Source organism: Scatophagus argus, chromosome 4, assembly GCF_020382885.2.
Source record: "Scatophagus argus isolate fScaArg1 chromosome 4, fScaArg1.pri, whole genome shotgun sequence".
In the NCBI taxonomy this organism is placed as follows: domain Eukaryota; kingdom Metazoa; phylum Chordata; class Actinopteri; family Scatophagidae; genus Scatophagus; species Scatophagus argus.
Genome location: NC_058496.1, coordinates 24904985 through 24977073, shown reverse-complemented (window position 1 = coordinate 24977073; position 72089 = coordinate 24904985). Strand labels below are relative to the sequence as shown.

General features: G+C 38.8%; 1 protein-coding gene across 2 annotated transcripts; it reads left to right on the top strand.

Annotated features, from left to right (window-relative positions):
* The first annotated feature begins 19560 nt into the window (after positions 1-19560).
* smarca2 (SWI/SNF related, matrix associated, actin dependent regulator of chromatin, subfamily a, member 2) lies at positions 19561-66554 on the top strand. 2 transcript variants are annotated; one of them, XM_046385977.1, is made up of 35 exons: positions 19561-19717; positions 20637-20900; positions 21311-21440; positions 23905-24324; positions 24919-25020; positions 26071-26323; positions 28361-28487; positions 28825-28998; positions 29475-29648; positions 30457-30627; positions 31470-31520; positions 32251-32381; positions 33371-33428; positions 33719-33810; positions 34295-34442; positions 36951-37114; positions 38688-38754; positions 38856-38966; positions 41607-41849; positions 44403-44516; positions 44904-45008; positions 46298-46384; positions 46550-46596; positions 47956-48122; positions 49553-49716; positions 50531-50758; positions 51068-51145; positions 51715-51933; positions 53104-53327; positions 57649-57754; positions 59057-59158; positions 60565-60691; positions 61944-62077; positions 64548-64610; positions 64836-66554. In XM_046385977.1, the coding sequence occupies exons 2-34, from the start codon at positions 20667-20669 to the stop codon at positions 64602-64604; spliced, it is 4809 nt and encodes a 1602-aa protein (XP_046241933.1). In that variant the 5' UTR covers positions 19561-19717; positions 20637-20666; the 3' UTR covers positions 64605-64610; positions 64836-66554. The 2 variants fall into 2 exon arrangements, with proteins under 2 accessions (XP_046241933.1, XP_046241936.1); XM_046385980.1 differs by lacking the exon at positions 64548-64610.
* Positions 66555-72089: the final 5535 nt, after the last annotated feature.

Genomic DNA, 72089 nt, shown 5'->3' with positions numbered 1-72089 from the left:
TATATTTCATTCTTCAAACAAAGTCCTCTTTTTAACTCTGCTGCTGTTCTGACTCAGGTCAGCCCGGTAAGCAGTGATTTGGTGATTTGTAGTGAAAAAATGCGCAGATGTCGATTGTGCGTAAAGATGTGTCTACACTGGTTGAAAAGTTAGGTTGGTTTTTTTTTTTTAGTTATGCAGAGCCAAATCTGGGTGGTGGGCTGAACTAAACTTGCCTCTGTTACTGTGATAGCATCCTGTTTGTAAACCCATATCATAAAACTGCAGTCTGAGCAAAGCTTTTGACTTTTTAACCATTTCTTTTTTGTCAAGACAGACGTCTGGGGGCTTTTGCAGAACCTACATGTTAAAAAACAGGTATGTTAATGCATGAACATGAACAAATTACACTGTACTGCACTTATACTACATTAATGCACATAAAGCATATATGTAATGTATTTAGCTAATAGTTTTTTCTTCTTACTGTGTACTCTTTTTAAACACTTTTAATTTAAATCAGATTTGCCTCAAGTAAATTACTGCCAAGAATGGAATTCTACTTTTGCACCTTCTCATGTCTCAGGTTTTTATTTAAATATGTTTTTAATAGTGCAAGAAAAAATACATTTCAAAATGTTGGTGTTGGAAATGAATGCTGAGGTTTCCTGACCACATTCTTCCTACCTGTCGACATCAGACAAAATACAACATTGATATTTAGCTGTCTAGATGTCCTTTAAATTGCAAGTCACAGATGAATAAGGTTGGTGATAATGCAGTATTTTTGACAGTTTCAACAAATCCCATGAAATGCCACCTAAATATTACAAATGTTTCAAACCTTTCTCACCTGTCTGTGGCACTCGGATGTAATTCTTTAAAGAGTTCACAAATATATTTTTAGATACTTAAAAAAACAAAGCGGATGTTACTTAAACAGGCAGAAACAGTGCATCCGTTCGAGACTATTTTCAGCTCCACATAAATACACATTTGGTGCTCCAATGAGTATTTTCAGAAGCAGGATGGTGTACATGGGATTGAGTTGAATAAACTGCAGTGTGTGTTGATGGTAATAAAGGTACAACAACAGCATGGCACACTGCTATGTTTATAGTATTTTATGGACAACAGAAGAGGCCTTGGATATACACATGATACTGGTTAGTAGACCAAATCATTGTTGGTTTTAAACTTTTAATGGGGATTTTTGTCAGTAAAAAAGCAGCCTTATCCTTTAAACCAGTGTTTACTGGGTACAGTTTCCTCCTTAATCTGATGTCATATATTAAATGTATTTCAATAGCTTTGCTTTTAATAGCCGTTCTATACCTTCTTTTATTTCTCCAGGAAATGTTTTAAGATGACATCTTTGCGCTTTCATGGTAGAGAAGTTGCATCCACAGATAATATTTTTCTTTGTGATCCTGCTGAACTAACTCAAGGAGTCAGAACTTAAGTCATCTTTGTGTTACTGTACTCTCCACTACGGGCATGCAGGTATTTGGATTATGTGTGATAAACGATCGTCATAAACCACCACCAAGGTAGATATGATTGAGGTGACAAGAAGAATTGTTGACTGTGACTGGTGCTGATAATGATCCCAAACAAGAGGCCCGGCTCTGATAGAGGAGATAGCAGAGATACAGCCAATTTTTTTTTTTTTTTTTTTTTTTAGAAACAATACTCTATTTTACATGCTTACGTGAGTAGAACTGTGTTAACATTTTGATGGACGACCGCGATCTATATCTGACTTGCAAACTATCCAAATGCCATCATCCTATCAATTTTAACATAAACGATAAAGTGGTTCGTTGATTTGCAGATGGGAAAAACGCCCCGGTCAGGGTCTTTGCTTTGATCACGACCTCAGCAAGATGGCCCCTCAGATCTCAGATGTGCAGCACCAACACCTGCATCCATGTTGTTTGGCCATGCTCCATTGGCTGTCTATCAGCATGTGTGCTTATAGACTGCCAAGGTCTGCCTGCAGGATAAATGACCACCAAACCTGTGGGAAAAAAGCACACACACACACACACACACACCCAGGAGACAAAGAGTCCATGTTGGGAAAATATAACTTTCATTGGAAAGATGTAAAGAATCTGAGATGTGCTAAACTGATAATATCTAAAGATGATCATTATGTGTAGAACAATTTAACAACACACGATTTTAAGTGTAACCTTAATCTGATACCAATGCAAAAAAATCTATTTCATCAGACTTTAAACACATTAAATGTTCTCAGTTTGCACATTATTCAGTGTAAAATAAATAAATAAATGAAAATACACTTGGCAGTATGTTACAGAGAATTATATGAGAAGATTGACACCACTGCCATGTCTGGATGGTAATATGAAGCTACAGCCGGGGGCCAGTTAGCTTAGCTTAGCACAAACACTGGAAACAGGGGGAAACAGCAAACCTGAGAAAAGGCAACACAATCTGCCTACCAGCACCTCTCAGACTCATAAATTAATGTGGTAGATCTTGTTTGATTTATGTGAAATGCAAATTAAAATGCAAAGTGTGAACATGGAAAATTCCCAATTGTTTTTATGTGTGGGATTTTTTTGGTGTTGTTGTTTTTTCTTTTTTTCTTTTGACAGGGACCAGGTGCCAGGAATTACCGGTCCAAACTCATGCTAACTTCATGTTTACCATACAGATATAAAAGTGGCATCATATTTCTCATCTATCCCTTTGTTAAAAAAAGGAAAGGAAACTGCTTTTCTTTTTCTTAGGTTATTTTGTCTTATAGTTTTATATGAAGGGATTTATGCGAAAAAATATGTTTTTGATTGTTTTGTTTTTTTTCAAATATCAATGATGATGTGATCAGAAACAAAACTTTCCAGCAAAGGGGATTTAGAAATCAAATTGTGTCTGATGCATATTATGATAGGATAACAATAACTTTTTGGATTTGATTGTAACTTTAAAACACAACGGTCAAACATAATACCGACTGACTGGCTGCTTAGAAAGCATCAGAGGAGCATTTGTCAAGAGAGCGCTGCAGCTGCTAGAGCACTTTAATACTCGGGAGTTTATGATCTCCTCCATTCACCAAAGTGCTCTCTTCCCCAGGGGGTCATTACTGAGCTCCTGACTTCATATCGGTGCTTAACATTACCAATAAAGAGGGATCCAGTGTCATTAAACAGCAATGCTGATTCTTGGCTGTTTCAGGCTGCCGACGGACTCGAATCGGTGGGGGTTAATCCAGGATACACAGCGCACATTCTGCCAGATACTCTTTCAGACTTCAGTTTGTTTTACAGCTTAAACAAGATTAACACATGAAAACGTGAAGAGGCTGATATTTTCTGCTCTTGTCTTCTGTCCTGCCTCCTGATCAAAGCAAACAAACATTTCTGACAGCTTTCAGCTTGTATCACTTTGGCTTGATTTGCATTGCTTTAAGAATAACAACTGATCATATTTGCCTTCTGGCTCCATGAGCGTGACTTACTGGTGTTGTCTTTTGGTTGTTGTGAAATGTCAACTGCCAAGATGTAATCTCTCTCTCTCTCTCTCAGAATGGAGGACACAAAATGAGGAAAAAATATTCAAGGTAAAGCTAAGTGTTGTACTGCAGTTTAATGACTTCATCGTTGGTATACTCTTTGCACCGAACAATAACATAGAGTATATATTGTAATAAATATTTTATAATAATTAAAATCTGTCCACAGTCAACTCATTTCTTGGCAATTTTCTCCTCATTATTGACTCAATAGTTTCTGCACTTTTTCTTCTTCTTTTTTTGTTTAAATAACATATACACTTGTTTATCCATAAAATAAAATCCAGGTTTCACTTGTATTTATACAACAGCTTTTTTCATAAAGGGTACCGTTTCTTTCATCAGAAATTCCTATTTGACATCAAACAAGAGGCAGAGGTGGCTGTTGCAGTCAAAGGCTGCCCGTGTGTGTTATGTAAATATGTATTCAAGCTCTCCAGGAATATGTGTGTGATTGCTGCTAACTGAGTAACATTTGCGGCAGGGTTTAGAGCTTTGTGATCACAGCATGAAGACAATCAGTAAAGGAAGGAAGCACTGAATAGAAATTAGACTTAAATTTACATTTTGTGTTTTAACCTGCAAATAATGATGGGATCTTTGGTTATTCATATACATGTATATATGCATATATATACATATATATATATATATATATATATATGTATATATATTTACAAAAACAGAATACTTTGATAACTTTTACAAAAACCTCAGTGTTTTCTTGCCAGTCGCGCTACATTCAACAGTGAAAAAGAGGTATTTAATATGGAATACATTAAATGAGTAAGTAAGTAATGCAAAGTTAAAAAGAAATTTAAAATGAATGAAGTCTTGAAAATGTTAAAAAGAGTAGTAATACACACACCAAGTATGTGCAAGTATAACATCTGCACACTTAATCCATGCCACAATAATTGAATAAAGACAACATTTCAATCCCACTCGGATGTCCATCAGGTCAGGATGTCTGAAAAATGAAAACCACACCCATATTTATACATCCTGCTTATCAATAGGTGTAGTTAACCATTCAGATGGCATCTGATTGGCTGTTTTGAAAAGCAAACGTGATGTGTATAACACCAATGTAATGCTGAACACATGCTATCTGTATTAACTTTTTGGCATTTAACTATGTTGATTTTTTGTTATTACTTTAAATTGATTATTTTGCTTTTGTGGCTCAGTAAAATCAACAAATTGTCAATTTAAATCTGCCGTTCTTTAATATTATTAAAAAAAAAAACTTGTTGTAATTATCCACTTTTTTCACTCCACAGGTGCAGTCAAGCAAATACCGACTTGGGTTTCTTCAAAGTAAAATTTTATTTTCCGTGAACACAGAAAGGCTGAAACATTTGAGAGGGTGATTTATCTAGTACTCTGCACTCATTCATCAGCACAATATCTGCCACTGTCAAATAAAAGCGCTTCACATATCCATGACATTGTTGACGCTGCACAGATCCACATTCAGAGCCTGATTGATACCTTGTTTGTGCAGTAAAGTACATTACACCCTGCATTTTTGGCTTTGTGCTCAATCCCGCTGTAGCAAAATGTCAGAGCAGGCTGGCACATGCTCAAAAATAAGATACAATATTGCAGTTTATTAAAGACGGAGATAAAAACTTCTCTGCAGGCACCTCGCCCTATAAAACAACAAGACACAAAACAGCTCAAGTGTACTCATTTAAAATCATTGTTGACATGACAGCTTATTCTTTTGGCAAGCTAGTGAAAGGGCCTGTTACATGCTTCTCTGACACTTTTCATTATCACCTGCACAAAAGAAACAGTCAAAGAGGCGTAGGAGGAGGAGGAGGAGGAGGACGAGGAGGAGAAGGGGAAAACCTGACAGTATCCCCACGCTCATTCATCATAGCCGAAGGTATCTGCATCATGCATTAGAGTCAATAAAGCCTGGTGAAACTGGAGCTGATTTCTTGCTAAATTCCACCATTAGTCACAGGCCCATATTTCAGGATTAGCCAATCCTGAAAGGGGTAATTGTTGCATGCAGGGAGTCTAAAGGCTGTCTGAAGCCAAGTGCACTCAACTTTTTAAGAGTGTTTGTTTTGGTGTGAGTTTTTTAAGAAGTGGTGTCATTCTTGAGGATTGGCTGGCTGTAAAATTCCCAAGTTTGTGGCCTTTTGAGGTTTCGAGTCATTTCGCTGCACAAAAGAGGGATATGAGAGAAGCATCATGGAAAGGTTACTGTATGTTTTAAAAAGTCTAATGGTTACCTTCTAAAAGTATTCAATTGTCACTTGTACGGTTGTGACTTTTTTTCCTCCCAGCAGCGCTTAGCGTGGCACGATCACGTTTCTTTGCCGAGGTGAGGCGTACAGAAGACAATATGACGCCGCAGAGCCACTTAAGATCCCTGCTGATATTTGATAGAAGCCTTAATCGTTATTTTGGGGCAAAGCGGGACAATGGCGCCTGCAGGAACCGTCACATTGAGTTCTTTTTTTTTCCCCCAGTTAAAAATCAAATATGTGTCATGCATGTTAAATCGTTTGCTATCGAGGGAAATTTTCAGCACTAAGCCATTATTTGCAATTCAATCCCGTTTGATTTCTCTCTGCAGTGAAAGGAAATAGTTCCCACTGAGCTCTGTGAAACAAGTAAACCATAACATTTGGTCAGTCTCTCTCGTGTGGTTTCAGGGAAAACCAAAATATCCCATTCACAACAGGCTTCCACAGGCTCAGGGTTCACACTGAACTCCTGCTGAACTGGTTGTTAATGATTATAACCCTGATATATAAGGGTATATATGGTAAATGAGGGCACACTTAGGAAACCACAGGGGCCTTGTTATGCTTTTGCTATTTTCTTACAGCTTAAGGAGGTCCACCTGTTCCCCTTTAAGTCACACCATGTTACTGTTAACTCAGAATATTTTAAAAGCAACATGAAGAAACGCAAAATCAGTGCTGTCAGCGTGTCTACCCCAATGGTTTTTGGTCAAAGGTTTCATCAAGTAGAGATGAAAACATTTTGCTTCTCCTACTTTAGACATTATGAATGCTGTTTAAGACCTCAACCACTAACAGAAATGAAAACATATCTAACTACCTTCAGCACATTTGTAGCTTTTTGATTCATGCATGTGAAGATGTAGTGATAAAAGGCAGCAGCTTCATAGAAAGTCAATGAAGAGATGGAACGTGAAAACAATTTTCCAAGCTTTCACTGTGTTTCTGAAATGGAGGGTTTCAGTACATGTCACGTTGCTGCAGGAAGTGAAAACTTTTCAACCTGCTGAAAAGTGTAAATATGAAACGTGAAAACATTCACGCTCTCTTAGAGATGTATGGAGCATCTGGTGAGCACTTCCTAGCAGTCCAGCCTGTGTTAGCTTGTTTGCGTTTAGGCATAAAGAAAAGTTTTGTGCCACAGTTGAGTTCTTGGCTTTTAATACTTAAACAAAATACACCTGACAATGTTTCCTCCAAAAGCATTTTGTTTTGAGCTATTAAATTCACTTGAAGTTAACCATGATACCAAATAATTTTCATCTATTTGTGTCTGAAGGAACAAATTTCCATTAAGCTGAAATATTTCAACTTGGACACAATGAGCGAGTCAGATGCTGTTGTTGCTTCAGCGGACTACAGTGGTTTATAAGGATAATATTAACACCTCAGAAAAATATTTAGATTTTTATGGCTGCAGAGGTCAGACACATTTGTTTGCATGTCAGTTAGCACACTTTTCAAATTACGTTATTACTGTACGCACGTTGGTTAGTTTCAGCTGACATGGTTCCTCTTTAATGAAGTCTCACTTATAGTTTGGAAAGATTTGGCCTTTTGGAACACGGTTTGCATATCTTGTTGCATTACAAATGCTGCTATTTCTAATCAACCTCAATTACAGAAACTTTTTTTAAATTTAAGATACAGTTTATTCTCCCATTTCTAGCTTAAATATCTCCTTCAGTCATGAATGCAATCATTCATGTAGTGTGACTCCCAGGTAGCCGACACACACTTGTCTGTGATCTGACATGAAATGTCAGAGCGTTTGGTTATGTATGGCTGCCAGCTTTTGGTTGGAAGTTAGTGGAGTAGACTTCAGCCAAATGCGAGTGGAAATTCAGCTCCAGTATGAAGTCACTCAGGGCAGCTGAGTGTTTGAGCCCTTTCTACAGTCTGGCAACCACACAGTAACATTAAGACTACTAGGTATCCATATCTGATAACCTACTGTCTTAATTAAAATCTAATTAAGTTTCATTATCCAGAAGAAACAGAAAAAAGACAATATATGAAACATTTTCAATATTTTCCAAAAAAATAAAATAAAAATGTGCAACTCATTTCTGAACAAGTGTTCTCTGTGGCGTTTAACTGCCAGTAGGCCACTGTGTTTCACGTTCACACATTTCACCTTCTTTCATCAACAGGTTTCTACTGGTCACATAATTATTCCCTCCTCACTGCTTTGACTGCAAAGTGAATTCCTCCTGATGACTGCAGTGGGCCTGCTATTCTCTGGCTCAGAGCCAGCCCTGTCTACATTTCACTGAGGGACTCGCACAGCAATTTGCCTGAACAAACTTATCCCAGCTGTATGGCTAAATCTCTGGAAAACGCATCACTGTGACAATTTCAGGCATGTTTGGCTTTTCAAATGGATTTTCAGAGATGTTCCTTCCTGTAGCTTGTGTTATTTGAGTCAGAATAAAAATAGAATCAAAGTGACTTATGTCAGCACACCTCTCAAAGATGGCATTCAGCTCATATGTGAGCTTTCTCTCTTCAGACAAATAACACCAGGTTCAGCAGAAACCTGTCAGGAGATGAAGAGCAGGGTAAAACAGGATTTGAATGTACCACAAAATGACATCGTAAAGAAGTTTTCCATAAGACGGACCAGAGGGTTCTGCTTTGGAAGGTTTTTAAGAGTTTGACATCGTAGCTCTCTGGATATATACTTATGAAAATATGTCCAAAGTCTGATGGACTGTATTTGACAGCATAGATCTGGACAAATGAATATCACTTCATTATTACCAACCATTAGAATTACCTTTATTGTATATCTTTAAGAAAATCATCTTTAGTAGATTTATGAGCTAATGTATGGCACTGACTGCAGTGTGGGAATACAATGTACACAAGGACAGCCAACATGAGCAGAGGTTGATCTCAGGATGTTTTTTGTAAGAGCTTGACTACGTCCTGACTTGTAAGCCATCTTTCCCTCTGACCCACATATCGATTGAAGCTTAATTTTTAAGGAGTTGTACTGTGGCCCTACTATATGCAGATGTCTCCTCAAAATATAATCCCTTACACCTCCATGATGCAGATTGTAAAACAAGGCTCAGTTTTCTTCTCTTTTTGAGTAACCAGCAAAGACAGGTCCACGTAAGGAAGACCATCCCACCGGTGCTTGCGTCACAAATAGCAGAATGTAGTTTTCAAGGTGTGAGACTAGGCAGAGTCCTCTCACAAGTTAACAGTGCTACAGGACTGTGGTGACGACCAAAATTAGACCAGTTTGGACCATTCTCCTAGCGGGACAGCCATCATGACTTTGGGAATGTCATGTGCCACATTTAGCTTGCTGTGAGACAAAGCATTTTTGGAAACCAGCAGCTGTTTTCTGTGAAAAATGTGACAAATAGCCATCTCACTCATGACAAAGAGCTTTGAACACACTTGTAATAGACCTATGAATTGTTTTCTCACCACATTAAAATAAAATTTCTGAAACATATACTTATTTCAGTTTTCCATTTTGGCCAGTAAATGTTGCAACATTTGTTTTCTTCATCATTGTTTTCAGTTTGAATTCACTATTGCTAGCAGCTTTTGACCGTAATTATCCTGCTGAGATATTTAAGTTTTATTCCGCTTTTGCTCATAGAAAATCTGAAAAGCATGAAAACATGAAATTTACTTTTGTCCAAGTGAGACTTACGAAAGACTTTAGATAACTGACTGTGAGTCAATTCACTGTGTTAGCTGATGATAAATAAGTTAAACTACAATTCTTTCTTTTCTTTCTTTAGTGCAGCACTGAGAATAAATCTGATGGGTGTTGGGTGGAACAGCGTGAAACAGTAGGTCTACACCACCCCATCCTCTTCAGTCAAACAAAATCTCTCCACATGTACACTACAGCTTTATAAAGACTTTTTTCTTTTCTTTTCTTTTTTTTTTTTTTTGGTTATTTCAGCCCCGATTGTGTTTGTGGTGATCATGCACCCCGTTTACCTACAATATAAGAATTAAAATCCATCTATTATATGTGAGTTTTATGTACTTGTCCATTCTCTGTTTCTGAATATTGTAAACTGTGTCTGACAAGCAGATGTTTCATGTGTATTCTCACTTGGATTTGTTAATACTTTAGTTTTACAGGCTATTGGTAGTTGTGGAGGAAGTAATGTGAACAGCTTTCTTCAAGTCAAAGTAATAATTCCACTGTGTAAAATATTTTTTTAAAATATTCTGTTTGGAATAAGTATTCATTGTATGGAAGCAGTATTTTGGCATTGCTTACTTATTGTAAGTAGTTAAATCAGTAGTAATGTGAGAGCCTTAGTCCTGCACACAGGTGATTAATTCTGTGTGTGACTGACGGCTCTATCACTTCTCTCTTGAATTTATTGTACCTGTTTTGCGAATTCGTGTAACTTCCAATACTTCCATCCAACTTACACCTAACTAGAGTTCTAATCAGCCAGGCTAATTAAAATGAAAAACATCTGAATGAGTGCGCAGAGTATTTAATTTGCAAATGTACCAAGAGCTAAAGCAACCACATTTAGTGGAGTGAAAAGTGTAACGTTTCACCCTGAGATGTTGAAAGTCTTTCCACATATGACAATCAAAACAAAATGTATCAACTCACACTTGGACAGGTTACAGAGGAGAAGTTTGGATAGGAGCTGAACATCACGGACTCCTGTGAATGTTCTCCCTACTTAATGCCATAACAAAGCCTGCGTCTGACAAATATGACAGGTCAATCTGTTTGTGAATGACAACAAGTCATCACAAGAATTCCTGTCCAGGGTGAAAAAGTTACATACACATCTGCTCTGAGAGAGAGCAGGAAAGATGCCTTTTGAATGCATGGCGGAGGCCTTGAACTGCAGTCTGGAGAATGGCGGGGGGATTTGTATTGAGAGAGGTCTGAGAAGAGAGAGGTGGGGCACTTTGACAAGCTCTTTGTTAGGGGAGGAATCACATATTTATTGCAGAAGAGGGCGGCTGCCATCGCTGTCAATGGGCTTTCGTCTGCAGTTCCAGGTGAAATACCAAAGGTTTGAATTCAACAACTAAATACTTATCTTGGGTATTGTTCTCTTAAAGTGAGCGCTGAGCCTTGAGTGAAAAGACGAAGGCTGAAGCATCTGAAGGCAGCTCCAGATCCCGTTTGTCAAAAACACGTCTGTCGTTGCCTCGGTAATGGGTTAAGCCTGCAAACCTGTCAAATAGCACAGGGTTGACAAAACATACATCATCTTCTCACACACTGTTAACTCCAATAAGAATGGTGTGCATTACAGCAAGTGATAACCTGTATAAATTCCTAATACTAAGGGCACAATACATTGTAAGTGTGTAAGTAAGTGTGTAATTACCCAAGTTGTGGTAAGTTCACTTTATAATGCAAAATCCAGTTCTCAGCACTGAGAAATACAAAGAAATAAACTGAGTTAACATCATTTTAAAAGGCTGATACAATCAAAAATTTACTGCACAAAAACAAACCTGACAATAAGAACATTTATTTATGCCACATTTACACAAAGCAAAGGTCAATTGTAGGATATATCAAAAAGTAAAAAAGAGAAATAATAGTAAAAGAGAAATGAATGAAAAAGAAAGAAATTATAGAAACACTGTACAGAGAAAAACCTAAAGCCAGACGGCAAACAGAAACATGACAGACTGCTCAGCACACAGACAAAGGGAGCAGAGTTTACACAAAGGGCAAAATTCATGCGAAAACACACTACATAATACCACAATATATCATTTCTGTCAAGCTAGTCAAACAGAGCATGCCAGATCTATTTTGAATTTTCTGGACTTGTACCGTGGCTATGTTGAAACACAGCCTCTCTGCCTGTCTTACAAGGATCATTTCACTGCTTGTTCATTTTCAAACATTTTTCAATCTCTTTCTGTATGCATTCGCAACAAAATATATGTTTCCACAATCAAAGCTCAGGCCAAGGTAGAAGACAACAAATGCTAATTGCAATGTAATATCAATATGTTGTATATGTCTATGATCTGATTACAAGTAAAATCTTATCTAAAATCTGTAACTTAAAAATCTCTGCGTGAATCAATAGTTCAAAGGAGTATCTTAACATTTTGAGAAATATGCTTATTTACTTTCTTAAGTTAGATGAGAAGATCAGTGCCACTCTCATCTGTGTGTGGTGAATACTTCTGGAGCCAGCCAACTGTTAGCTTAGCTTAGCACAGAAACTGAAATAAGGGGAAACTGCCACCCTGGTTCTCTCCAAAGGTAACATCATTCCCCCATCACCACTTCTAAAGCTCACCTTGCTTTAGTAATTGGAAAAAAAAAAATCATGTTATTTATTCATACATTATTTGTGAAAGGAAATATTCATTTGAAATTGAATTTTCTGGAAATTTGGGTGTAATTTGCACAGAATTTGGAAACGTGGCTTAAAATGTCTAAAAACAAATTAAATTCAACTCAGAATAAAAAGACACATAAATGTATAGCTGTACCAATCTATAAAAACAAAAATCTGATGATAAACACGATGTAGATGTCTCTTCAAGACTTCAAAATAAATCCTATCAATATTCAAATGATCAGTTTAAGTAACTCAAAAGTCTGAGGGTGTATTACACAATGTGTGCAAATGGCAGCATTCAACAGGTTTGTAGGGCTGTAGAGAAAACCAACAAATGTAGAATGGCTGTGGAAATCGTATTGGACAAAGACGAGTCCAAAGATTCTAGAGATTCATTAGACATATTGATCTGTGGCTTTTGATCCTTCACTTCCAAAATTCTGCTGGTCACAGACCAGGAAAACATTTTGGCCTGAAGTTTTCATTCTTTTACAAAATGGAAACAACTGCCTATTTGAATTGTAAAAATATCCATTTGAACATTGCTGACTTTTTTAAAATCATAAATATATCTCTGTATTGCACTGTCTTGTGCATGCATGTATCTGTGCATATTTTTTTATTTTTATGTGTTTCTTTGTGTATATTTCTATTTTTATTCTTTCTTTTTATATTTTTGTATTTTTATTTTATTTTACTGATGTATAGTCCTCTGTGTAGCGCCATGTAGCATCCTGGAGGAATGCAGTTGCTCTATGTACTGCACATACATAGCTGTAATGACAAATAAAGCTCTTTGAATCCTTGAATTCCAACAGAAATGATAATTTGGGTAATACAGAGATGGGGACGGATTGTTCCGCAAACTAAATCATTCATTGTTAAATCATTTAAAACAAAATTTTGTGAGCACAAACAAGAAATTAGTCTCAGCATGTCACACATACTATATCACCCATGAAATTCTTGTGTCTTCTTTCTCCACCAATTCAGAGGAACAAGACAAACGCATTCATACATTTTCTCCTCCAGCTGGATATTCACCAACAGACATGTTGCTCTACAAATACAGACAGACATATTGTACCTTTCTTAACATCTTAACACCACTATCCCCACTCCTGTAGATGTGGTTAAGATGAAGTGGTCTTAACAGCTCACAGATGCTCACCATGCACTGATGGTGGGCAGGTATTCAGGGTTGACTTCATCCCCTGTGAGCTGCAGCGATTCACTGTGACAAGTTCAAAACACATGCTAGCATTGCACTTTCAGCCAAGCCTCTGCTACAAGTTGAAAGGGCTGGAAACACATTGGAGTAAAAAGAGCTGAACTAACCATTCTTCCCGGTTTCATCTGTTTCATCCAATTCCAACTGGCGGTGAAAGAAGCGAACACAACTCAATTACAGATGTCATTAATAAACATGTATCAAAGCAGTGTATTTTTGCGTTTTTGTTTGTTTCTGGACTTCACTTGTCAATCAAACAATTTTTGCCCAGGGTCATTTCACGGAGATCTCTTTTATAATGCTGGTGTGTGGCAAAATTGTTTTGGGCCACATGGAGACACAAGGGCAGCAAGACTGAATAATGCCATATCCATCTCTCTTAATACAGTCACGGTTCAGCCAGCAATGCCTCTGCTACTGATGAAAACTGTGTTTTACTATTTATTTGAAATGCACAAATTGTCACACTATGGTTGCTGAGGCAAAACAAGACTTACCAGATGTTCAGCAAAGGCAGAACTGTTTTGTAGAAACTGTCCTCCAAAGACAATCAAGTGACAGGGGAATGGAGTAAACCTTGAAGTATTTCATGTTTTCATAGAGCCTCAGAGGGAGGAGGTTTGCTTGCTGTTTGGTACTGCCGATCAGGTTTTAACCTTTTAACCATGACCTTAATTGATCCTTAACCCTAAGCAATTAATATTTTAACTACGATAACAAAGGTCCCCTAACCTTAGCAAAGCAGTCATTTTTAAATCTAATCAAAACTCAACCCCAGTGATGTCTGACCAGAAAACATTTGTTTATGTCATTCACAAACAAGTGAATGAATCACACAGATGTGTCATTCTGGAAGACGGAGTCATGATACATTTTGTTTAATTAGGTGGGCTGGTTGATTCTGTGATAGTACAGAATACTGATGAGAACATGCGGAACGCTTACACATCATCTGCTTATAATCACCATGTGTGCTTACGGGTAATCTGTCAACAGATATTATCGAGCGTGGTCATCCCTGATCATAATGCCCAGGCCACCAGATGTCAGGCAGGTTGTAATATTAAACAGAGTGCTTTAACGATGAATGGCAGAACACCTGCAACAAAGGCAACTACAAAGAGGCTTCCTCTGACAGCATTTCCTCTCTTCTCAGCCTCCTACATGACCCCAGCACCATCTTGGAAAAAGATCTCAGTGCCGTTGCTCTCGACCAGACGCTGGTCCCTCGAGAGAGCTCAAAAGCAGCTCTCGCAAAATGAGCACTTGGCAGGCAGAAATTGAGGGTGGAGTGATGGAGGAGGGCACAGTGCACCTGCCCGTAAATCTTGATGAAGTTTTCCTTTCAGGAGAAGCACTTGAAGAGAGAAATAGCAAACGTTGGTCAGAGGGCCAGGGGATAAAGCCAAGAGAGGGAGCAGCCAGTTGGCCTAAAACTATGTTTAGGAAATCCCTTACTGAGACAACACAACAGCCAATCTGGACACCTCTGAGATCCAAAGGTCAGCTATGCAGACACTAAAAGTCTTTTTCCTGCAGTCTGGCTGAATGTGGATTGCACTTGTAATGTTATACCCCTTACGTTTTCAAGATGACCAACAGATCTTTTTGATAATTTGAGAATGTCAGCGTGAGCTATAGCATATCTATTGTATTAGGCTTTAATGCTATATTATTATCACTATTCCTATAAGAGACAACAGTACTATTTTACTGTGACTAATAACAATACTAATAATGACTGAAATAAAAGAGTAAAAAGCTGAAAAGGAAGAAAAAGAAGAGGAGAAGATACCTGTTCACAACAATAACCTTCTCTGTCAGAGTATAATCTATGTCACAAATGAGGAGACAAGAGTCTTTTGTATAGGAACTTGTTTTCTGACCGTTTGTGATTGAGCTAATTAGATTACTAATTGTCAGTTAGCAACAAACTGTTGCTACAAGAAGAAGAAGAAGAAGAATCAGCTTTATTGACAGTATATATATTTTTACATACACACACTGAATTCGTCTTCTGCATTTGACCCATCCTTAGTTGAACACACATGCAACACCCAGCAAATTACATGCAGTGAAACACACACAGGAGCAGTGGGCAGCATCAAGCGCCCGGGGAGCATATTGTGGGGTTAAGTTGCTCAAGGGCACATCAGCCGGCTAATGGGGGGGGGGGCATTTTTTGCATTAATCACTCCACCACACCCAAATTTTTCCTGCCCGTCCGGTGATCGAACTACTGGTCAGTTGGTATCTAGCTAATTAGCTCTGCATTAGCCAGCGTTTTCCTTCTTAATTAAGTTTGTATTGAATTAAATAGTTCTGAGAACAAAATACACAAATTAACAAAATTAGAAGTGGCTAGGACAGTTATTGTTACTGACTAGTGCTAGCCAGGCTAGCAATGGAGTTAGCAGTTAGCTAACTAGCTGCTAAACTTATAGAACCATGTGTCATGAAGCTGGATGGATGGATTTTGCTGTGTCTCTCTGGTGGGAGTTAGGGCAAGAAGCTGAACGAACAGCATGAAAAAAAAGAAAGAAGGAACGAGAATCTGGTAGACAAAAATGACAAGGAAGAGAGGAAGATACCATAAAGATGACTGAGGGAGAGAAAGAAAATGAAAGAATAATCGGAGGACACATGGACAAACTAGGGAGAGCAAAAGTTCTTTCAGCTGCTAATATCAATCATATTTTGTGTGCAATACTTACTGCAATAAGAACTATGCGGAGCTATGACTGTGGAGAAATAGAGCAACAAATCTAAACTTTAACGTGCCTCCTAGACAAGCCTATCTACTCATAGTAAATAATGCCTTTTTAATTTTAAATGTCGGCTGTCTTCTCTGTTTAAACAATCGCTCCATCATCTGACTCAGGAATAAAATAAGTGCACCACAGTGTAAGCAGTGGTTATTCAAATGGGTCTCTCAGATAACACAGAGTAAAAGCAAACAGCTTGCTGCCAAATGTGGCTCATGTAAAACTAATTATAACACACCCTTTGCTTGCACACACCTGTGGATGGTGCATGTATGCTCATACAGTGTGTGTGTGTGTGTGTGTGTGTGTGTGTGTGTGTCTCCCTGTTGTCTGTAAGCGTGCCTTAAACTTGACCGTAAAATTAAATCCAAAAACAGACTGACAAAATCATTTTATTTTTCTTAAAAGCTCCTGATTGCAATTTAATGCAAATATCATACAATGCATAAAGATTAATTATTCATTGTTCCATAGTCATACCAAAATACTGTTAAAAAATTATGCTTAAGCCAGAAGTGTCTACAAGTCACAGTATTTATGTATGAATGAGAATGTTTTTTTGCACAGATTATAGCTTAATAACGTGTTATAATGTGGCATCATCTATTGCTAGATTTTTAATGTGCTATTTTGTGCATATTTACTCTGGTGTGTATCTGAATTTTAAAACACATTTCATTTTATTGTATTATCAGGGAGCCTTTATAACAACTTACCCCCTGCCCCTCAAAAAACAACAACAAAAACATATGTAGGAATGTAATACGTGCTAATATTAGTGTTGTAACCACTAAATAATTACACTGTTTACTCTATAAATGAACACAATTACTTAAACATTACTGCCTAAATGCTGATGAATTGGTCAGAAAGTCAGTTACCCTTCTTTTACTTACGGAAGTCCCAAGATCGTTTGGCAAAAGTTACCCAAGAATACTCCCTATACATTATATATGAGAGATAAAAAGAAAAGGCGGTTATTACACACACACACACACACGGTTGTTGAAATAACAAATATTACAGTAAAAATACCAGCAATACTAGACAGACCTTAGCTGAAGTTCGTGTAACTTTTAAAACGGTCTACTCACTGTCTATTGCTAAAACAATATATAATTTGACGAAGTATGTTTGCAAAATGCAAAGACCTCCCAAGAAAGATGGGAAATTTGTAGTACTATGGTACTGCTTGGTGCATTACATTTTGAGTGCACCCTGATGAAATTTATTTCATTTTGCCTTTCTGTAGACAACTCAAGGATTTATCAAGGAAAATGACGGGAAGAAGGATGAATTTAAGAGACCTTCTTTGCATCTGTAAATGTGTGTTCCATTGTTGAACCTGTCCATTTAAGAACCTGCAGGCTTTGAATAAAATGTCACGCCACTGATTCACCGGAGCCTTTTACGGAGGGTTTCAAGGTGAATGGAAGCCACAACCACTAGTCCTTTCACTGCCAAATGATTGCGGCTGGGCCCTTTCCTGGCTGGGTGAATTTGAAGGGGGCAGTGGCTTCAACCGCAAAGTTAATTAGGTTTGTTTATTTGAGTAAAATTTACATTCAGGAACCTTGTGCACATCCTTTATGGAGACATATAAGAAAAGGCAGAATTGTTAAAGAGGGGAAGTTAAGATCAAAGTTTAAATGTGTGGCTTTGTTGATAAGTGAGGTATTCAAATGATCTGACTGCTGACTGCAGTAGTTTGTATTACAAGGTCATCTCGGTGTCATCACTTGAAAGACAGACAGACAGACAGACACATAGATAGATAGATAGATAGATAGATATGCATGTATTTATGTAATAGATATGCATTTTGTTCTCCTCACTGCAAGTATTTGCGCCACACAACATCATCCTGTGGAGTTTGAGGGAGACAGTAAAGTATTTAAAAAATGTAATTCCTTGTGTGATAAATGTAAAAGCACTAGATCGTACAAAAGCTAGATCTAGAAAAAGTTGGCAAGAAAAATTTGAATACTGACACATTTCAATCGTAAAGCAGGTGCTAGTTATACTATTTAGTTTGACTTATTTGGATAAGATACACTTGATGTAAATGCAGACAAATTATGAACTGTATTATGTAGAGAAAACAGGTCAGAAAAAATAGCGCAGTGGAGTTTGGACAAATAAATGCTCCAGTGAGAACAGCTTTTTCCTTTCATAATGAAAACAAAACACAGTTTCTCATATCATAACGATGCAAATGGAGCTCGACTAAACCTTTGAGTTATTTGCATGGCTTGTCTTTGAACCTCCACATTGCCTTCATCAGACTTACGAAGTTAGTGTATGTAAATGAGATTTGGCACTCAATCACTCTGGATCTGTCATGTTTGTTTAGAGCTCAGATGTCAATGATAATTCAGAGTGTGCCAGGTGGTTCTGCATTACAGCACAGCGCTGCAAGGCCAGTTTACTGAGGCAACTGCTGGCCACTGCTGCCATCTTGTGTTCTTTTTAAGAACTGCACAGAGCAGGACATGTATGTTTTAAACATTTTAGACCGTTTCCCTCTAAATAGTTTAATAGGTAGCTTTAAAGTTAAAGATGTTGTCCAAACACTATCTCATACTTGATCTATATTTTTCCCTTTGCTAAAACCTGTGACTCTGACATTGTCACTTAATTCTGATGCATTACCATTTCTTCACATGGAAACATAATAGATTCCTGTTGTACTCGGGCATACCACTCCTTCTACCAGACCTTCTGCCCGATCACCATGTATAAAATTAGCAAAATATCAGACCTCCTTAACTGTAAATTATTAGCCTGTGTGTGGCAAGTGCTGATAAAATAAAATTTCATCTCTAAAACGGCCATTTTGTATTACATTATATTTATGACACTATTTTTTTTAAACATTTAACATTAGGCCTACTTCTCCATTGAAATTTGGTCATGACTTTTTTGTTTATAGGTGAAGTACTCCACCTTTGTTAGAGCAACTGAAAAATAAAATTTTAATTTAGGATTATTGCCTGTCATCCATGTTTAGGCCAGTGCTTTCATGTGTGTCATACAAAGGTGGAAGAAGTAATCAGTTATTGTATTTAGGAGTAACAACACTGCAATGTAAAAATACAACTAAAGGTTTGGCATTAATTAAGTAAAAGTGCAGAACCACGATCAGCCAAATGTGTTTTTACGTAAAAAAACAATGTTCTCATGGGGCAGGGGAAAACTCTTCTCATTTTTACTTGTGTTTTCCATAGTATTACACATAAACTATTAAAACATCACGTTAGAGATCCCACACAACATCTGCAAGTCATAGTAAACTTTCACAAGAATATCGTGCCGTCTGCCACAGATAATGGCCTCTCAACCAAAAGTTAGAGCAATGGTTACAGGGCAGATACACGCCCTAGAAATAATATTAGATGATTGACATGACAACTAGCCAATCATTATTGAGAGAGGCGGGATTTCCGCTGACATTGACGAATCAGTAATGGCGACACAAGAAAAAGTTTAATATGTCAGCAAAACAACACCAAGGGGGAGTGAACTTATGGACAGCAGTCATATTTTGAAGAAACATTATATTTACACCGTATTGTTTGCAGTTACAGTTCAGCCGAAAGGTAAATTGACTAACGGCGCTTCGTTTTGATGAACATTGACATGTAACTATTTAACGTACTGCTAATTTTCCAAACTGCCTGACATGGCCACAGTTTGCTAGCAGAAGATTCTGTATCCAGTCCAGCGTCACCCAGACTAGCTAGCAGGCTAGTTGGTATGCTAGCTAACGGCAGCTAGTTGTTAGCTAAGTTCCCCATCGATCGAGCGATGCAGACAACCCAAACGTATTAAATGTTTTTTTGTGGAACTGCATGTTTTTATATATCATGTTTAAGTTGACCTTCGTCTCTAAAAATGCCAGCAAGGTCATGTCAAGAGCTTGACTTTCATCTAAACTTTGATTTTGCCTGCATATCCGTTATGGCCACCAGGTTTGGGGAAGCCATTATCCAATCAGAGTTAACGTTAGTTTTACTAAGTGATAGTTACCAGGCTAACGTTACTGTAATGGATGGATGATCAGAAAAAAAATATAACGCGAACGCTAGCTTATGCATATAATGTTTATCACACTATTTGCTGTGTATATTGATGGTAATTGATTTATTTCGACATATATTGACGCTGTAAATATAGTTTTCAAACAGTTTGTATAGCCATCTCAATTTTTAAATATTATTTAACAGTATAATGCAAATGTACATTTGCATGATAAGGAAATAGGAGCTAATGAAACAGCAGTTTAACGTAGCTTGCTCTCTTTGGAGCTTTTCATCCGTTTTTTCTTGACACTGACCACCATCGGAGAGCATGTAGAGTAAAGCATTGTTTAACATTCTCCATACATTAACGGCAGCTCACAAGAGTATACAATTTAAGCAACAGATAAAACATTCAGATACGTACAATTTTATGGCAGTACTGAACTTGTATTGTTTGAGTAGCATTAAAATCCTGTCACGCCTTTTCCCCCTGTAGCTGTCTGGTGTCCTCTCAGCTATTCGGTAGATGTCCACCCCTTCAGACACATCAGGTGGTATGTCCCATCCTGGCCCTTCTCCGGGGGCAGGTCTATCCCCAGGACCCATCTTGGGTCCCAGCCCTGGACCAGACCCCTCACCAGGCTCTGTTCACAGTATGATGGGACCTAGTCCTGGACCTGGAACACCTAACGCACCTCACAGCATGCAGGGACAGGGGCAAAGTGATTACTCTCAGGACAGCATGTATCCTATGCACAAGGTACATTGCACCTACTGCTGTTAAGTGCCTTCTTGTCACAATTCCAGAGATGTTTTAGTTGTTATTTTGCATCTCTGTGGTGCATCCAACTCCCTTGGTTATTACAATTTAGTTTTAATGAGATGTTCACTGCAAGAACCCTGGCTGTAAATCTGCCAGAATGATAAATTGGTCTGCATTTGTTGTCCCAATAAGTTGAAATATATTTAAAGTAATTTAGAAAGTGTCTCAATGACATAGTTTATCTGCCAAAAAGCAAGATTTATGTTTTTATGATAAAAATGATTGTTTGGGGGCTACACTTATAATTGTCACTAGTCTCCTTTTGTGAACACAAATGCCTAAGTAAGTGGGGTGGGGGCATACAAGGAGTGAATGTTAATTTTGAATCTTTTTCTTACTATTTTCAGACCATGGAGGGGATGAATGACAAGACAATGGCAGATGCAATGCACTTTGGCCACATGAAAGGTGTGGGCATGAGATCTCTGCATAGTGGTATGGGGCCTCCACAGAGTCCTATGGACCAGCACAGTCAAGGTATCTTAGTTCCTTGATTTTTAAATGTTATTGTTTTATTAATTCAAGTTAATTCAAGTACAACAGCTTTTTTAGCGTCATTGCACTTGATCATTGCACTTGTGCTTCCAAATTGTTTTTATTATGTCCCCTAAGCGTCATTCTTCACAGGTTGCATATGTCTATAGATTGAAACCAGACCAACCATCCATCCATCCATCCATCTTCTTCCGCTTTATCCGGGACCGGGTCGCGGGGGCAGCAGCTTGAGCAGGGATACCCAGACTTCCCTCTCCCCAGACACTTCCTCCAGCTCTTCCGGGTGGACCCCAAGGCGTTCCCAGGCCAGCTGAGTGACATAGTCCCTCCAGCGTGTCCTGGGTCTTCCTCGGGGCCTCCTCCCGGTGGGGCATGCCCGGAACACCTCCCCGGGAAGGCGTCCAGGGGGCATTCGGAACAAATGCCCGAGCCACCTCAACTGGCTCCTTTCGATGTGGAGGAGCAGCGGCTCTACTCCGAGCTCCTCCCGGGTGACAGAGCTCCTCACCCTATCTCTAAGGGAGCGCCCCGCCACCCTGCGGAGAAAGCTCATTTCAGCCGCTTGTATCCGAGATCTCGTTCTTTCGGTCATGACCCAAAGTTCATGACCATAGGTGAGGGTAGGAACGTAGATTGACTGGTAAATTGAGAGCTTCACCTTGCGGCTCTGCTCTCTCTTCACCGCGACGGGCCGGTACAACGACCCCATTACTGCTGTCGCTGCACCAATCCGCCTGTCAATCTCACGCTCCCATCTTCCCTCACTCGTGAACAAGACCCCGAGATACTTAAACTCCTCCACTTGAGGCAGGAACTCTCCTCCAACCTGAAGGGGACAGACCACCTTTTTCCGGTCGAGAACCATGGCCTCGGATTTAGAGGTGCTGATTCTCATCCCAGCTGCTTCGCACTCGGCTGCGAACCTCCCCAGCGCACGCTGAAGGTCCTGGCCTGAAGAAGCCAACAGGACAACATCATCCGCAAAAAGCAGAGATGAAATCCTGTGGTTCCCAAACCAGACACCCTCCGGCCCCTGGCTGCGCCTAGAAATCCTGTCCATAAAAATAATGAACAGGACCGGTGACAAAGGGCAGCCCTGCCGGAGGCCAGTATGCACTGGGAACAGGTCCGACTTACTGCCGGCAATGCGGACCAAGCTCCTGCTCCGAGAGTACAGAGACCGCACAGCCCTTAGCAAAGGACCCCGGACCCCATACTCCCAGAGCACCTCCCACAGGATGCCACGGGGAACACGGTCGAATGCCTTCTCCAAGTCCACAAAACACATGTGGACCGGTTGGGCAAACTCCCATGAACCCTCAAGCACCCTGCGGAGGGTATAGAGCTGGTCCAGTGTTCCACGACCAGGACGAAAACCGCATTGTTCCTCTTGGATCCGAGGTTCGACTATCGGCCGGATTCTCCTCTCCAGTACCCTGGCATAGACTTTCCCGGGGAGGCTGAGGAGTGTGATCCCTCTATAATTGGAGCACACCCTCCGGTCCCCAGACCAACCATATCTTGATTATTTCTTCTCAGACTGCTTTATTTCAATACATTTTATATATCCCAAGAGGTTAGGGCAACCGTGGCCTAGAGGTTTGAGAAGCGGCTTGTGATCGGAGGGTTGCTGGTTTGATGGGAGGCGCTGATGCTCCCTTGAGCAAGGCACCTAACCCCCTCAATTTGCTCCCCAGGTGCCTGAAATGGCAGCCCACTGCTCCTGTGTCTTTCACTACGTTACGTGTGTGTTTAATCAGTAATGGGCTAAATGCCGAGAAGAATTTCAGTGTATGTTAAAAATATACTGACAATATAGAGCTCCTTCACCCACAGGCTGCTACAGCTCCACTGTTGAAGGGACAGATACAGGAAATCTTTCCTGCCACATGCCATCACACTGTACAATAACAGCTAAACTCTGGTCATAACGTACAGTCACTACGCACTTTATATGTTTTACTCACTCACCTTACATTCTACTGGCACCTCACACTCTACCTCTACTTTATTATTTCTACATTACACTGTTTACTGTTATATATATACTTTTTTTATATTGCCTTGTATATATATTTTATATATGCCACTTTTTATTTTGTTGTTTTTAACATTTTGTTTAGCTTGTTGTGTGTATTGCTGCTGCTGCACCGCAATTTCCCAGCCTGGGATCAATAAAGTATATCTATCTATCTATCTATTGAAGTTTAAACAATTCAGTCATCAACAAGAAAGATAGCGAAGATTAGTCTTAAACAAATAACCCAGTTTTATTTCAGAAACATGTATGTTATGCTTTTCTGTCTTGTTAATTATTTTGTAACCTCTTAGATTTATTTTACAACTGCTTAGGTCGACTTTGACCCTTAAGGAACCACTGCTTTGAGGGTCTTAATGCGAAGTTTGTGTATTTAAAATCATAATAGCTCCTTCCTGTCTACTGTAGGATACATATCCCCCCATCCATCACCCATGGGTGTCCATGAGCATGCCTCCAGTCCCATGTCAGGAGGAGGAGGTGGTGGGGGACCCACACCTCCCCACATGCCTCCATCCCAGTCAGGCCCTATGATGCCCATGGATCCCCAGGGAGCCATGCCCAACATGTCCAGCATGGGCCAGCAGGGGAGGGGACCTTCTGCCTTCAGTCCAGTCCAGCTGCAGCAGCTCAGAGCTCAGATTTTGGCCTACAAGATCTTGGGCCGTGGGCAACCCCTGCCTGAAAACCTTCAACTGGCTGTTCAGGGCAAGAGAAGCCTACCCACAATGCAACAGCAGCAGCAGCAGCAACAGCAACAGCAGCAGCAGCAGCAGCAACCACCCCAGCAGCAGGCATCTAGTGGAAGTCCTTACAACAGGCCCACAGGTAAAGAAATACAGTGATACAAACTGGTTAATTTGATACTGTGATTTTATTAGCTATGAGGAGGAGAATCTAGATTGTGCAGGATTGTCTTTTTTCAGTGCAAGTTCTCTTAAACTCACTGTTGAACCAGAATTTGGATCATAGTTTTGGGAGACTTTGTGATCAGATGCAGTGAACTAAACCCAGATACTTTTCAGGTTTCAGAGATATTTTTCTTGGTAAATCTCTTTTCGTTTTTAATTTTGGTGTCAAATAAACAGCTGCCATATTTGAGGATTCTAAGTTTGTTTTTGGTTTTTTTTTAAATTTTTTTTTAAATTAAAGTCCATATGATGATCAGCCAATACACATTGTAAACCATTGATATGCATTGCATATTGTGGTGCACTGCATATTTATTAGAGTGTAAGTGCATGTATTTTCACTATTGTTATAACAGGGTAAGAATCAATGTCAGGTAAAAGGAGCATCAGTTAGGACCACAGCTAATGGCAATTTTCATGTATAATTAGGCTTGGAGAATTGTACCTCATGATTTGAAAGTGCATCAGATTAATTATTAATTAAAATATGACTTGTTCTTGTGTTAAAAAGGTATGCCAATGGTACCTATAGGTGGTCCCCAGTCAAGTCCTTGCCCTACCCCAGTCATGCCAGTACACAATCAAAGCACAGGACCCAAGCCTTGGTCCGATGGTAAGTGCTGTAGAAGTGCACGTTGAACAGTAAAGTTAAATGTATGTGTGGATGAATGCCACAGAGAGCTGCATTTGATTTAAAGTACACCTTTTGAATCCATACATCATAATTGAGTGTGTGATTTGAAGTGAAAGGTTTGAGACTGACCAAGCTGTTTGATGTGTAGTCTTACATCAGATTCTCTTTGAAATGAGACTAAAGTGACTTCTTTGAAGGTGCATGGGATATTGAGGAAAGGTGCTGCAATCCAAGGTTGACTTAAAATACAGTGTAGCAGCATTAGCTTTGAAGATACTACATTATTTTCTGCTGCTAAGAGGGGGACCTACCTACCTAACATAATGTGCATGTGTTTCTGGTCACCTGGACTGCTATACCTGGACAGCAATAATTTCTCCCAAAGCCAGAAACAAGTAAAAAGCCAGGTACTGTTGATGAACAAGACACAGATCTTAACTGTGAGATGTACAACACAGTGACAACACCCAAAGTCATTTGATGAGAATTTGGATAAAATATTATGCTTAGTAAAAGTTGCAGTGAAATAAAGTTCCAGTAGTACGAAACACTGAAGTCTGAGTGTTTTAAAAGTCTCCAGTTCTTTGTTTCTTTTTTGTAGGTGGCATTAAAATGTATTCTTTGATTTCCAAGCTTTTAAACACCTTTTGTTATGTCAGGGCATCTATTCTGGAAGCTGTCATTAGAATGAAAGAATTTTATTTATTGGAAAACATCCCAATAATACTTAAGTATACTATCACAGTGTTCACCTACACAAACCTGCAAGATGTGAAAGACAGTATGGGAAATTCTTCACAAATTTCAACCATGTGTTGTGGGTACAGATTAATGGTGCATTATGACCAACATGTATTGCCTGCACACTGGTCTTCATAAGGATCAAAAACCCAAAACAGTACTGCACAGTTGTATCAAGCTGTATATCATTATTGAAACAGCTTCTCGTAATCATTTTGTGATTTTGATCGAGTTTGAATTAACCAGCCCTATGGAGAACTGACCAATAACAAAGTCTTTGATCTTCAGGTCAGGTTGGTGAAAATCAAGTCAATGCTCAGAAGCACCTCACCCCTGCTGCCAGTGGACGCCCGTCCCCTGCACCAGCTCAGCCCTCTGCTGTGCCACCGGGGCCCATGCCGGGCAGCTCAGTGACCCCTCAGCCTCCCGGGCAGCAGGTTTCCCCCATGCTCCAGATGCAGCAGAAACAGAACCGCATCACGCCAATCCAGAAGCCTCAGGGTTTGGACCCAGTGGGGATCTTGCAGGAGAGAGAGTACAGGTGTGAAACAAAAAAATCCTCAACATCCTCTCCGTTCTACCTTAAATTATCTTTTAATCATTGTCACTAATCATGAAATGACATTTTCAACATTGAGACTCATCATTTAATTTTCCTTTTTTTTTTTTTTTTTCAGGTTTACTACATCATTTGTATATAAAATGTAAAAGAACATTTAGCAGCAATTGTATTTCTAGCTTTGTAAATTTCCAAAGTCAGCGGTTAATCACACTTGATTTGAATTTCTTGGCTTCCAATTTTAATAGTCTTTTATGCTGTTGAAAAATTACAGATAGTTGACTTCACACATCAAATGCTTTTCTCTTAAATTTTGTTTTGTTGTTGTTTTAGAGCTCATTAGTGATCAGCATTTTGAAAATTTTCAAAATCAGACTGTAGAAACTTCTGGGTCCTACATATACAACAAGCATAAAACTGTCATTTTTTTATTCAACTAGTTTTGGGGCTCCTGAACAGTGAAAGTGTAAAGACATTGTGATACAGCAACTGAGACTTCGGGCTGTTTTGTGTATGATGGAATCCGATACTGTGATGTGAGAAGTTTATTCTATAACTGCATGGCTCAACATACTAACTATGTGATTGTCGAACCTAGCAGGAGACATGCAGGCCACTCACATTCATGTCAAGTTTATTTGTATAACCTGATATCACACATTACAAATTTGCCTCTAGAAGCTTTGCAGTCTGTACACCCTCACAGATACACACATGGTAAAGGTGCAGGAGCACTGTGAGGCTTAGGTGTTTAAACTTGTGTGTGTTTAATTTGATTTAATTCAGAATTATCCTTGAAGGATGTGTTACAGAAATATGTGATCTTATTCAGTCTGATTGATGTTGGAACTTTACATGTCTGAGAAGGTTTACGTGTCTTACCTGCTAACTTAATATTGTGAAGAACATTAGGTGGTTTTTGGTAAAGGTTATGTGCACACATAATCAGAACTCACTGTTCCTGCGTCATAGTAACCTGCAGTCTGTGTCATTTTCTGAAAATATGTACGTCTGATGGAGATATGAAGAAGGCCCATAGACCCTAAGGCTTGTGTTTCTTCATACAACTTCAAGGCTCTTTCTTTGATGATCTCTTTTTTGTGCTCACACATCACACTTGACAAGCTGCATTGTTCAAAAAATATTTGGAAACGGCTGACCCCTCTTCAGTGTGTCTGTCCAGTTTGGCCTTCTATTGGAACAAACAGCAACAGTCATAGTGCTACATCTCAGGGACCTTAATATTTAAATCATCAAATCAATAACAACCTTGGGTTGATAGGAAGTGAAGTAAACTACTTCAAAATACTACAAGGTATCTATTGTTTAGTATTTCTCTATTCTTTTCTGAATCACTTTCAGTAACAAGGAAACATCAGGAGGTGTTGAATTGCAGTAAATGAAAAATAAAGTGAACGACTCACGAAGTACCCGTCATAGAGTTCAGCATACAGAAATGTAGCATCAGACCAAGACTATGCTTTTATAGAAGAGCACCACGATGAAATGTTTAAAAATGTCAAAAATTTGTGAAAAATGCTCATCACAGTTTCCCTGAGCCGAAAGTGACTTCAAATTATTTCTTTTATCAACCCAGCAGTCCAAAACCCAAAGGCTCTTCATGTTCCATTGTTACTGACAGGGAAAAGCAGCAGATGTTTGACATTTTTGCTTAAAAATGACGTACATGATTCATTGATTATCAAAATAGTTGGTAACTACTCTTTTTTTGACTGAATAACCGACTAATCTTTGCAATAGTTGTACAAAGATTGGAAGAATAAGGACACTGTTCCTGAGTAAATTTTTATTGTTTACTTGTAGTCAGATCACAAAGCTAGGCTTTCTTAATTTAGTACAGAACATTTTAATTCATCTCTAGGATAATTGTGTCGCATGCATTTATCTTCACCATGTCATGCATTTACCAAGTGGAAAAAAAGAAAAAGAAAAAAAGGAGTTTGGACCAGTTTGTTACAGTTTGATAGAGTTTTGACTTACCATCTTCATGATGTTCAGATTACAGGCACGGATTGCACATCGAATCCAGGAACTGGAAAGTTTGCCTGGCTCTCTGCCCCCTGACCTGAGGACTAAAGCCACAGTGGAGCTGAAGGCACTGCGTCTGCTCAACTTCCAGCGGCAGGTACTCAGGAATTGCCATATTTCATGTTCAGTGTGACTGCACAAAATGTTAGAATAAAATGAATGTATAATGTGGAATGTAAGAATAAAAAACTAGAATGACTCACACTGGAGGTAGCTCAATCAGTAATGAGGTGTCACTAATGCTGTGATTTAAAAAAAAAAGAACTTCTAAGTGGTCGTTAATTGGTTTAAAGTCTTTAAATAAATGCTACCTTGTGAGCTGCATTTTTATGTATTAATTTCAGTTTTGCTTACTGGACAAAACAAATTTACACTTGACATTGTTATTCCCTAGAAAATGCACTAGAAAATGTTTACCCTGTGCATATGTTCAGCTAAGACAGGACGTGGTGGCATGTATGAGGCGCGACACAACCCTGGAGACGGCCCTTAATTCAAAGGCTTACAGACGCAGCAAGCGTCAGACGCTGAGGGAGGCACGAATGACTGAGAAGCTGGAGAAACAGCAGAAGCTCGAGCAGGAGAAGAAGCGCAGGCAGAAACATCAGGTGATCCACACTTAGTCTACTAGGAGAAGACATGCTGAAAAACGGTGCTACTGTTGTTCTGGTTAAACACTAAGACCACACTGGACCCTTTTTTCTCTTAGTGGTAACACAAATCTGCGATGAATGCCGTGGAAGTGGGGTTTGGTACAGAATACAAGTGTGAATCACTGTTAGTTTGAGCAGCTGAAGAAGTTATGATGAAGAAGAGAAAATGTTAAAAACAGACATTAGTAGCTTCATTTTTGGAAGTGGACATCCACTATGACAGCAAAATTTAATAGCTGACGGCTTGCAAGGTGGCTTCATCAAACACTCTCTGCACCTTGAAATGAATCCATCATAAGTGAAAGACAGAAGTGACAAAGAAAGTGGAGTTTGGTGGCAAAGCCTGACTGTTTTTCTTTCTTTTTTATCTGATGTGCCTTGTTGTCAAAATAGTATTTGTACTTCAACAAGATTTATGACTTGTTTTTCAGGAGTATCTCAACAGTATCCTTCAGCATGCTAAAGACTTCAAAGAATATCACCGCTCAGTGTCTGGTAAAATCCAGAAACTTACTAGAGCTGTTGCCAATTGGCACACCAACACAGAACGGGAGCAGAAGAAGGAGACTGAAAGAATCGAGAAAGAGAGGATGAGGAGACTTATGGTGAGAACTTGAAAGTCAAAAATTGTATCATAATCACAACTGTCAGAAAGAGAAAGTCCTTGGAGCTGTGCATATGATCCTCTGAAATCTCTTTTAACTTCTGATTTAACTTTTATTTTTGTTTTTAATTAATAATTAATTTAAACTATAGGAGGTCAGATTTCTATCAATAGCCTAACTGTCCCTGTGCAGACATGCTGATGGCAGTGTGTGTGTGTATACAGCTGAAAGACAGATCAAATGGAATCAATAAGGCACTGTTTATTTTACATTCTGGTCAGTTAACAGTGTTTCTTTCATTAGTGTACTGATTTAAAATGAAAACAACATTTGTGACATTGCAAGCTGCTGTATGCACCGAAAAAGGGACGTACCAATCCTGCTTTCTCTTTTGCAGTATAACAAATTGATTAGAATCATTCTGTGTCTGTGTTAGGTTACTCTCATGATCGTAACTTGAATAAGTTCAGTGTGCAATTTCTTTCACAGTCAGATTGTGTGATCTGAGGCACCTGTCTGTCTGACTTTTTGGTATTTAGATGTTTCTAGAAAATATGACTAATTAGTCACGACAGTCACTATTAAACAGTAATCAGTATGGATAGGCATCCATTGATCCATTTAATAACATTGGAATTTGCAGGAGCACTGATCTGATATATTGGATTGGTGCATTTGTCATACCAAGCATAGACTAACTGACTTTGAATAAATATTATCAACCTCTAGGTAATATTTTGAATATTCTGATCTTTGAGAAGGTCTTGTCCTCTTCCAGCATTAACCTTCTGTTACCACCCCTACTCAGGCTGAAGATGAAGAAGGCTACCGAAAACTAATTGACCAAAAGAAAGACAAGCGTCTAGCGTACTTGCTCCAGCAGACGGATGAATATGTGGCCAACCTCACCACCTTGGTGTATGAACACAAAGCTGCCCAAGCTGCCAAAGAGAAGAAGAGGAGGAAGAAGAGAAAGAAGGTATGGTTACTCGGAGCATGTTGCTTTATGCTGTTTGACAAAAGGTTTGCATTGTACTAGTTTCTGAAGGTTTTGCTCCAGGGTTTGTATATTGCTGCTTGGCAAAATCCAGGCAGATGCGCTGTAATGTGATTGGCTCTTGTTTTCTTTCACTGTTGCTGGGTGTATATCTTTACATAAAGCCAATCCAAACCTCCCTAGGAGCACCAACCAAGGTTTAACTGTGTCATGAATTATGCCTTTTAATCACTTTAATCTCATGGTTCATTATTTTGTTATTTCCAGATGTCTTCCAGAATGACAGTGTGGTTATTGTCACTTATCGCATGTCCTCTCCACAGTTTAAAGCATTAAAAGTATTTCAAAGTCAGTGACATGGTGAGCTTAGAGCATGTGCTAGCCCACACGATTTCACACCTTCTGTGAGAGGCAGAACTAATCAGAGTGGTCTTTGACTGGAACAAACACCTGCGCACTGTCAGCCACTCATGAAACCTGGTGGAGATCCCCACACTGACTCTAAAAGGGTCCTTCAGTAACCACATACTGTGTCACCTCAATTGAACATGTGCAGTGAGTCATGGAATAGCACCTAAAAAACGAAATATTTCAGTAAAGTACATATGTGTTAAATCTGCTGGAGAACTCATTTTTCGCCTCTGAAGAATAAGTGACTTTGCCATATAAAACAGTAACAGAAGAAACTATGCTGTTATGCTGTTAATCCCGTATAGAGCCATGATTACTGAGATTACATAATACTGGTATTATCTTTCCTTTAAACATACCCTGCGGTTGATAATCATATGTCATTTAAATAGCTTTATGTGTTTGATGTCTAGAAGGTGGATGGAGATGGTGAAGGAACCAGTGCCATTGGTCCTGATGGAGAGGTGAGCTGCAGTTCTACATTTTGTCATATTTTCCTTGTTCCATATTTTCCTCCATATTTTTTTGTTTTTTTTCCCCAATTTTGGTCATATAACGTGTATTCCTGTTGAGTAGCTATTTATTTGAAGGACAATAAATGTGATAAATGTAAATGTATAAATTTAATATTTCTGCAACCTATCTAACCTGTCAAAAAATTACTAGAACTTTGTTAAATATTTTGTTTAGTCGTGTACTTATATTATCCCAAATGTTTCAGTGATGTTGACAACATGAATGAAAGCTCTATGCTAGAGTCATGTCAGCCTTTCAGAATTAGTAGTAGTTTATCAATGATGACAACAACTCCCATGATCCTGTGGTATTTAACTACGTGATCCTTTATTCTCAGAAATGAATGCATTTAATGTGACTAGAATCAAAATGTTTACCACGGCAAAGTGTCAAATGACAGTGTGACGACATTGTGATGGGGTCGCTCTTAGTGATCAGCTGCAGCTCCTCTCAGCCTTACAGAGGTTTTTTTGTGACTTCCACCTCATTGTTTAGCTATTTGGCTGGAACTTTCCTTTTTGGGTTCATACTCCCCACTCTCATTTACAATACAATATGTAAATGAAAATTACTATTTCATGAATTCACACAGCATGAAAACGCAGTATGTGATGATGGTCAACTGGTAATAATTGCAGGCCTTTGTGCAAAAGTGAATTTAACACGTTTGTTCTGCAGCCCATGGATGAGAGCAGCCAAATGAGTGAGCTGCCGGTCAAAGTGATTCAGACGGAGACTGGGAAGGTTTTGCAGGGAACGGATGCTCCCAAATCCAGCCAGCTGGAGGCCTGGCTTGAGATGAATCCTGGGTGAGGAAACACATTACTGCATCCATAGATTAATTTAATTTATAAATAAATAACTTTTTTCTTATTAAGCACTCAAGGATCTCCTTTTTGGTGCATAAGACGAAAATGACACAGCCACATAAAATGTTTGCTTTCAGATGGGAAAAAAACTGATTGGCTCTGATCCTTTAATAGTGTACGCAGACCATTGTGTCCTTATCTGAGTCAAAATGGACAAAGACAAGGAAAATACACATAAAGTAATTTGAGAACAGGTGTATGATTGATATTGGGTAATCAGTAATTGAGTTGCCATGGCCAGTGTCCAAGTGCTGCACCTGCAAATTATAATCCACATTAGAAACAAAAGAGCACATAAGATGGTACTGCATCCACCTGGTGTAATGAGTTTCAAGAAACATGACAAATTCAGCTCTTCATTTAAGCCAAAAGGCTCAACTTTGGGTATGAATCCAATATGCAGAGCAGTTAACTGTTGAGTGTGTCACCACCTCTGGGAGAAGGGGAGATTTTTTCTTTTCCTCAGTACCATGATGTGTTTAGACTGTATGTGATGTTGATGCACGGTGTAGTTCATGTTTTTTGTACATGTTGCAGTTTTGTGTTCACGTAACCCCAATTTTAGAGCTCTTGTGAGTTTGGCCAGTATAAACCAGATCACAAGGACATTTCTGCATGTAGCACCAGATTGAACTGCATGCTGTAAGCAGAGACTTTCACAAGTCATTCTTGACAAGTCTCAAGTCTTTGGCCACAAGTCCATCTCAAATATCAAGTCATATATACTTTGGATAAAGTCTGATGTGATTTTTCAGTTGACTGTCTGTTTCTAACAGAAAATATTCCCCTTTCCTGTTCATCTTGCAGCGTGCTGTTTCCTGTCAGTCCTGAAGGTTTATAATATTTTGATGGATAACTCATATATTGACTTAACTCTGCGCTAATTTTCTTTTTTATCCTCTTCCTGCCGGTTCATCCTTTATAACCAGTTATGAAGTCGCCCCACGGTCAGACAGCGAGGAAAGCGGCTCGGAGTTTGAGGAGGAGGTCAGTGACTTTCTCATTAATAAACTCCCACAGTGGAGGATTTAAGATCAGCCTCATGCAGTTTTTCAAATCATGCAGACGTTATTAAATGGGATTTAGTGCACATCTCAGGCAGACCAACTCAGTTTGCACACTAAAAACATGCATTAAAGTCCACTAGGGGGCTGTAGCTCTGTGCACTTCAGTAATGGTGTTTCTGATAATTTTGTTTTGTCCTCAGTGCAGCTCCTTCTGGTATCTCTGCTATTATTATGTGTATGCTCGAAGTCATGTGTTATTATGCTTTGAAGGAGGAAGAGGAAATGGCAAAGGCAGAAACGGAGGAGAAGATGGATCCGAATGGAGACGTAGTGTGTGTGACGGCTGCCAAGCACATCATTGAGTACTGTATTACTTCCCATTATCCCACTGTTTTAGATTTACATGGTAGGACTCTCCTTTTCATCTAGGAACTGCATTATTTAGATACAAAGATAAAAGGTAAAATCATGTTTATCCAGTGTTATATAGTGTTATAAAGATATTAAACATAAACATTTTTTAAAACCTCAGAGGGTTTCAGAGAAACCAGCGGGAGTCTCATGTGGGGGCAATCAGTCAACACTCTAGACACTGAGATTAAAGAAAATCTAAAATGGAATCAAGACATAAATAAGTAAAGCTCTGAAAGGCCTTATCTGAATCTACACATTTCCATGGGGACTTTAAGCGAGGCACTCCGTCTGTACTCGAGCTGAACTCCCAGTGCCAGGTCCAAAAAAAAGCCATGAATCTGATCATTAAAATCAATGTTAAACAGAACACTTCAGTCTGGGTTAGAGGGTTTCAAATACTCTTTTGCTTTTTTACATTATGCACACTGTCAGATCAGCCAAGCAGGACGTGGATGATGAGTACAGTGTTCCTACTGGACAAACCAGCTCCCAGTCTTATTATGGTGTGGCCCATGCTGTCGTTGAGAGGGTGGAGAAGCAGTCATCACTGATGATCAACGGAACACTCAAACATTACCAGGTACACATGCACACGCTGTTTTGTAGACTTTTGCATTAGATTTGTTAAACTATTTTTATTGTTTTGTTTGTTGTTCATTTTTCCGGCTTTCATTTTTCCAGTAACAAGGCTCTTGAATGCAACAGAGCATTTTGGACATTTCTCACAGTTTTCTTTAAAATATTGAATGATATCTTGTCCTTGAATGAAAGTAATTTAACAAACATAAACACAGGTGACTGTAATAGAAATACTGAAAGCCATTCAGAACTACTGGTGTTGCCCTTGAGAAGCCATTTTCTTATTTTGTACCATCTTGTATTGTGTCACAATGTCTGACTGTTTCCAAGGGTTTTGAAAGTGTTTCTGTTGCCAGTAGCAAAGGTCAAGATGTTGTTCCTTTAGTTAAATTTGGTTAGAGTGCAGCACTAGGAGATTTATGAGTACAAAGGACTTTTAGCTAGAGCTACCAGGACTTCTTTACTGTTTTATTACTGGTTGTATTTGTTCTGACAGCCAGCACTGCCACCACTAGACAAGTCTGATTTATTTTGATTAATGTTGTGAGTTAAAATTTTCATTTGCTCTGTTTTTGAACTTGATCAGTATGTTGTATACTTTTTCAGTTAATTATTTTTTTATGATACAGTTTAAGAAAGGTGTTCCTTGATAAACAGTCATTTACAGTACATAATCTAATTAAAAGTCTAGTTATATGAGAATCTCTTGTTATTTAGGGTTTGGGGTCTGCCGGACACTCTTATCTTTAAAGATACAATGTAATATTTGAATGCCTTGACACTTGAAACCTATTAGACTAATCTGGTGTCCTACATACACTTGGCTCTAGAAATGACTTCTACATGGGCAATAGTAGAATAATAATATTTAGTTTGATAACCGGCCACCGTTCCTGGTGCCAGCAATCAAGAGCTGCAGCATTTAAATGACCTGTTGACTAATCGCGCACATCCCTACCTTGTTTAAAGGGCTATGTGTGAGTAATACCTGTACTGCTGCCAGTTGCTCATCACCACACACTTTTGTTCAGTTTTACCGTTTGGGAGTGATAGCCTCTTCAGTGGCTCATTCTGTATTTTCTGCTGGGTTTGTGATGCACCAGAGTACTTCAGCTCTGTCTCTTCTTTGGTGGCTGTTCCGGACATGAATACACTTGGGTGTGATATATGTGTTATATGTCGGTCGTTTTCCATTGTGACACTACAGTCTCATCTCTACTGTTTTAAATTGGGATGGCAGTGAAAGATAGGATATTACAAGACATGGGGAACTGGCAACTGCTGCTAACATTTTTCTTTTTTCCAATCAGGTTGCACTCCTAGCACTGCTCTGATTTATGGTGTGCTCGGCTTTAAATGAGATATGATGGCAGCTCCCTGAGGAAATTGGACTGTTTTTGGCCATACAGTAATTGGATCAATTGTCTGCTGTGCCAACAGCAATCAGTGTCACAAACCAGAATTGTCAGCATCTTAGAGAAGCTACACAGTAATACAGGACAATTTTCTGTTTATCGTGTCCTATTAATATTTACCCTCCACCAGCCTTTATGTGGAATTAGCTATGCTGTGTGTGTGTGGCGTTTTGTTAACTAACATGCATTTGGTAATTTGTTGCCACTCAACCCTTTACTGGTGCCAGTGCCATTGTGCCTTTTTCTGTTTCTAAATACTATCTATTGCAGATAGTTTTCTCCAGGCCACAGGCAAGCTACACAGTTAGTACCACAATTTATATTTTGCTGCTGCACTTGAATCACTTAAGTTATAAAATGCCAAAGTGGCAATGAGATCAAAGAGCATTTGCAAAACTCATGAAAACAATTAAACTTACCTATTGAAATACATGTGGTGGTTTGTACTATTATGTATTGACAGGCAGAAGAAACACATTTAAAAATTGGCTTTTTAATCATTTTCTAGTAGAACTTAAACCGCTGCTCAGTTAACAAAGCAGCCTATCATCATTAAATTAATCAGGAGTTACTTTGGATAGAGCAAGGTATTCGAAATTGTCACATTTGACTTTGGAAACTGCTGCAAGCATTTTTCATTATTGCATTAGATAATATAAATAATCATTAGTTGCGGCCTTGTTTTTAAAAAGTTTTAGACTGTCAAAGCTAAACATGGCGGGAGAGAATTTACCAAGAGCGAGCAAACTGTGACATGTAACAGGTGTGTTTTGGTTATGTATCATGTAATATAAACCATCTAAGCCACTGGCAGTCCGTTTGTTATTTAAATTGTCATGCCTGTCCTTTTGAACAAGGTAAAATTCAATCTCATGCAGCATGTAATTTTCCTCAGTTACTTCCTTGAACACTGCCCACAGTGCTCTGTCTGTCTGTCTGTCTATCAATGATTTTTTGTCTATTATGTGCTGGAGGAGTAGAAATGATGCACACAAAAACAAACAAGTAGAGTGAATGATGTTTTCGCTGCAAGCATATTTTAAGGCATGCCTTTATTTTTCTACATTCTGTGTTCTCTGTGTTCTGTGATCTAGATCCAGGGGCTTGAGTGGATGGTGTCCCTGTACAACAACAATCTAAACGGGATCCTGGCTGATGAAATGGGGCTTGGCAAAACCATCCAAACCATCGCCCTTATCACCTACCTGATGGAGCACAAGAGGCTCAACGGTCCCTTTCTCATCATCGTTCCTCTCTCGTCAGTACCCTTCACCTGCCGTCCTTCACCACTTTTTATGTCATCCTAAAAATTTTGAGCATGGGGTCAATACATGCAGTTTGTAAACTTACTCTTGGGAATCATTTTAGACTTAAATACACGGTATGGTGATTAGTCTAAATGACAAGATTGGACTGTAAAAGAGAACAGAAGAGTCAGGAGTACCAACCCCAACTGAGACACTGGTGGACCTGTTGAAAATGAAGTTCATGTATCAGGAGTGCACATTCATCTGCCTACAGGAGAGCTGAAGGAATACCAAAAACAAACTGGCTCTAAAGGAATAGTGAATTATTACTGTGCTCAGGCAATGCTGTTTTATATCTGTTTTTTTGTATAGAGTTAAAACTCACCAACTGCCTTAATAGACATGAGTGTGCTGCGTATACATCCCATGATAGAAATTATGGGAATTGAAGTTCAAATTGTTATCAGCTACTGTATTGGCCTGCATATAAGACAACTCTGAAATAAGTGGAAAAAAAAAACACATTAAATAGTCTCAATCCATAATTGACCTGTTTTGGGTCAGAATTAATGTTCCATATGGTCTGAACAGCACTCTTTCTCTGTCGTCATTCTCGATCTTTGGTCCGCTTTTACAGAGGCATGGCATGAGATGAAAACTCGTGAATCTATTCAGTCACTCATTTAGCTTCCAAAAGGTTGATTTCCCTTGCTATTTTCCCGTTACTAATCCCAAATTCTTCAAACACAAACCACTCCAGCCTTCACTTGGAAGCAGCAGGAGACCACCTCTTAAAGGTGGACCTGGGTACAGTTATTTGAAGCATCAATTTTCTCTCCTTTCTCCAAAAATATGGTGCAGGTGGGTTAATGCTCCTGGGTTTTTCCCGCCTCCCTAAACATAGCAGATGAAAGTAGCCTCAGTGCTTCCATACTTACTTTTTGTAGATTTGTATTTCAAGGAAAACCATGTTGCATTCCCCAATTTTTTGTTTCACCTGATTTGTATTTTTTTATAATTACAATTGTTGTTACAAGTGTTGAAGGCATAAAATGAACATTGGGTTTGTTATTTTCAGTACTTTTTTTTTCATTATTACTGAGATGTGCTCTGCTTTTTCCACTCCCAACAGAGCAGAGACTTAAATTTAAGCCCCAGGCCGCTGTGTTAAATGCTCTTATGTTTAATATGCACAGTGAGTTAATGTGAGCCTTAAATAGACCTCTTTCATCTGTGGTTGTGTGTTGGGGAAATTAAAGGTAATGGGCTTGATCTTCCCAGGGGACCTAGTTTTGGACAGGCTCTCTCTAAGAAAAGTTTCTCATTGTGAGCTACAATCCATTATTTTGCGTGACGTTACTGCAGGAGATTTTTTCTTATTATTATTTTTATCCAGCAAATTACATGTGAACCTTGATGATAGACATTTCAGTAAGCACTTTGCCTATTAATGCGTGATTCTTGGAGTTGCCCTTTCTCTTTGCTTCTTAGCTAAGCTCACCTGAGAACGTGTCTGTTAAGTGCTCTAAATTCTACCCACTTCCTCACATGTAACCTCTAATGGTTATGATTTCTTTTTTCCAGGACTTTGTCTAACTGGGTCTATGAACTTGACAAGTGGGCACCCTCTGTGGTCAAAATTGCTTACAAGGTAGATAAGATCTTTTTTAAGTTCCTTTTATAAGACATTCTGAATGCTTTTACTTGACTTATGACAGAAAATTGTTTTGTCTTTGTCCCCCCCCCCGAAAGGGCACCCCTGCTATGCGCCGTGGTTTTGTGCCTCAACTCCGCAGCGGAAAGTTCAATGTCTTGCTCACCACCTACGAATACATCATCAAGGACAAGCAAATACTGGCCAAGGTGAAAGAGAGCAAAGCTTTGTCCTCTCTGTATAATTCACTAACTCAAATACACTCTATTGCAGTTGTGCATACACCATATATGCATTTGTATAATCTTTTATTTACTTTTATTGTTAGATTTTCTATACCTTTATATACTTTTCTATACTAGTTATAAATGACTGACGCCTGAACTTTCACTGTGGAGCTGCCAGTGTTTGACAGTCACTTTTCATGACTGACAATCTGTAAGTGCATTGCTCTGCACTTACTGCAGAATTCAAGGAAGTTGTATTAACGGACTCAAGACGAAGACTCATGTAACAGATTCTAGGTAAAGGAAGATCTAAAAAGATGAGCTATAGCAGGCACTCTTCAGATCCAGAGTGAATTTATTTGAGTTCATCTGGGTCTTTCATCATAGGTCTTTGAGCTTTTGTACAGTAAGCATGGAGTCTGTGGATCTCAGAGGCTCTACAGGGAACACACAGCAGCACTTGAGATAATCAGGGAGGAAGTCATAGTTTTGTAAAAGTAGCATCATTAGATTCGCGCAAGTACACTTGACACCAGTGCTGAACTTCAAAGCAAATGAGTTTTTTTTTGTTCCAATGCAATATGTGGCAGCAGCAGAAGCAGGAACACTCGACATTATATGTATATCGACTTTTATGGAAGGCCTGAGAACAGTATATAACAGTGCTTCTCAATTATTTTCTGTTGCGCCCCCCCCCCAGCAAGTAGAAAACAATTCGCGCCCCCCCCCCCCCCCCCCCCACTCTCCGCCGCGACTATAAATAATAGTAATAATAATATGTAATAATATTTAATAATATGTAATAATAGGATGCTAACAGTGCTCGCTGGTTTACTGAAGTAGCATTCACAAAGCGGGATGATTGTTGGCAATATTCGGCACGTTTTGGCTGAAAAAACTCCAGCGGCTTATCAGCATGATTGGGATCTAATGTCTTCAAGTGGGACCTTAATTTATTTGGCTTCATGCTGTCCGCTGCCAGCATGTTTAGACAGTAAACACACCGGTCTGTCGTCTCCCACTGTAGTCACAGTGAAGCCAAGCGCTACATATGCTTCATCATATTTCCTCGTCTTAGCTTTCGGGTGAGTTACTTTTGTCTCATTATCTTCGTCTCTCTCCGCCTTTCTTCTCATCCCTGTTAAAAATTTCTTCATGTTGTCTCTTAAGGGTTCGCTTACTGCACTTCATATCGCCTGCTCGGTGCAAAAAAGCCGCTACACCATAGAGCTAATACTCCCTGCGCACACTCTGACAATGAGAGCGCCACTGCCAACTACTGTAGTGGATGTGCAATTACACTTTATTCTAGTACGGCAAAAAAAGCATGTTCCCCAGGGTCACACGCGCCCCCCCTGGCATCGCACCGCGCCCCCCCAGGGGGGCGCGCCCCACTATTTGAGAAGCACTGGTATATAATAAAGTAAAGTATAATGCATAAGGCTCAGTGTATGTGAACTATCAAGGAAAAGTCTGATGTTTGGCATGCTCTTTGATGATAGAATGCACTGTTGGATATATTCCTTGTATGTGACTGGAAAGTTAAATTAGAGTCATTTACAACATGGAGGTGTAATGCATAAATAGTGCATAGCAAAAACATGAATCTCAGTTCTGTCTTTAATCAGTTAGAGAATGTCTTGGATCGTCCACTCGACACGAGTGTCATATTTAATTTGTGATTAGCAAATATACATGCAATGGGTACAGCGCAAATGTAAGGCCTGTCAACGGGGCCAAGGGTTACATTTACCTCAGCAATATCTGATGAAGAAGTTTGTCTTCATTCTAGTTTGCCGTGTGTTTATGCAGTGTACTTGCATACTAAGTGAAATGTGAGTAAGGCTGATATATATGAAGATATGAAGCACTTCAAAGAGCTAGCTTTTAACTCACCCACAAACTCACACATTTACATTCAGCAGTTATCAGACTCTCCACAAGTGGGAGCTGTTCATTTATCGTAACTTGAGGTGTGTGCTCAGCTCTTGGCCAAACGGTCAAGAGATACAACCTAACAATGTGTTTACAAAGGCTTTGTTTTGAAAGCAGAACTTAGCAAAGCAGCCTCAGTAGTAGCTTCTGTTTCCCGTTAGTGTCTATGTAAGTTGCGCTCAGGCACAGTATTGAGTGCAAATCAGACTTGAAACTTTCAGAAAGTCTCTTTGGGTTGCATTGGTTGCATTGACATGCATAAATTAACAGTCAAAGTGAATTTTTCCACAGCTTGCTCAGACACATGTGCTGTTCAAAATAGAAATGCATGCCTAAAAAACATGGCTGAAATTTCTTGTTTGTATGCACGTTGCTGCCATGTGTGCCATGTTCAATCTGTGGTTGAAGAGTTAGGCCCTACATTTGGTGGCAAGAAGCTGAAATAATTCACAAAGCTAACGGTGGGCTGTTAATTTGTTCACATCACTTTAAATTACAAACAGATATTATAGCCTCTCATTTACATGCAATAGTGTTGTGTACCTGAGGGTAGTCAGAGTAGGAAATCAAAATGTTTTTCACTACATTCACTCCTGAGCTTCTTTTTGATCAAAAATATTTTTGGACACAATGTCTCTGTGTTTTTCACTATTGGAAAGGCTCTAATAAACCTTGTTCCACATACAGATTCGTTGGAAGTATATGATTGTGGATGAGGGTCACCGCATGAAGAACCACCACTGTAAGCTGACCCAGGTGTTGAACACTCACTATGTGGCTCCACGCCGTCTACTCCTCACCGGTACACCACTGCAGAACAAGCTACCCGAGCTATGGGCCCTACTCAACTTTCTCCTGCCCACCATCTTCAAAAGCTGCAGCACCTTTGAGCAGTGGTTCAATGCCCCGTTCGCCATGACAGGGGAGAGGGTAAGTACAAAGACAAATAGGCCGTATTCATAAATCTGCATTCACATTATAGTGAAATATGAACATTTTAGGTGAATATGGAGTCAAGTACTTTGAAAATACTCTTAATTTTATAGCCCACTCAGGTATTGTATGTGTGGTGTTCATCTTAAGAATCAGTAACATCCAAGACTACACAAGCAGCTTGTTACCTTGTATGTCTATCAAAAGGTTCCACTGATGACAATTGGTTTCAATTTTTTAATTACTAGAGAAGACCAAAACTACACTTTAGAGGAAAAATGCAACTGAAAATTAGAAAGAAGTAGACATTCCCATCACAAAGTCACCATACAGCTGTTAAGAGATATCTAGTTACGCCCTGAGAGTATTTGCACATAGAGAATCATATTATGCCCTGGAGTCCAATCACTTTTTAAAAACATATCTAAACCTGAGAGCATTGAGTATAGAACAATATAAAAGTTTTAGAATTTTAGATGAGTTGTAGATTTTAAAGTTCCCATTAAATGGAAAGCAGGGTCCTGTTTCATGTCCAACTACCTAACTCTGCCTGACTGGAAGTTCTCAGTGACCACAGACAATTAATTGTTAAAAGGGCTTGCTGTTCACAGCTGGAGCAGGACCACACACAGTACCCAGCGTCAGATTGACGCCCCATGGAGGCCAATTTGATGAAAGGGAGAACAGAACCAGTTCTTGCTTGCTTGTTTGCTTGCTTGGGCTCCTGGCACCCTGGGGCTGAGTCAGCTAATAGGATCGTTAACGTTAGCTCCACGGCTAACCAAGCTAATTGTCTAACAGCAGCTTGTGTAGGTAACTTTAAAGCTATCTGTCATTGAGGAAATTCTGTGAATCATCATGGTACTGGTTTCCCTGTTGTCAAACTGGCCTCCACTGGTCACAGAAGCCATGTTCGGTTCCAGTCTGGCTGTGTTCACTGGGAGGCTGGTGAGTTGGTGACCTTCACAGAAAGCGATATTTTTTTTTCCCCAGCATGACAAAGGACAGTCATGATTATTTAAACAATTTGATCAATCATGATGTAATATAAAACTAACTCTAAATTCTTACCTGCCAAAGCCTGCGTTTACCCTGTATTGGGGCTTATTTAATTTCCTGTTATCTTCACAGGGGGCCTAGCTCAGAACGCAACAGCTCGGCTTCTCTCTGGTTTTAACAGACAACATCACATGACCTCTATGCTTGCATCACTCCACTGGCTGCCAGTCCATTTTAGAACAGATTTTAAGATCTTACTGATCACTTTTAAAGCATGTCTGGGTCTGGCACCATCATTTGTAACAGATAAATATGAGCCAGCTTGCAGCCTGAGGTCTTTCGGTGGATCTGTTTTGGTTGTTCCTAAGTCAAGGTTAAAGACTAAAGGTGACTGGGCCTTTGCTGTCAAAGCTCCTTGACTTTGAAACGACCTGCCTGAGGAGATAAGGCTTACAAGATCAGTGAGCTCTTTTAAACCACTTTTCTACACAGACTTTTTCGTGAAATCATCTTTTACTGTCTTTTAACTGTCCTTTTATTGCACTGTTTTTAAGTTTTCACTTTCTTACACTTATTGTTGTTTAATTTTCTATATTACTTTACTTTGCTCATCTGTTGTGCCTGATTGGATGTTTTGTTTTTAAGTGGTTGTTAAGCACCTTAGGAACCAGATTCTTAAAAGGTGCTATATATATAAAGTTGCTATTATAGTTATATATCATTATATCATTTTCAGCTCGACAATATTATTCTGTGATTCCACTTGACAAGCTTTGCATGATTCACATTTCATGGTAATATCAGCTAAGTGTACCGCTAACTGAGCTAAGTAGCTAATCACAGCTAGTGTTGCAGTGCCTGGTGACCAATAAAGAAATTCTTTTTTTCACAAGAATTACTTTGAAATACATTTCCAGTACGTCATTAATTGAAACGTTGGCCACATTTGAACAGCCTATATTATTAAAGTGAAAGTATTTATAACATTATAAATATATCTTCAGATATAAGGGAAAGTGTAATAGGTCCCCTTTAAACCTCAGAGGCAGATGGATGCAAAGTGCCTCCAAATTCACATGCCTTCTTCTCTGTTGACTAACTCCGAAACTACTTGTCACAGCGAGATGGCACGCACATCACATGAAACTGCACAACTGCACTAAGTGTTTGTCTTCATCTGCACACTCATTACTCTCACCTGAATTACTTGCAATTGCACAGATATGGCACACATACCAGATGAAAGAGCAGAAACAGAGCTTCACAATTATACCAAACACATACACTGCATCGAAGGCGTTGTGTTATAACGACATATCAAAAGACTGCAAAATAATACCTTGACTAATTTCGTCTTCACCAATTTTACACTCCTATTTATCAGTCCCTACATAACCTGAAGAACAACATGAGCTTACTGAGTTCCTTCAAAAACTGTGTGCAGGTGTACCTAGGAGAATGCCAGGTTCATCCTGCTACACTGTATGCAAATATTAACACACTATTCTGTGATTAATTATAACATTTACTTTCTGTCTTCTGTCTTGTTAGGTGGACCTAAATGAGGAGGAAACCATCCTGATTATTCGGCGTTTGCATAAGGTGCTCCGGCCATTCCTGCTACGCAGACTGAAGAAAGAAGTGGAGTCACAACTGCCAGAGAAGGTGAGATTGAAGCTGTGATGCAGAAATGAGACATCATCCAGATTGAATGAATGTAAACATTGTGACCATCCAGGGCCTTGTTTCCCGAGAGCATCTCAAGGCTAAGATGATCCTAAAAACATAATGAAAATAATGACCTGCATGGACTGAATGTTACCTAGAAATTGCTCTTTTCATATATTTTATGTCAAGGCGAGGTACGTAATAACGCCTTTCTTTCCCGCTTGTCCACTTCTCATGTTCTGTTTTTCTCATTGTTATTTTTTGTCTCTTGGTATCAAGAATGTGGAGGCTGTGATCAAGAAACTGGTATCAGCTCAAACAGCCTTGCCACTAAAAACACACCACCATTTCACTGATGTGATGTCTTTACTGTCATTCACTCAGGTGGAGTATGTCGTAAAATGTGACATGTCTGCTATACAGAAGGTTCTGTACCGCCACATGCAGAAAGGCATCCTTCTCACTGATGGTTCAGAAAAAGATAAGAAGGTAAATATACGAAGACCCCTGTAGCTTTACTATATGCTTTGTTTTGTCACCGTGTGTCAGTCTGACAAAGTGGGCTGTATACTTTTCCAGTTTCCTGCTGTTTGACATCAGAAGATGACTGACTTGTGAAATTACAGTCACAGTTGTACTGTGGTTTTGCTTTGTAACCCTCTGGAGTCGACAGACGCGCCGGCGCGTCCTTATCACAAGACCACTTTAAGACGACGTAGCTGCAAGACGCAGCCTCGCTGAATCTCAGTTTTTTTTGTGTCGAAAGTGGGCACTTCAAACTATATACCAGTTTTTAAATTTTGTTAATATGTCAAGTAAAACCCGAGTTATGATAAAAAATATACGCACTGTTTTTTTCATGACCATTGCCATCACGTTTGGTGCGCGTTTGGGGGGCGCATTTTATGCAAGAAGACGCAGTAAACACCAGCGCATTGAGCGCACTTCATTCAGCGCATTTCAGCGCATTTTCCCCAGTCGGATTTTAGAGTTTTGTGTGATTTTAGGTCCAGTGTGTCAATACAGTATGTCAAAATGAAAAAAACAACAGTAAATCACACTTGTGAGGTTGTGCTGATGAAAAATGATTCCAAAATGGCAAGATAAAAAAAATTCTAAGTTGAAATATAAAATTAGAATCAAAAATAGTCAACAACTGACAATTATACATGACTTCAGAGGGTTAAAAATACTGTGAATTAAACAAGATATTGCATTTGTTAAAGATAAAGTATACTGAAAATTGTATTCAACTTGTGAGGCTGCATCTTGACTTTAATTTTCAATTTAGTTTTGAGGGTAGGAGACAGATAAAGTAATTGATAATACTGTTAGTAAGTTCATAGCCTGTAGTTTGCACACACTCTAGCGTAAGAATGGCTAAGATGTAGATGATTTAATATTCCGTTGCTGAAGTGAGATTCGTTATGTTAAAATTCTAAAAAATTCTAGACATTTCCTTCCTCTCTGAGGAATGTGGAAATGTCTTGAAAATTACAATTGTTTTGTCTTCCTCTGAAAATGGAAAAAAAAAGGTCCATACAAGCGAAGACATGTTTGGCTCGCTAGTCTACACCGTGTGACATCACTGCCTGGTGTATCAGAGTGTGTAGATGATGCGCTTGTAAAGTCAGTGAATGTAGTTTGTCTTTATTTTATCAGCTCTATAATAAGGTCATTATTGGCTGATAGTTGATAATGTAACATTCCCTGTCAACTTTATCCCATTGACCTCATTATCCCATTTAACTTAATGCCTATGTCAAAATTTTCCCCAGGGCAAAGGAGGAGCAAAGACCTTAATGAACACCATCATGCAGCTGAAGAAGATCTGCAACCATCCATACATGTTCCAGCACATTGAGGTGAGTTCTATTAACCCAGGATAATTTATACTGACTGTTGAAAGCCAGTGAATGCAGACAGTGGCTGAGAGACTTGTTTGTATGCCCATCCCTGCCTTATTTAAATGCAGGAGTTAGTTTGGTCATCTCTGCTCATTTAAATGAGTAACTGTTCTCTGTTAATAGGAATCTTTTGCTGAGCACTTGGGCTATCCAAATGGCATCATCAGTGGGTGAGTTGGGCAAACAAAAGGCCTTGTGTCCTTTGCACTTACACATTTCATTTTATTGTATTTCATCAATTCAGAGCTAGAAATCTTAGCAAGTGAAAGGGTCAGAACTTTATGCATATGTGTTCACACTTATGTACTGTGAACATAGCCTTGAACAAGATGTAATGTGACGTATATGTGGGAACATGCTCATTTATAAGCACTACAAAACATTTAATAAATGTTTTAGAAGCCATTATGTAAGTTTCTTATTATTAATGGATAGTGTTCACTAATGTATAGCATTTCTGTATAATTCTAACTAAGTGTTTTTTTGTTTTTTTTTTTCTGAAAAATGCAAGAAGACATTTTGTCAGCATGTCACATCATCTCTGCAGTACTTAGTGGTGTTGGCAAATAGTTATTCATTTCAGCCACTGGACTTTTGCCTCTCTGGTTTAGATGGATCATAAAACAGCAGCAATGATTTACAAAAAACTAGAAGCAAAAGCATATAACATATGGAAAGGACAGCCTTACGTTGATTAAATCAGCAAGATTCAGTATATTGTTACACCTCTACCTCAAACGCTTTTCAAGTGAGTGAGTATAAAACGCTTTGAAGGTTTCGCACTTGAGTTCTTCATCTAATGATGCTCCTGCCAGGAGGATTATTTCGCTCCCATATGTAGGTTAAAACACTCACAGAAGTAATCAAATATTATTGTGGTCCTCACAAAGTCACACACTCAGGTATCCACTCAGTGTAACCACATACACAGACACACACACAGTCATTCAGAAGTTTTTCTAGATTCTTGTTCTATGTTCATTTATAAAGGAAATTTCTCTTTTGTTAATGTAAAATATAGATAATTGAAATACTTTACAAGAGCGAATATTTAGATAGATACATACTTTATTGATCCTGAGGGAAATTCAAGCATCCAGTAGAAAGCTGCTCCTAACAAACTGAAAACTAATTTGAAATAATATAGCTGTGTGGTCTCTGAATCTCTAAGTGAAATGTTGGTAGTTGTATGCATTATGTGAAATGTAGGTGTGACGTTTTGAACAAAACAAATAAGATAATGGCTCTGGTTTTGCTGCATCAGTTTTGTGCTTTTTCTTTTTCAGACTGTTTCAAGTACAGCCTCACGGAGCTGCTAGCTTGTTAGAGAAACAGTACAAAGTATAGCACAGTACAGTCTGTTCTTAATGGGCAATTCCCTTTCTGTTGGAGAGAGCATAGCCTCAGGGCATTATTGGCCAATATAGACTGTTAATGCCCATCAAACTGGATGCTGCAGAGACTTCAATAGTCATTATATGGGTAATGATGACTTATGTCACATGTTTTCCCTGATTTTCTCTGCCAAGGCATGATCTGTATCGAGCTTCTGGGAAGTTTGAGCTCCTGGATCGCATCCTGCCGAAGCTACAGGCCACCAACCACAGAGTCCTGCTGTTCTGCCAAATGACTTCTCTCATGACAATCATGGAGGACTATTTCAGCTACCGTAACTTTCATTATCTACGTCTTGATGGTAAGCTCACGCATGCTTTTGTTTCAAATGTCTGTGATCATCAGTTTTGTAATTACAGCGTTATAATATATAACAATTACACACACACACACACACACATATATACATATTAGTTTGTGGCGGCAGCAGCCACCAGGGGTGGGGGAGTTAAAACTCTATTCTAACATAAATGTAAAGCTGTGTTTCCTAATAATATATGAAATCAAATGTAACAGAGGAAATAATTGAGAGGGAGTCAGAGAAAGTAGGAGTGATCTGCCTATGCATGTTTATCATGCAAATCCAAAGTATTATTACCATAATACATGAACACATAACACCTTTTGTATAACAAGCAGAGGAAAAATACTATCTAAATGCAGCATTTTTTCAAACTAGCCCCCTGCAATGATGCATATGTATCATAATCTAAGATTAAGTCAGATTTATATTGATTATCCATTTGAGTCATTGGTGTATTGAAAAGTTTTTTTTTCTAATTCAAGTTTATCAGACTAAAAGAATTCACCCTTGGGTGTAGGAGAATTCCCATCACAAGCACTCAACATGATGCCCACTCAGCCCATCAAAAGGCAATCCTGTTAGCCACTGGCAGTAAAGACCTGAGTCCACTGAGGAGATATTAGCGATTTTTGATGTTATTTTCTTTCTCTTTTTGGACCATTAAAATGTGCAAAGTGAACCCCAGTTTGTCTCTCACTCCATTTTTCTTGACTGCTGTGTATGAGTGATTGATGAGGCAGATGTGTTTTCCCCAGTTGGGAAAACAGGTGTAAGTACGACCACTTTTAAAAAACAAAGCCATATACTTGTGTGCTCCTCCATTTTAACTGGTTTAAGCTCGTCCTGTACTGCTTGTCCACATTCACAACCTTGTAGTGACTTACAGTTTTGTGTGTTTATTTGGTGGTTAGATTTTTAGAGAATCTTATTAAATGCTGAAGTAAAAGATGCACTGTCAAACATTTTTACTTATTCTACTTTGAATTGAAGTTTTTCAATCAATTCATTCACATAATTAGTATTCTGGTTTACAGCCAAAGAAAGAAGTGAGTGAATTGAATCAGTATATCATTTTGACAAGAAGCTTTTATCCACGCAGCATCTTCAGAAACAAACTGAATTAATTGACTTATTTGAGTCATGCAGCTTTTAACCACAGACCTCCTTAGTTTGCCAAATTTAATCAGACATAAACTGGTTGTTGGATGGTTTTGTCACATTTTGAACACTGCTTAATTAGACTCACGGCATGCTCTTTGCAGACACCTCTGAAACAGAATGGGTCAGAGATGAGGCACAATATACCAGTGACATTTTTAGCTTACTGACAACAGTATACGTTGGATCAGAAGAACAAGTCCAAGCAAACTTTAAGTTAATGTGATTCTACATCTCAAAATGATCATGTTTGATGTTTGGTGTTTCAGGGACCACCAAGTCTGAGGACCGTGCAGCACTGCTGAAGAAATTTAATGAGGAAGGATCTCAGTACTTCATCTTCCTGCTCAGTACCAGAGCCGGTGGGCTCGGCCTCAACCTGCAGGCTGCAGACACTGTTGTCATCTTTGACAGTGACTGGAACCCACACCAGGTACATCCATCAGTAGATTTCTAGATATTTATAATACTTTTCAATACATGACTTGTTTGGTTCCAGTAAGTCTTGATTATCTTTTTCATAGTGTTGGTAGTTTTTTTGTTTCTGGTTCTGATATGTCGTATCAGTTGGGCTTTTAACAGGCATAATATACGCAAGTCATCTAGTCAATTAAAACAGAAAATCAGTACTTTTCAGATAGCTGCAGTATGTCACAACAGCCCAGTGTCATATCTTAATTAGCAGCACATGACACATGTATCCATTTTTACAATCAGTCCAGGTTGCAGTGAACTTATGGAGTGGCTGGAAATTGGAGTCCAGATGAAAACTGCAGCTAAAGGACCCTGACGTGACAAGCTGATAGTTAGCCGTCACATCACTGTTGTCTCTTGTCAACTTTTATGGGTGGCTATTGAGCCAATTAACTGGAACTTCATAGTTGATATCTTCTCCATTTATATTCTGCATGTATGACTACACACTTTCACAGTGGCTTACTGTGTCTAAAGGAAAGTGTCACTGTAGTGTTTGTTGTTTTTTTTGGTATTTTCATGGTGTTTTAGGATCAGCAACACAAACTACAGACTTTTCATCTTACGTAGGTGTGTAATGTGACTGCACGTTTACAGAAATTTTAGTTTCACTTTGATTTTATTTCTGACAGAAAAAGTGTTGGTGCATTCTTGGTATGTTAAAAAAAATAAGGCACAATAAAACAATCCTGGCATTGGCTCTCAATATGTGTTTTATATTCAGGTGGCTGAAATAATCTCAAATCTTTTGTATGTTTGTATGCTGATTCCAGGACCTTCAGGCTCAGGACCGGGCTCACCGCATCGGTCAGCAGAATGAGGTACGTGTGCTTCGTCTCTGCACCGTCAACAGCGTGGAGGAGAAAATCCTGGCAGCTGCCAAATACAAACTCAATGTGGATCAGAAGGTCATCCAGGCAGGCATGTTTGACCAGAAGTCCTCAAGCCATGAGCGCCGTGCCTTCCTCCAGGCCATTTTAGAGCATGAGGAGCAGAATGAGGTAAGGCCTGAGTAATTTGGCTTGATCAGGCTTTTTTTATACACTGAGTTAAATTATGAATGCTGGTTTTGACCGACTGAATTACGGCCTAGAGACAGCTCCTGAGATATTGTAAAATTATATTGCATGGCTTTGTGATGCAGTCTCAGGTATGTTATTGGCACTTGATAAAATCTGTGTTAACTGGCACACTGACACACAGACACACTTGACTGAACTGAGCATGTGCGGCTTCTGTTTTGTTCATACAGTTAAAACTGAGACTTGAATGTCTTCATTTTTTGATGTTTTTTCCAAATGTAACTCCAGGAAGAAGATGAAGTACCCGATGATGAAACCCTTAACCAGATGATAGCCCGCAATGAAGATGAATTTGAACTGTACATGGTAAGAAATGCACACAATTTTCATTTGTTTCATGCAAATTGCTTGATATTTAGTATATCTTTTTAAATTCTAGATATCTGTACTCTATAAGCACCTGTAGCCATTTAAAGAAAATTGCTGAATATAAATAACGATTATTGTTATTAAATTGCAGAGTAAAATTAAAATAAATACTAATTTCCTCAAATCAAAGAAGCTGACCACTCATTAATATATAATGAGTGGTCAGCTAATAATAGCAGCTACGGAGAGTTGTGGTTAGTCAGCTTGGCTCAGTATTAACACATACTGTATCTAACAAAGAAACTACCACAAAGTAAGAGAAAGAATGGAAACACAGAACTGTGGGAATTATGATTAAATTACAGTGTGGCCTGATTATGCCCGATCCGATGCCTAATGATATCAACAGGAGAAACAAATGTTGATTTGTAAATTAATACCTATGCCATAGGTGTCTGTTTGGGGACTTCAGTTAACCCCTGGATTCCAGCGTCGCAAAGTAAGCAACAAAGAATCTTGTTACGATCTGTTATTTGACCTGATGTTTGCTACTTTTTTCACTGTAGCGCATGGATATGGATCGACGCCGGGAGCACGCCAGGAATCCAAAGCGCAAGCCTCGTCTAATGGAGGAGGATGAGTTGCCTTCTTGGATCATCAAAGATGACGCTGAGGTAGAGCGACTCACATATGAAGAGGAGGAGGAGAAGATGTTCGGCCGAGGGTCACGCTGTCGTCGGGATGTGGACTACAGTGATGCACTGACCGAAAAGCAGTGGCTGCGGGTAAAGTCTGAGTATATATGTGTCCATGACAATTTTCTCACAAGTACAAGAGCAAATATGGTGAGAACTGTGACTGTGGCTAAACTTCCAAATTGGTTAGCAACCTATCATGTATTCAGTGAATCGATTTCTTTCTTTATTATTTAATTACCGAAAGCATCGGACATGCATATGCTTGCATCAAACTGCCCTGACCTTGTTTTGATTTTGGAGTTTCAAATGCATGTTGTGAGAGAAGAAGAATAAGAACAATAATCAGCTTTATTGGCAGTTTTTTTTTTGTTTGTTTTATTTTTTTTACATACACTGAAATTTCCCTCTGCATTTAACCCATCCTTGGTTGGACACACATGCAACACCCAGCAAATTACATGCAGTGAACACACACAGGAGCAGTGGGCTGCCACTGTCAGATGCCCAGGGAGCTGTTAGGGGGTTAGGTGCCTTGGGCACCTTAGGCATTAGTAATGGAGATGAGAGAATGTTGATTATTCATCTACAGCTATCTTCCTTTCATTCCCATTGAAATACCATAATCAGTGTTTCTCCCTATACTTTTTAACCTTCCTACCCTGTCCGTGGCTCTGAGCCCTAGGTCCATTTGTTCCTACTGAAGACATCATTCTAGTCACAAATATGTGGTTTCATTTTTGTTAAAAAGCTTTGTAATTTCCTTAAACAGGAGTAACATTATCCATTGTATGCATATCAGGTCTTAACCATGACAGGATTTAATGCCGAGGTTTACTTAAGCCTGAGGCCAGTGGAACCCAGTCAATCACACCAAATATGCTGTGACGCACTCCCCTGGAGAGACATGGCAGGCCTGACAGATCCTTTTAATGACTGTGGCTCAGGTGTTTCAAGGATATAAGAATAGAACAAAAAAGAAACTTTGAGACCACGATGACAGTTTGTTTGAAGTGCGAGCTGAAGTTCAGAGAGTCTGGAATTAAAAAAAAAAGCTAAAACTACTGCAGTTAATGAAAGTACTTGCTCCTGTCAAGTCATTTGTTATTGTGTTACCTATGTTATTTAATACCTGATGACAGAGATGGTTTGTGAATTTTGGACATTAGTCACAGTGATTTTACAGTTTCACAACATATGTGGGCAAGTCGTGTGATTGAGAATTAACCCCGTCTTTGCTCTGACTATTTTTGACTCCAGGCCATTGAGGATGGAAACCTGGAAGAGATGGAGGAGGAGATCAGACTGAAAAAGCGCAAACGTAAGAGGCGTCAGGACAAGGACTCATCAAGCAGAGATGAAGGGGGCTCCAAGGCCAAGAAGAGACGTGGTCGTCCACCAGCTGAGAAACTCTCCCCAAACCCCCCCAAGCTTACCAAGCAAATGAACACCATCGTTGACACAGTCATCAACTACAGAGATGGGTAGGAAGATTTGTTTACACATTTCACTGAATTATTGAGTCTGACATAGTTTTAATAAGGTTATTTATTTTCTTTCGCGCTCACCAATCAGTAATTAATGACATATTTGTCTTTCCAACGCGATTTTTTGTTGACTTAGTTGCATTAGCATCCTCCAGTGCCAATATAAAGTTTTTAGAACACCTTTAAGTTCTTATTTCTGTTAGCTGCTTTAGAATAACCTGTAGAGCTGCATGGATCTCATCCACACTTGGCACTATTTCACACTGTGGTCAGTATAACTCGGCATCTGACTGAACAGATGCATTTCAGTATTAATTGCATTATTATTATTATCATTATTTAATTCTGTAGCTTGTCAGTAGGGTATCTAAACTATCAAATTTCGATCAAATTGCATATAATTAAGCTTCAAATTGATATTTTCTCAAACCCTCCCAAAAGCTTTCCCCATGTGACATGACATAGGTTTCTGCAGCATGATGTTGCTACATAGAATTATCTCATGACACTTTCCAATTTGAGCAGGTCTAGACCAAACTCTTTAATTAAATTGTAAATAGAGAGAGCCCAACATTCCCCCTTGAGCAAGCTTACATTATTAATATTATAATGTAAGCTTCACTTTCCACCTGCAAGCTCAAATCCTCCAAGCTAACACTTTCATCACTCTCCATGTTTAGACTGTCAGCAAACCTCTGTTGTGGGTTGAGGGAGGAGGGCATCGTTGCTGGAAACTACATCATTGTTATTTGCTAAACGCTAAGTGGGAATTCTCATTTCAAAAACACAGAATGAGTCAGTCTTAAAGCAGCGTAGCTATCTGCAACAACAGAATAACGGCTCATGCTTGACACAAGCAACTGCAGCTATATACTATAACTGTAAAATTAAATATAAGCCCATTTTAGGTCCTGGGAGGCTAAATAGGCAGATCTGAGCCATAGGAAGAAGTAGGCAGGCAGCCATTACTGCAGTAGCAGTCTGCAGTTTGTAAACCTGTACAATGTGTGTGAAACATTTCAAGCACTAAAAAACGCAGCAAAAAATCTGACTAGGTATAATGCTCTTAAAGAGACACTTATAATCTGCAACACTGAAACTTTTCAACAAAATTGGCAGCTTATTCTCTGCTGTCATCAGCTGTTCAAGCAACAAACGGAGACTAAAATAAAAATGTTTAATAAAAATCACAAGCCTTTTCACCATCAAGTCAGTTTTATTTTATAAATTTCCATATACATCCTCTTGTTTGTGTCTATACATGCAGTGAGCATGAACAGCTAAAGATTGAGTGTTCTACTTGGTACTTCTACTGCTGGTTAAAATCCCACTTTTGCAGTAAAATGCATTTTACTAAATGATGCATTTCAGGTTATTATGGTTGACAAAATCATGTAGTTTGGAAATTTAAAGTACAAGCTAACAAGTAGTTCATGGTTGAATAGCTCCTCCAAACAGCACGTTTACATATAATTTATATTATTTCTTCACATGACCAATTCCTGACTAGTATTTAGAGACTGAATAACTTCCACATTCACAGACTACCTTCATGTCAATAAAAGGGCAACCACCAACTCTGACCACTAAACGTCTCTGCTATCTCTGTCTGTGGTAATGTGTTCACTTCAAGTCCACCACGACAGTAATGGCAGAGGTGCTTTTGAGCATAACACAAAAATCACCTGCCATATTTGTTTATACACAGCAGGAGAGAGTGTAGACTCTAGTCTAAAAAGGCACTATTGCTACCTGTTATGGCCAATTGTGCTTAATTGGACCAAGAGAGACAAACACACATAGGTTGAATAGAGGAGAGAAGCCCCTCCCCACAGATTATCACACGCATTGATGGTCCTTTAAAGTTCATTGCTGTAGAAGAAGCAATGACCTGCTTAGGCTGAAAGAAAAGGCTATACATTATACATTCATGAGCTTATTATAGAGATGAGCTCTGTAAAAAGAGCAGAGGAGCGGGACGCCAGCACGGATAAATGTGTTTTTAATGCGGGTAGCCAGACTACTGCTCGCACAAATTGATCTATTGCATCGCTTCTGCCTCTCTTGTGTTCCTTGCACCTCAGACAGTATATGAAAGGACTTCAGAAACTTAAGTTCAGTTTAAACATTTTTGTACTGTAAACTCTTAAAAAATACTTTGTAGTTCCATAGTGGATTAAGAGATATATTTTTGCTCTCATGAGGCTCCCATTCTCTCCTTGTTATGCTACATTTCTAAAATAATATACTTTTGAGTGCAAAACAGCACTTCTATTTGTGAGAGTGTGGTTTGAATATTCAGTGGAAAGTACCGATTCCTCCCTGGCATGAGGTCATGTCTTAGGGAACAGTACAGTGTGATAAACATCCTTGTATTTCTTTCAATCCAACAGTTTTTTTTTTATGTGCGTGTCTCTGTAATGTTAACCCTCGCATGAACGATCATGTGCATCTGTGTTCCCATTACTCAAATATGCACTGGCTGACTATTACGCCAGAGCTTTTCCAGGAAACTGCTACCTGCCTTTCCAGAAGTCCAGTTCCTTCCTTTGCCAGTTGATGATTGTTCATCCCAGAGCATTTCCATCATAGCTCTGGCATTCCTCTCATTTTATTAGACTGGGACATACTTAGGAACCACTCCAGGACTTCAGGACTGCTAAGCTGCAATGCTGTCTCCCCCATAAAAGAAACTAAACCTCTAAGTGAAGTCAAGCATATGTGCAACACATAACACTGTGCTGTGACACATTAAAGATGTAAAAACCCATTTTCAACATATCATCCACATTCACAGCATAGATTGCACACATAGCACCTTCAGAACTCACTGGGCGTAGGTGCTAGGGTTGACCTAATGTCACCTTTTTCCCCCCAGAATTACAAGTGCTTACATTTTGGTAGTTACCAGAACTGGTGTGATTATGCTTACTGTCAGTTAAGAAAGTAAATAGATTTACTGTAGAGCTTTTGCTAATGAAGTCTCAAAACATAACATGACAAGTGTAGGTTGGCAGGATTTAATTCATAGTACAGTAATCACACAATAATTTGAGGCAGATAGATCAGCAGATCAGTGTTGCAGTGGAAGAGGATAATGATTCAGGGATATGAAGATTGATTTCTCACACCCTTGTTAATGCAGGCTTATTTTTGCAGCTGTATACTGCATAGTGTCCCAGAAGAATGTTGGAATGACAAGCAATCTCTTTTTTCTGTACCTTGAAGTAACCTTCATATCTATATCTATATCGATCTATCTGTATATCTATTTATTTATCTATCTATCTATATCTATAGTCTACACATTGGCACATATGTGTCTGGGGAAATAAACAGAACACAACAACTCATATGTATTGTATATTTGTAGGACCAACCCTGTTGAAGCTCAGTGTAAATTTTTCAACATCCTCTTACAATCCAATTTCCTCAGTTGCTTGTTGTTTATCTCTCTAAATTTGAAATAACCTGACCTGACCTGAAGAATCGACTATTATTTTATTATTATTGATTGTGCTGCATAATTCATATTAAAAAAAAATATATCACACAGAACACTCCAAGAGGTCAAGTAGTAATTAATACACAGGCTTGGCACTTTGAAATGTTACTTCAAATGTGTCCCTCATGCTTTAATTTGTCCTGCCGAGAGATGATCAATGAGGACTTTGCACACCTTTTTTGAAATGTGCCTTTTTTTTTTTTTTGAAAAACTTCACCTATAAATCATTTTTTCAGAAGCCTTGCCAATTAAAGCTGCTGTGTGTAGAATTTGAAAATTTATGATGTTGATGCCTATTTGTGGTCATATCATAGAGACTGTCACTCCACTAGCCATCAGTTTTCTGCCATTCAAATTCATTTTATATATTGTTTGTACTTTATTTTCTCCAATTGCTTGTTATGCTGTATTTTCTTGGTGGTAAATGTGTGACTGAGGAATGGACAAATTCAGTAACTGAACTTGCGGTTCCTGGCTTTATCTGTTCACATGTGGAAGGGTCATCTAAGACATTAAACCCAGTGCTGGGAGATTATATAGATAAAAACATTTTTCATTTGTGATTATATTAGCCATTATGCACTTAGCATATACTTGTTTTTTCTTTTGTTCTAGATTGAAAGCAATGAAGGCAACACATATTTTTACACAGATGAGCCTTGAATATTAATATTTTAATTTCAAAGAATTTCAGACACACTAAGGATTAGATCGAAACGTTCTGTGTTAAAAAAGTAGTTTAAGTGATGATCTGCTTGTAAATAGTATGTAGTGTAAATTCTGTAATGATATGAAATTATCCTGTGTAACCAGGTCAGGAAGACAACTAAGTGAAGTCTTCGTCCAGTTACCCTCCAGGAAGGAGCTCCCAGAATATTACGAGCTGATTCGAAAACCTGTGGACTTCAAAAAGATCAAGGTATGTTTATTAAGGTGACCCAGTAATTACAGCGAATGAGGAATGGGATGGTGCTCTGAATGAAGAGCATTCCAGCCAGTCCTGTTACATATTGTGTTGTATATTGCACCTTTGAGATTTAAGAGATAAACAGCATCTTTAGAGTCCTGTGCAGTTACGTTGGCGTGGCAGAAACTGTTCTGCTACAGAGATTATAACTTTAAAGCTGAACAATCAATCTTTTCATCATTTGATAATCAGAAAATTTCTTTTTCATAATTGATTAATTGGAATTTTTTAAGCGAAAACGCCTGGTTGGGAAATGGGAATGTTTACTGATTCTTGGTCAGTAAAATTAAGTTAAATATTTTCTGGTTTTGGACTCAAGCAGTTCATGCCTTGGTCTCAGTCAAAATTATTATTATTCCTACAATGGACTTTTAACAGAACTTCCTACAAAGTCCACCAGACATCTGCAACTTATTCAAAATTTAACCACAAGAGCTCTGACCAAAACCAACTGCACAGCCCACATCACCTTTATTCTCAAATGTGTACAGTGTTTTCCAGTAAGCAACAGAATCAATATTAAAATGTTATTACTCATTTCTAAAGTTTCACATGGAGCTGGCCATAAATATAGCACTGACATGTTTGTACTATATAACCCTGCAATGCATCTGAGGTCAGTGGGGAGTGGTCTGCTAGTTGTGCCAAGGACAGAAGAGGGGAGAAGCAGCTTTTAGTCATTACTTGCCTGACCAAATCACTGCAGCTTTTAAATCCAGGTTGAAAACCTTATTGCTCTTGAGTACTTATAACAAAATATTCTACCTCTGTGTCAAGGAGTTTTTTAATTGTCACTGCGGTGTGTGTAGTACATGGAGCAATGAAACATCGTTTTATCGAGGATCCTACATGGGGCTACATAAATAAAGTACAGATAGTGAATATAAAAAAAAAGACAACTCAACTCAACACTACAATGCAATACAGACAATAAATACAGCATATGTGCAAAACGGTACAATACAGTATGGACAATAGTGTATAGTGGACAGTATGGCATGCATGAATGAAACACGCACTATATAAAAACTGCCTTACCTTATCAACAGACTTACACATAATGACAGTAATCATGAGTTGCAGCCATAATCAACTTTATGACAAGTGTCATTTAGAAAGATATACATCATTTTTTGAGTTTTAAGAAATTAAAGATATTGCCTTGAATATCACCTTAGCTAAAGGCTCAAAGAACGTGAGAGTGTTGAGTGTGAATCAAGCTGTTCCTCCATGGTGATGTTTTTCTGTCAACAGGATCGGGTGAGAAACCATAAATACAGGAGTGTGGGAGACTTGGAGAAGGATGTGATGCTGCTTTGTCACAACGCCCAGACCTTCAACCTGGAGGGATCCCAGGTTAGAAATTCTTCACTGTGGAACTGAAGATTCTCTGATTTACCTTGTTTTTGAGTTTGCTCCTGTTGTGTTTAACCACGTGTCATAGAGAACTACATGTGTTTATGCTGAAACAGTTAATGAATCAGTTATTGTTTAAGCCAGTTGACAGAAAATTATCAACAGTTTGATAATTGTTTAATGGCCATTTGGAAAAAAAAAAAAGCCCTCTGAGCCGTGGCTCTGGGCCTGGCATTGGTAGTTTGAGACAGGACTGGCACACACGCTTCAGAGCTTCAATACAAATGCAGGTTCTTCTGCCACTTGTGCACAAATGCAGTCCAGCAAGCACAGGGCTGAGGTCTCCCCCGTCAGTGCTCCTCTTTCACTCACCTCATGATTACAATAATGGCAAGTAAATTAGTAAATAATGACTGCAAATTTGAGAAAAGTATCATAGCTTGTAGTGTTGCAATACTTGGCTCCGAGTTTATCCAGATCCACATGTGCACATAAATCATGCACCTGCCACCCACCTAAATGGATTATTTCACCCACCTACACAGACATTTCTCTCCACCCCTCCTGTCCTGCCTTTTAAATTATGGAGAGAAGTGTGAGCTTTCCAGATGTTTTTTTTTGTGTGTGTGTTCTACTGATGTATGAATGTTTTCTTTAACGATTTACTTTAATGAGGAGAGAGGCAGCTTTCAGTACTTCTAAACTGTACCATGTGGCAGTAATGTCACTGCAGCAAATATCATGGTACATATAAGCAGCACCAATTAAAAACTGGGGAAACACAAACTTTTCACTTCTGAAATCATTTTTTGGATGATGTCTGCTTTGCTCCAAAAATAATTCACCCACCCAAAACCCATCTGTTGTTAACTGTAATGTACAGAAATAATTGTGCGTCCCCATTCCTGCCTCATCGAAATTTACAAATAATTTTCACTGAAGCTACAAAGGCTTACAAATGGTATTCAGGACAGCCACAGTTTGAGAAAACATGACATTTGTAGACATCACCTTGGACTCTGATGCATTCATGCAGTTAATCGAAAACATAATGAAGCCCCCCTCTCAAATGACTTATCTTGCCAGTTTTATGCTCCGTTGCCCATGGTTTGACACCGATATACTCTCCCTCTGTTCTATTCCTATATGTTGAAAAAAGTTTCCCTAGACAGAACATTTTTCTGTTGCTTGTATAGGAAACAGTCCATATGCCATTGCTGTGATTAATTGGTACTTCCTGTAATCAAACAGGCATCATTTAACTGCTTAGTGCTCCACTTGTAGCCCCCTGCCTACCTGGTTTACTCCTCTCCCATGTTTCTTCAATGTCCACCTTTTGTCCATCATTTATGCTGTTCAAGGAACTGTTAATGCCAATTTTCTTTTTCTGCCCACACCCCCTGCAGATATACGAGGACTCTATTGTCCTTCAGTCTGTGTTTAAGAGTGCAAGGCAGAAAATTGCCAAGGACGAAGACAGTGAAGATGACAGCGAAGAGGATGATGATGACGAGGATGAGTCAGAGGCGGAGGGTAAGACACACCATTTCTAGGACTTGTATACAAATACACAGACACCCACACGCTTGTCGTCTAATTTCAGTTCCACACTAAACCCACTGAGTGTCGCTCATATTGTTGCCTTCAGACTAGGGTTGGAGTTGCCATATGGCCAAACAATAATATCACAATCTATTTAAATTATGATCACAAGTCATGATGTTAATTTAGATCTTAATGCCAGACTTGAAATAGCCAATGAATTTCTGCGTTTGCACCTTTGAAACACGCCATTTCATTCAAAATGGTTCTTTTTTGGCCCAAGCTTCTCATCATGCCGTGCAGCTATGTATAACTTTAGGTTCACCGTTTACAGCAGTGATTCCCAAATGCTGTGTGCCGCGGCAGTTGTCGATTAGGACAATAATTAATAATACTGTTATAATTGAACTTGAGGGAAAAGTTAATTTAATTGTGCATAGAATTTCACTTTTATTAATTCCTTTTAAAAAGTTGACCTTTAAGGTCCACTTAATGGCTTGTTTTTGGACTTTTAAACTGGTCCTTTCACAAACAGCAGAAACAGCTCCTGAAAGATTGAGTTGAAGACTTTGAAAAAGACCATGTAAAACACTTAAAAGACCATGTCTACCTCAGGCACTTCATTGATTTTTGAAAATAAATGCCTATTCTGAATTTGCCAGCAGTGCTTCTTAAGCAAGAGAGGTCAGGGCTAACAAGACTGGGTAGGTTGTGAAAGGCTGAAAACACACCTGTTTGGAACATTGCACAAACAGGTTCATTGGTATCAGGACATTGCATGATTGAGTTTGAAGGTGAGTATGAAATGTGTTCCAACACTCCCTCGGTACTAACAGCTCCTGTCAGCTAGTCATTACAGCTGCTCTACAGCAGCTGAATACAATACAACACATTCGACCGGTGGCCAGTTTTTACATAATTTCTCAGAGCCCGAGGTTAAGTTAGCAACTAGTTGTTGTTTTTTTGTTTGTTTGTTTGTTTTTCCCCAATCAACAATCCAAAGAAATAATCTTAATCATTAATTGTTTATCACATTACTTTTTTTTCTGTGAAACTGGTGGTAGCTTGTCAGTGTGATCAGGTGATTCTAGATATAACCATCCTGTGCTCTGAGCCTAAATGTAGGTAGAGACTTAGAAGAGCAAATGTTTCCTGCCTCAGCAATTAAAGATAAAACCAGCGATATAAGACTTGTCTGGTGGAACCTTAAATCGCTCCAACTTTTTCCTTGTGCTAAATTCAGCCAAGTCGGTGCGGGTTAAGATCAAGCTGAGTAAAGAGGGGCGCAGCCATGACAAAGGCAAGAAGAGGCAAAGCCGAGGAAAGGCCAAGCCGGTGGTCAGCGACGACGACAGCGAAGAAGACCAGGATGACAATGTAGGTTGTTTCACTTGACTGTATCTCAAGGGAATGTGGTCATATGTGGCCCAGACCACATCTGAATGTGGTCAGAGGCCCTGTTCAGGCCTGGTTATTAACATCCGTCCTCGATGATCTGATCACAATTAGCAGCTCTAAGTCCAGGTATGAATGCACCCAAGACGCGTTAAGTAGGACCCATGTGAGGTCTGATTGTTCAGACCACATTTGGAAGTGGTCCACATATGACCACATTCTTTTAGCAGTGTGTATGTTGATGTGTCCTGGGCCACACTGAAGGACCACCTACTGACCTGACGTCCTCAGCAAAGCAAGGAGCCACAACAACTGGCATTATGGATCATAGGCTGTCTGATTTACATTTGCTCTTTTAAAATTAGATGCATGGTCATAGATTAAATTACCCCACAAGTAGCTAAAATTAGCTTCATCCCTACAATATACAACATTAAACCATTTAATGCACAAATCATAATAATCTAACAATATGCTACTATAAATACTGATGGTTTTTTAGTTTAAACACTTTTACATACATTTTGCTGATAATGCTTCTGTAATTTAAATGGAGTAGCATATGTAAACCTGTTCTAGCACCAGAGACCGCAAAACATCAAAGTAACTTTGCTTTTTAATAAAAGCTTTTACATTTTTATTTGCATTTGATCCAGATCTGGCGAACAATTTTAGATCCATTCTTAACCAAGGATTCTGATATTGATTCAGATATTTCCGTAGTGATTCTTTGCACAGTGTATTGTGTGTACCTTTTTTATGCAAAACACACACACACACCTATAAGGCTCCTGTTACAGACAACATAGTGTATATTGGTCTTTCAGCTGATGCTTACTCAATTTGCACATTGTACAATGTACTCTTGTACAATGACTTTTTGACTTTTTAATCCCAGCCTTAATTTTAAGTATGTCTATGTGTGAGTGAAAGGTGAACCTGTGAGACAGTGAGATAAATATAGTTTGGTGTCAGCTGCAGGTGCCAAGTTAAAGACCAGTATGTGCCAGATCCAGGTCACCTACAAGGAAAGTAAAGTGAAAGCTCAGTATACTTAGTTCATATTTACAGTTTCTCATTTTGTGCCATTTACAGTCTATTTCTGTGTATTACTTACTGTGTAAAACTAATCAAGCAGTGTAGATATTTAACAGGTTCAGTGCCATTTACCATTTAGTATAAATACTGTATCGCTATATAAGCATTTAGAAAATTGATAAAACAAATCCAATCATAGGTTAGCAATGCCATCACCAAAATTGAAAACACAGGACTCTAACTTGTATTTGCTAATTTTAAAGAATATTGAATAACAGCAGTTTAACATCATCTAGGCTTTCTGATGTTGTAAAAAAAAACAAAACAATGGAACCGACCAGGAGTAATTAGCTTCTGTATTGTGGTCAGAGTTGGAGAGTGTTGGACAGATTGCTGCAATTTTATCCATGACAATAACGCAAAAGTCTGACAAATTCAGGTTCATCAGTACCTGATACTTCATATCTGTAGAAATACAGAAATGATATTGGTTGGTAAAAAGAAGTGAGAACAGTCACACAAATGTCTTGTGCATGTTTCTCAGTGTGTGCCCTGAGAAGACTTTTCTGTCTTTACTCATTTTGCTTTAGGTTGTCACAGGTCTTATCCTTGACAGGTGTTAGAGAAGTCCAGAGATACCAAGGCCGATATAATAAAAACAGTTTATAACTTAAAAAGTGGACATCAACCTCACGATAGTAAATACTTTACGCATACATCTGGAACTGAACATCCACCTAACAATAAGTAATAAATAAAATCAAGGTGGAAGTGATATTTTGAGCTATTTTTTCCTTCAAAATTAGTAATTCCAGTGGAGAGCTTGACTGATGGAGGCCACCCAACCATCGTCTGCTATATGAGTTCTGCCGATGCCCGTTTTAAAATTTCCTAATGGCACCTCTAGTGCATCCATCTATTTTCCAGTGTTTTTTCTATAAATTGTCCATTTGTTACCAAAGTATTCGTCAGTAATACATTTAAAGATGGAATAATGGATAATGGAATAAAGATCCATTTGCATGTCAGTTTAAATGGTGCTCCTAAATTTTGCGCAGGTCATTATAAGATTTTTCACAGGGAGCGTCGGTGTTAAAAGTGGAAAAAGTCAGTGTGGTGCCCTGCATGCCAACAGTGACACTGAACTGCAGGCTGTTTGAGGTTAATGTAAACAACTCAGACAAAATAAGACCTTTAGCAGAGCGTGGCTCAAAGCAACATTACTCTGTGAATACAAATGCAGTGAGTGATTTCCTCAGCTGTCTATCAGTAATGGTGGTAGCCTACTCTCGTAGTCTTTGTGCATCAAGTTTAAAGAAAAATGTTTCACTCAGCCCACTCACTGCTTAACCAAACTGAACCTTCCTTCCTGAATTTCCGAAGGGTTTTTAAAAGTCCTCATCGTCCCTCACAGATCCCCACCATGAGCTTCTGGCCAGAAACTCAGTCTTGGCAGGAGGAGAGGCTGTGAGGAAAGGTTGCTGGCTTCACCTTCTGACCTCCTTTCCTCTGGAGCTCTTTATCTTTTATTTCAGTGGCTTGATATATTCAGCTTGTGATGACCTACACCACCTTTGGTCGTTGATCTCCACAGACAATAAACCCTCATCACTTGGTGTTCTCTTCTTCTCTCCTCTCCCCCCTTGTCTGCCTTTAAATTTCCCTCTGTCTTATTGCTCTTTACCTCTCTTTCTGTACACAGGATCAGTCAGACAAGAGCAAGAGCGATGATGACTGAGGCCATGAGGATATTGTTTGTCACACTTAAAAGGACAATACCTTCAGTTAATGTTGTTCGGGTTCATATTTTGTTTTTTGTTTCGTTTGTTTGTTTGCGTTTTTTGAAATATACTTCATCGTCACTCTGACGTGTGTTTTGTCACCTTTTTTCCTCACCAGCTTGGAAATGTATTATTAAGAATTGATAAGCTACAGCAATACCAATCTGCTTATATTCCTGTTTTAAAGACAGTTTTGTAGTATATTTTTTAACTCTGTGCTTTAACAACTCTGTATGAAAAAGGACAAAAAAAAGAAACCCAAGAACATTTTGTCATGCTATATGCGCTTTAGCTGTATTTGTACTTACTTGCTTGCACTTTTAGAAAAGACACATTGGGAGCCAGTGGCGATTTAAAAAAAAGAAAAGGCAATCAATCAAATTTTTTATGTATTTTATTTTTGTTTAAATTCATTGTTTCATCTGGTGCAGTGCCAAATGTTGGGATGTAGAGAAATTGATTGTTTACTAAATCCCTCCCCCAACCAATGATCGTCCAGTCATAGTTAGCTAGCACTGGCACGAGAGTGTCACGGATTTCTCGAGAAAGATGGATTTTAAGAATTTTTGTTGTTGTTGTGTTGTTTTTCAAACATAAAACATACAACATAAAAGAGCAAAAATTCAAGTAATTTAGTATATTTAAGTAATGAAACGGTATTGTTAATCTGCTCTAACAGCAAACGTGATTTTCTGGCCTGAAAGTCCTTTGCAAATAAAATATATTATTATCCTCATTGATAATACAAAGACTAGTTAGCAATCCTCTGTGCTGCCAAAATTTAGCAGCTCTGCTATGAGACGATATGATTTTGAGAGTGTGAACTATTTTTCAAGTCTATATATCTTACAGCCAGCGCAACAAAACGAAACAGTTGTTGCTCGATGACGTGAAAATTAATTTGAAATGGCCATAAATGCTAAATGCTTTTTTAAACTGCATATTAATAAAACTGTAATCTTGCATTATGTAGGCATCACATCATTTAAGTAAGTCCTTGTGTTTCAGTTAACCTTTGTTCTGAAGTGTTATCAGAGCAGAAGCTTTGAACTTTGTTTTAACAATTTTAATTACTCACTGAGAAAAGAGTGTTTAGGCTATTTTGACTGTGAAAATGGCCTTCAGAGCAGTATTTCATTTTAGGCAGCAGATTAATGGGGAAACGCCTTGTCTTGTTAAGTAAAACCAGCGTCTGTCGTAGCAGTACATGTAGCTTTTTAAAAGCGTCCAATAGCATGTTGCACCATATGGTCCTAAACCAACTGTAAAGAACCGAGTCTTGGCTGACTTTTCGCAGGCAATTAAAGGCAGTAGACAAAGACAAATTTTACAAAGAGCACAGCTTTAGGGATTTAAAATCAAAATTAAATGACATTGAATATAACTGTATTTTAAACAATGTCGTGATTGACATTTTAATTGAGGTGTTTGTGTTCCCATTTTATTGGTTTATATGTTGTTTGTAGCATGGACTCTTGGCAATATACTATGTACATGCAGATATATCTTTTTTTGTGTAATATGTGCTTGCAGACTCTCCATAAGTGTGACTTAATCTTTGCTTTCTTTGCACAGTGTCTTTGTGGTTGTATCTCTTAGCCCAGGGCAAATAAAATCCCACTGATTTTGAGCACAAAAAATGTTTCTCATTTACTTTTTGGCTGTAAACTATTTCTACCGTCTGTTAATGTAACTGATTTTGTAGTGGACACAATTTTATTTTAAAGTCATAGTTTCATTTAATATCTTGGTTACAAGTCTTGTTTTGACTTAAAAATTTCTATGTTTGCTGCTTCTCTCACAGGATGTCTGCAGCTACTCAAAATGTCCTAATTTTTCTTGATAGATTATGTTGATTAAATTCATTAGTGGTCTTAAACACATTCAAATATAACCTCTTACATTTTGAAGTGCTGCTGTTTTCTGACCTCTGAGGGTCAATAGTTAGACTCATTTTCTTTGACTTGTTTACTTACTTATGTTATTTTCCCTATAAACTATCTTTGCTTGCCTATAAAATGTTACATTTAAGTAGATAAAACACACATTTTCATGTTGAAGATGCTTATTAAATCTAACCTAGCCGCCTCAGTAAATACTAAATTTATGACTTTAGCATGAATCCCAAAGTACAGCTGAGGCTGCCAAAGAAATTGTATGAGATTGAATTTTTGAGGCCAATTCAATTATTATTATTTGAGAGTTTAACAACACTATAAACAATATATATCAATAGTATTTGTTTGTTTGTTTGTTTTACATATAAATGTAAAAAAAAATGCATTTAAAGAACAGTGGCCAAGATGTGGCGTTCAGAGCAGTATTTGATTTTAGGCAGCAGATTAATGGTGCCTGGGTGGATAGTTGAAAAATACACCCGCAAGGAGATCCTCAATGACCACAACTTGTTGATTCCAGATGCTAAAATCCTCAAGATCATCATATTACATGGCAAACAATTGTACAGTAAAACCCAAACTAAGCACAGTCAGATTGGAGTTTGCAACGTAAGTGTGCCAAAGGTCTTTTCACAACACATTTATAGATATGCAGCATTGACCCCAAACGCACACAGGCCGTGTTTACTACGCTGCAAAACAAACAAAACCCTGAGATAACTAGAAGAAACAGTGAGAGACTCAAAGAATTAGCAAAACTTAAACAAAGATAAATAGTGCATTTGTTGGGGACTATTTTCAACTACAGATAAATATTTAGCAGGATGTGTGTGTGGGGGACAGAATTTTTTTTTTTTTTTAAATGTTAGGCTCACTGATTTTTTTTGTAGAACAACAGAGCTCTATGGCTCAGAGGAATAATATGTGTCACACTGGCCCATTAGTTGAGTGTAGTCTTTTCAAAGGATGTGTTGTCAATAAGAAAAATACATGGAATGTCTTATCGTTTAGACTTCATTACTCATTTGTCCATTTTTTTACAGTTTCTGTGCTGCACAGGCACCTGAGCAGTGGAGAAAATCTATATCCCATTTCTCAGTTGGCAGGAGCAAAGTTATGGTTTTGTTCACCCGCTTTTTGTCCTTTTAAAAATAAAGTTATCATACAATTTTGGCAGTAAGGTAAGCAGCCTGTATCAGCGACTCACAATAACTAGTCTTAAAAAAAAACACAGGTTAAGTATAACTGAGCTAGTTCAGTTGAACCTTTGTAGATAGTTTATTTTAAAATTGTTGATTTATCACAATTTCACTTTTATCGATATACAGTGGAGCTCATCCTCTCCCACACAATAATACAGTAGCTCGGTTTGCCTCGCACATCTTCAGCCTCTTTTGCATGGTAACAGATTTTCTCCTGAACAGTCTGCAAACACAACTCACATACATTTGCTTCCTCTCGCAATTTTTCACTCTGTGTTTGTTTGGTTTGGTGCCTCGTAGTGGAAAGTGAAGGAGCAAAATCAAAGAGGTCAGTTGATTTAATTACCTGGGGTGTAGCGGAGGGTCAACACATGCAGGGTTTTCTTACCTATTGAGTTTAATATTTTAACACTGAACATTTTAGCTGATGGACCTTTAAATTCTACCCACCTTTTACTTTACTAATATATCCCCTTTGTGATTTTGTCCTGTCCTGATCCATCCAGTTATGTTCTTGATGCTGTTTTCAAAGCACCTTCAATCTGACTAATTGAAGGATTGCAGATGGTGGTTTCATGACGTCATGTAGTTAGGTGGTGTCGAGTTGCAGGAAGTTTGTTTGAAGTTTGACCCCCAGACCAACTGCCAAATTCATATCTTTCCAAGTTTGCTCCCTCACTTTAAAACCTATCCTGAGGTGATCCACTGTGTGTCCCTACAGTATGTTTGTTTATGGTCCTCACTCTGCCATTTCTGGGAGAAGAGTCTGGTAAACAAAACCTGATGGAAGGAATCAGAAACAGAAAATGATTTCATCAGGGACTTTGTTGCTCTACTTGAGGTGACCTGTCACCTGGAACAAGAGTGTGTGTGTGTGTTTGATGTAAACTGTGGACCATTATGGAAAAATGAACCAGAAACTTGTTTTATTTATTTTTGATGGTTTACTGCTGCTGCTACTGCAGGCGGATGACCTCATTTTTAATGCAGTGGGGAGTCATTTGCTGTACATGAATCACTTGAGCTGCAAATTCCACATTATCAAGTCAGATCTTTTAGTCAGATTTACAAACAGAATATTATTGTAGCGCTTCAGCAGATTCTGAATAAACCCGAGAATCTCCCTAATCACCCTGAACACACGTAGAGGCAAGTTCTTTGATTTCACTGATTTCATTAAACATTGATCACAGTATTCAGCTGATAGTGATATGTTGTCACAATCAGAGACAGATTAAATTCTTATTTATGTGTTTACAAAATTAAAGGGCAGGGAAAGTGTACAGTTTCTTTTCAACACATTTTCTTGTTATGTAGAGAAAATGATTTGTCCTCTACTGTGTGTGCACAAATAAGTAATTAGAGCTCACAGCTCATGTTAGCATGTTTATACTTCAGTTTCCTGTGAGGCATTGCTGTCTTTCTGTAAAACATTACAATATTTTTTATAACTTCTACTGCAAACATTTTATCATATCAAATTTGATTCTGGTTAACTAGCCATAACTTGAGGTTGCAGTATCTTGCAGAGTAATATCATCCGAGATGTGTCCGTTTGGACATCATCAGGCAAAATCTTTTTCTTTTTTTGAATTGTTGCAGCCTAATTTCTTTACTTTTTCTGTGTCCTGCGTATCCTAACCTAACAATGTGAGCGATGGAGATATGAGTGGAGGCTAACAGTCGTCCACAACGTTGTCTCGTTTTGACTCTCCACCACGGCCGCTGTTGAACAATCCAAATAAATCCCTGAACATTTTCATCAATTCACAAAATGATGCTCTGCCCACATATACCCATACATACACACAAACCTGCAGTCAGTGATTTCTTGCAGCCTTCTTGCAGTCAGTCAAAACCTCCAAAGAGACATCTATCAATTTCAGTTAAGTTTCAACTTAAAACCAACAAATTCTTATTTACTGTTCAGGAGTTTTATTCTGTATTACACACACGTCTAAACACTGCAGTCATCCGTCTACTGTCAGGTTCGTACAGTATTTCATGGCATCATGGCATGTATTGTGCAGCTTAGACATTGGAGGGCAGAAGAAGGGCCATCACACTACACAGCTGGCTCAACCCTCACAGTCCACAGCACATCAAAACAGCCTTCCTTTTTGTATTCCTGCCATTTTAAACAGAGCTTCACTAAGCCAATTCCCCCAAAAGAATGACCATCCATCGCCCCCTTGTTATCTCCCTCTTTGAAGTGCCGAGCTGTTGGGATAGACTTGAGCCCAGGAAGAGAGAGGCAAATTGGATGTTAATCCTTGTCTGAGTGCCAGAGATGTCAGCTGGAAAAAGTCAGGTGCCAGTGCGATTTCTGCTATTCCCCTGTAGCTTTTGTCCAGAATCATCACATTCTCCAAGCAGCAGATGCAGGTCCCTCCAATCGCAAACTGATTCAGGGAATTTTCCTTGCTAATGACTCATGAATGGTGATCTGAAAGGGCCAGGTGCTCTCTGTTATTAGAGAGTCTAGTATTATCTGGTGTTGTAACCCGTCCGCATTCAAGGCGGGAAATGGGCGCTATCAATGCTAACTCTTGCACAGCTTAAAAGGAAGAGCGGGAAAAGGCTTTGTGTCCCTTCGGATTCCGGGGCTCACTATCAGTTTAACGCATGATCGAGGAAAAGGCTCATTTTTCCTTGCATAGTTGAGTCCTGGTAAGCTGAGAGGCTGCATCACAGATGTGAAAACAATGGGGGTTTCCTGTGCAACGCGTAGACAAGAGCACATGTCCCTGGTTCCAGCAGAAAACAGTTCTTTAGTTCATTATTGATGAAAAAGTCCATTTTTGACTCAGGAAATTGGGAAAAATGTCTGTCACAAGTCCCCAAAGACCATCCTCAGCATGTTTATCTTCTCTCACCCAACAGTCCAAATTTGAAAATGATTCTGTTTACAGCAATATACAATAAAATATTCTATGTATGAAGTCAAAGTAGCAGATATTTGCTACTTTGTCTTCAGAAATATATTCATCAATTGTGAAAATAATTGGCAAACACCTGATTAAGCGGATATGTTTTTTAACATTTGTTCCTATACTGTATAAAGTTAACCTGAAAAATGTAATACTAGGGATACAGGGATATAATCATACAGTCAGATCAAGATTTAGCCAGAAATGGGGTTCATGGTTTCATATACCACCATTTCTAATGGTTTAAGACATGCAGTGGTTTCTCTTTCTCTCTCTCTCAGATTGAAAAGTCTTTGAGTGGTGGATTGCATAAATGAAATTGTCCGGTTCTTCCTCATTCTATCTAACAGCATCATCAACTGGCAGCATCTGAGACCTTGGACATTGTGACACCTGGTTCAGTTATACGCCTATCCCTCTTTAATTATCTCAAGTTTTGACTTCACCCTTTGCCACAGCTCTGCTTGGTGATGGCCATCATACATTCAAGAGGTGGAGATGAACTTCCTGTGCAGAGTGACTCGCTCTTTCACTGAGTTTACAGGTTCAGCAGAACCTGTGTTTTCACTACAATGACTTAGAATGACCGCATGGCCTTGTTGTCATATCTAATCAATTGTTTAGTGGTTATAATCAATTTCTACCTCATTTTGCACCTTATTTAATAACATCACTGTAACACAAAGACGCTGTCATTTACTAATTAGTACCAAACACAAAGCACAACTGAGGCCATGAATATTTCCTTCCAATAGCTGAGAAACACTGTATAGACAAAAGTAATGGGTCACCTGGCCGTTACACCAACATAGCTTTTAATGACACCACATTTTTAATAGACAGCTCTGCAGCCATAAAGGCTTCCACTCTTATGGGAAGGTTTTCCACAAGATTTTCAAGATGTTTCTGTGGGAATTTTGGCCCATTTGTGCAGCAGAGCATTTTTGAGGTTGTGAGGTTTAATAATAAAACCTGGTAAACAATATGCATTTGCAACATTGTGCATCAAACCTACATATCTTCTCTTCATCTTGTGATGGTTCAAATACATCTAAAATAGCCAAGATTTGTTTCCACATTTTTTAAATGCTAATGGCAGTCATGCAGCTTAGCGAATGCTCAAACAAGTTAGAGGACATCCAGAC

What these genes read in the sequence shown, in the direction of transcription:
- smarca2 (XM_046385977.1), top strand. Translation starts at nt 20,667, where the DNA reads ATGTCCACCCCTTCAGACACATCAGGTGGTATGTCCCATCCTGGCCCT. An exon ending in GTTCAGAAAAAGATAAGAAG is followed by an intron (nt 45,009 to 46,297) that starts GTAAATATACGA and finishes AATTTTCCCCAG; the next exon opens with GGCAAAGGAGGAGCAAAGAC. An exon ending in GTCATCAACTACAGAGATGG is followed by an intron (nt 53,328 to 57,648) that starts GTAGGAAGATTT and finishes CTGTGTAACCAG; the next exon opens with GTCAGGAAGACAACTAAGTG.